This window comes from Bubalus bubalis, chromosome 2 (assembly GCF_019923935.1).
Source record: "Bubalus bubalis isolate 160015118507 breed Murrah chromosome 2, NDDB_SH_1, whole genome shotgun sequence".
In the NCBI taxonomy this organism is placed as follows: Eukaryota; Metazoa; Chordata; class Mammalia; order Artiodactyla; family Bovidae; genus Bubalus; species Bubalus bubalis.
The window spans coordinates 182,243,316-182,309,629 of record NC_059158.1 but is presented as its reverse complement, the minus strand read 5'-3'; the positions used below and the strand labels follow the sequence as shown (position 1 = coordinate 182,309,629).

The 66,314-nt window shown below is 55.5% G+C and overlaps 1 protein-coding gene and 2 long non-coding RNA genes across 3 annotated transcripts; 2 read left to right on the top strand and 1 right to left on the bottom strand.

Annotated features, from left to right (window-relative positions):
• Window positions 1–23,451: 23,451 nt before the first annotated feature.
• EPHA8 (EPH receptor A8) lies at window positions 23,452–47,441 on the top strand. Its single transcript, XM_044938135.2, has 15 exons — window positions 23,452–24,106; window positions 31,739–31,894; window positions 34,265–34,600; window positions 37,624–37,748; window positions 37,826–37,988; window positions 39,287–39,380; window positions 40,757–40,824; window positions 41,726–41,890; window positions 42,089–42,274; window positions 42,590–42,651; window positions 43,214–43,423; window positions 44,353–44,502; window positions 44,590–44,780; window positions 45,049–45,222; window positions 45,354–47,441. Exons 1-15 carry the CDS (start codon window positions 23,509–23,511, stop codon window positions 45,466–45,468), a joined length of 2,793 nt encoding a protein of 930 aa, XP_044794070.1. The 5' UTR covers window positions 23,452–23,508; the 3' UTR covers window positions 45,469–47,441.
• LOC123332239 lies at window positions 40,416–52,419 on the bottom strand. Its single transcript, XR_006549052.1, has 6 exons — window positions 52,281–52,419; window positions 50,813–50,883; window positions 45,029–45,237; window positions 41,809–41,933; window positions 41,230–41,394; window positions 40,416–40,894 (listed from the first exon to the last, which is right to left on the bottom strand). It is a non-coding gene; the product is annotated as an uncharacterized LOC123332239 (long non-coding RNA).
• LOC123332238 lies at window positions 51,604–58,985 on the top strand. Its single transcript, XR_006549050.2, has 4 exons — window positions 51,604–51,782; window positions 51,918–52,854; window positions 54,222–54,346; window positions 55,299–58,985. It is a non-coding gene; the product is annotated as an uncharacterized LOC123332238 (long non-coding RNA).
• The last annotated feature ends 7,329 nt before the right edge of the window (window positions 58,986–66,314 follow it).

The window sequence follows — 66,314 nt, the reverse complement described above, 5'->3', positions numbered from 1 at the left end:
GGGGCAGGCCCTGGGGTGGGGTCCCAGGTCAGGCTTATCCCCAGCTGCCCCACACAGAGCCAGCGGGCTGGAGGGAGTGGGGTGGGGGGGCGGGGAGACAAAGGTGGGATCTGCACATGGAGATAGGGATGGGGGACCAGCAAGAGCCAGGATCTGGAAACCAGGAAATCATAGCTGGGTGAGGTCAGGAACTCTGGAGTCAGTTAAGGGGCTGCCAAAATGGAGCTGAGAGTCCCAGGAGTAGGCTGAGAATTCCTGGCTGCACTGGGAGGAGTGCATGCTCTTCCCTGGAAGTAGCTCAGAACTGTCGGGTCCCCAGAGGCCTAGGGCTGCCAGGAGGGATGGTCCTGGCTACAGTCAGACTGCCCAGGGCTGCTTCCAGCCAGAGCTCAGGACGCCTCAGAAGCCCCCAGAAGCCGAGATATCGAAGGTACGATGTGCATTTGGTCTCTGTCCGACTCTTTGCAACCCCATGGACTATACAGTCCATGGAATTCTCCAGGCCAGAATACTGGAATGGGTTAGCCTTCCCCCTTCTCCAGGGTATCTTCTCAACCCAGGGATCGAACCCAGGTCTCCCATATTGCAGGAGGATTCTTTACCAGCTGAGCCATCAAGGAAGCCCAAGAATACTGGAGTGGGTGGGCTATCCCTTCTCCAGTGGATCTTCCCAACCAGGGATCGATCCCCGGTCTCCCACACTGCAGGCAGATTCTACCAGCTGAGCCACAGGGCAAGCCCAGGATGTGCGCTAGAAGTGGGTGATCAGGAGTTTTGAAGTCTTGGTTCACATCAGCCACTTAGCCGCTGGTGCCTCTGAGGACATCATTTCCATCTGGAGCCCCCCACCCCCTCCTTTAAAAAGTGGGTGATCACAAGGCACTCAAGTATCGGAAGGTGCATGCCGCAGACGAACAGGCATTTCCCACACTCTGGGGGGTACCAGGGTGGAACGAGGAGACGTGAACACAACACTGAGCACAGGCCCTGCACAACTTGAGACTCCACCCTGTGAGCTGCTGTAGGAGGTGAGGATGATCAAAGAGGTAAATGCCAGGATGCTGGGGGCGGGGACACCCTACCTAGACCTCCGGACTGCAGTTCAGGGAAGGCTTCAGGGAGGAGGTGACGTCCAAGCTTAGACCTGCGGGAGAAGTAGAATTGGGCCCCGTGGGGAAATGGCGAGACAAGGGGAGGGTGCGCAGAGGCCCAGGGCAGACAGGAGAAGAGGGCAGGGAAGGAGCAGACGCCAGACTTCAAAGGGCTTCGCTTCTCAGGCCAAGGAGCAGGGCTTTCTCCTGGGACCGCAGGGTGCCTGCAGCGGGTAAGCAGGAGAGAGTGGTGCTTGAGAAAGGTGACCCTGCCTGCGGTCAGAAGTGAGATTGGAGAGGGGAGAGGGGGCACCTGGGGCAGACACCCGCCCTGGCATGATGGAGTTAAAGAGGGGGTGGATTCACAGGGTGGTCCCAAACCAGGAGAGGGTGATTCCTGGGGCTCCTGGGGAGGAGGCATCGGAGAGGCTGAGAGCCCCTGCCCATCGCCGTCTCCAGGCGAGGGGCCAGGCTGTGTCCCCGTCATCAGCACTGCCTCCACAGCCCCGGGCCTGTCACCAGCAGCCCCCAGAAACATCCCCTCGGAGAGGAGACGCGAGCCGAGGCGCCTGATGGACCTGTCACCACGGTGCCGCCCCGCCCTGCCGGCCCCGTGCCCGGTAATCTGCCTTCACCAGGAATGTTGTCCTTCAGTCTCCACCAGCTCCCTGCTCAGAGCCGCGAGGGCGGGGCGCCCAGGGCAGAGAAGCTGCCTCTCTTCCCTGAACAAATGACCTTGGGCCAGGCTGGGAAGAGCTTGGCCGGAATTCAAACAGCCCAGGCCCCCACCCCACCCCAACCCCCGGCAGCCCTGGGCTCTTGCTCCCTCCTCCAGCCACCTCCCCGAGAGTAAATCTGCATTTGGGACCATTTCAAACTAAACTGGACTCTTGGGAGCTCTGGCCACTGATGGGTCTCCAGCTCCCACTTGACTCTCTGTCTCTTACTCAAGAAGCCCTTCCCCCAGGGGTCGTCTGGCCAAGAGTGACACACACCAGTGTGAGCATCAGATATCCTGGGTTCACATCTCAGCTTGGCCGCTTACTGGCTGAGTGACCTTGGACAGCTTACTCTCTCTCTCTGAGCCTCCAGGGAGACTAATGTACATGGTATGATACCCTTGGTGTGGGGTTCCTGGACAGGGGAATTGCAGAGCATCCCAGCAGACACCCCATAAACGATAACCCCCTTCCAGCTGCTGATCTCCCCTTCCCGTGGGGAAGCCGCCTGCAGCCCCACCCCACTACACCTCTCCCTGAGGCTGACCTGTGATCAAACCCTCTGCCCGGCCCCCTCTCCACATCCTAAAAAACGCTCCATGGTGAGGTGGCCTCATGTGGGGGCCCTAGCACTGGACAGGGGCGAGGAGATTGGGTGCTGGTCCCAGACATGTGGCTGCTGCTGGCTGTGTGACCTTGAGGGGATCACCTGCCCTCTCTGGGCCTGTGACTCCTCCCCGCCTCCTCCACAAGCGCACCATCACCAACCTGTTTAGCTGTCCCTCCTTTGGGCCGTTCAGCAGCTTGTCGGTGTTCCTGCTGCAAGGCCCTGAAAGCATCTATTCTAGCTCTCTCAGACAGGCAGGGACTGGAGGGCCGCTGGTGTGTTCCCCACCCCGCCCCACCATCCTAGCACTTCGGGACCTCAGAAACCTGGGTGGAGGGGATGGGGTGGGAATGTCACAGTGCTCTGGTGGCAGAGGAGCTGGTGTGGCCGGGAGGGAGGGAGAGGGGCATGGGTGGGGTGCAGTGCCCCTCGGTTTGGAGCAGCCGTGATCACCGAGGCTGCTCAGTGACCCAGCGACGCAGGGCCAGGGCGTCCCCCGTGCTGCGGGTCCTGCGGTGACGGCGGTGACGGTGGCGCCCACGAGCGGGTGGGGGTGTGGCCTCGGCGCTGGTCACGACCCTGGGGGGCTCCTGTAATCAGATCCTCCCAGGCAGCCAGGGAGGCCCTGCCCCTCCCATCACACCCTCTGCCTCAGCAGCTTTAATGAAAATCAGACAGAGATCTTTAGAGCTGCTTAGCATTTCAATACCTTCGATATTGGGTATTACCAAGTCACCCTCCTAAAGCTATTCCCTACTCTGGAGAGGTGCCATCCCCACCCACCCACCCCCAACAAGTCATGTCACCCAGGCACTCTCATTCTCCTACACACGCACACGCACACACGGGGCTCTCTTCTCTGAGTGTGTCTCTCTGTCTCTCTGCATCTCTCTCCCTCCCTCCTTCTCTGACTGTCTCCTGCAAACACAGAGAGTTGCTCCCGTCTGTCAGAATACCAATGGGGGCTCGTCTCCTCCTGACAAGCAGAATGATGATGATAAGGTTATTTTTTTTAATATCAGGGATATTAATGCTCCTCTTTCTGATAACAAGCCACACTCTGATCACTTCTGCCCACCCCTACCTCCCCAGAGGATGGTCTCAGGGCCGGGCAGGGAGCAGAGGCAGGAGGGCCTACTGGGTACCAGGCACCTTCTAAATCATCAGCCCCCCTAAACAGCAGGTGGTGGTGTCCCATTTTTCAGGCGGGGACCTGAGGCTCAGAGAGGTGAAGTGACCTCCCAAAGACACACAGCTCTGGGAACGGCCCGCACCCCACCCCACCCCCCCGCCTCCATAACCCACAAATCAACAACCGGGATAGGAGTCGGCAGCTCCCACTCATCTGACTATCCCTCTCTCCCCTCTCCCTGCCGCCTCACTACAGCGGGAATGCGGGCTCTGAAAACCATAGTTCTGGGTTTGAACCCTGGGTCTGCTGCTTCACAGCTGTGGCATCTTGGATGGATCATGTCACCTCACCTCCACCTGATTCTCCTCATTTATAAAGTGTAGATAATAATAGAACTTGCTTCAAAGGGCTGTTATTAAGATTAATAAGAATAGTGAATATCCTGCCACATCATCCCAGATGTTGAGAGCCCGTGGAGACCTCCCCACCACGCTGAGCTGTGCTCCCAGAGAGGTCACGTCATTTGCCTGCAGTCACACAGGCAGGTAAGGGGGCAGAAAGGATCTAGCCCCCTTCCCGGGCCTGGGCCAGGCCCTCCCCCACAAAGGGTGCTGGGACCATGGCAGAAAGTCCTCACAGAGGCAGCCCCACACTGCGTGTTGAAGGTTTGTGTCCAGTGCCAGCCGAGATGAGCCCTGTCCTTGTAGGAACGGGGCAGGTGGATTCCCAAACTGAGCTGAGCTCTGGAGGGCTTTGCTAGAGAGTGGACTTGGGCCAGGGCCCGGGGATGGCTTCTCTGAGGATGAGCAGGAGGGGCTGGAGGGCGGGGGGAGGTCCAAGGGAAGGTGCTCCCTACGCAAAGGCTGTGCATGCAGACAGGGAGGAGGTGGTGCCTGGAGAGGTGGCTGGTCCAGACTGCAGGACAGGTCCTGCAGGCATGGTAAGGATCTGGGTCTCTGTCTGGAGAGAGCAGGGGAAGGCTCTGGAAATGCTCTACTCAGGGAAGAAAGCCCCTGGGGCAGGGACCGAGCATGAGTGTTTGTGCTGGCTGGTCTTTCTGGCCGTGGCATGGAGCTCCACTGAAGGGGCTTAGAGGGTGTGGATGGGGGCCAGCCATGTGTCCCCAGAGCTGTCCCGCTGGGGCTGATGGGGGCGCAGCCTGGATGCTGGCGGAGGTGAGGAGCAAAAGCGGTCATGATACATTTTGGTGCCGAAGGAGAGTCACGGAGGGAAAAAGCAAACGTAGGATTACCAGGGGATTGCGGTTCAGTTCCCTTCAGTTCAGTCACTCAGTCGTGTCTGACTCTTTGTGACCCCATGGACTGCAGCACGCCAGGCCTCCCTGTCCATCGCCAACTCCTGGAGTCCACCCAAACCTATGTCCATTGAGTCTGTGATGCCATCCAACCATGTCATCCTCTGTCGTCCCCTTCTCCTCCCATCTTCAATCTTTCCCAGCATCTGGGTCTTTTCCAATGAGTCAGCTCTTCACATCAGGTGGCCAAAGTATTGGAGTTTCAGCTTCAACATCAGTCCCTCCAATGAACACCCGGACTGATCTCCTTTAGGATGGACTGGTTGGATCTCCTTGCAGTCCAAGGGACTCTCAAGAGTCTTCTCCAACACCACAGTTCAAAAGCATCAATTCTTCGGTGCTCAGCTTTCTTTATAGTCCAACTCGGGGATTGCGGGGGAGGGATAAATTGGGAGATTGGGATTGACACATACACACTACCACATACAAAATAGGTGATTAATCAGTTTGAGCCAACTCTGAGAGAGACTGAAGGACAGGGAAGCCTGACGTGCTGCAGTCCATGGCGCCGCCAAGAGTCAGACACGACTGAGCAACTGAACAACAATAAGAACCTACTATATAACACAAAGGAATTCTACTCAGTACTCTGTAATGGCCTATATGGAAAAGAATCTAAAAAGAGGAGATATATGTATATGTATTAACTGATTCACTTTGCTGTATACCTGAAATTAACACAGCATTGTACATCAACTATACTCCAATAAAAAAATTTTTTTTAAAGACTTGGTGGTAAAATCAAAGGACTTGGAATGTCCTGGATACACAGCTGATGGAGAAGGAGGAAGAGGGTTACAGGTCAGGTTCGTGATACGTACAACTGGGCGGATGGTGGTGTCGGAGGAGGACCGGCCACGGGACAGAGAATCACGGAGTGTGCATCTGGGCGGGGGATGTTTGGGGGACTGTGGAGGTGACAATGGACAAGGAGGGACAGAGAGAGTAAAACGTGGAGTCCATGAGGACAGATGATTCAAGAAGTTTGCTGGGAAGGGGAGGAGAGAAGGATGGGCAGGGGGGACGTGTAATAAAGGGAGGGTTGGTTCTGTTTTTCCAGGACAGGAAAGACTTGAGCATGAAGGATGGAGCAAGCCCAGACCTTTGAGGCTCATCCCAATTTTGTCATCTTTCTACTCCATTCTGCTGCTTGCCACTGGTTCCAAACTGTGGAAGTGATTGATTATATGTAAACAGGAGGAAGCAATTAGTCTGTGCATGTCTGGCCATTAATAAGCCTCTTATGTATTTATAACAACACCTCATTTACCCTCCAACCTGAGAACGAACAGCCCGGAATGAGCATAAGAGGCCTCTGAACAGCCACGACCACGGATACTCATCTCATGTTCTTTATTCACGGGAAGATCCTCGCTTAGAACCCACTGACCACTGACTCTCACTTTACGTACAATGCTAATCAGCGTTCATATTTAAGTCCACAACAGATAAGAAGCAGCAGTTTAGGAGGCAGTTGGGAACTGTCAAAAGCCCAGAGAGCAGAGGCAGCTGACAGCCTGGAGAGAGGGCAGAGAGAGAGATGCTAGCAAGCAGAGAAGCCTGGGCTCATTCCGTGGACAAGGGAAAACAGGCCCACCCACGTCTGCGATGCTGAGGGCACCTCTGTCTCCTACAGCCCCGCCAGCAGTGGCTTGACAACTCGTCTCTAGGTCCTTTTCCACATCAAGGTTCACTGATTCTTTGTTCACACCATGACTCTGAGCGCCCGAGAAAGGGCTGAGTTACACTCGCTATGTTCTGCTTCAAGAGAACTTTTTTTTTTTTTAATATTTTAAATTGTAAATCTTAAGTTTTGGTGCCTACGGTTCCTGAAATATTCCCTTACGTGGAGGGGGATTTTGTAATTGCCTCTTTAATGATCTGCTTCCCCGTTAGACTGCAGCTCTGTGCGGCCCAGCTACCTTATTCCCAGCACCTGGCACAGCCCCACAGGAGGGACTCAATACATCACCGTTGAATTACCGAATTGATTAATAAATTAATATTACACACCAGGCAACATGCCCGCAAGAAACATATTATTACACTTAATTCCACCTCTTTTTATTTTTTAATAGAGCTGCTAGAAAAAAATCAAGTTATACATGTGGCACACTATACTATATTTCCAGCTGACGGGGCTGGCTTAGGCACTCCTGCCCTGGCTCTAGAAGTGCTGAGGCTGCTGTTTCAATCGCTCAGTCATGTCTGACTCTTTGCAACGCCACAGACCGTAGTTCATGGGATTTCCCAGGCAAAAATACTGAAGTGGTGCCATTTCCTTCTCCAGGGGATCTTCCTGACCTAGGGATCGAACCTGCATCTTCTCCTTGGCAGGCAGATTTTTACCACTGTACCACCTGAGTTTAAACGCCTTTCCTGTGGTCCGGGTGAATCGCTGCTATGTCATGGAAATGACTTCCTCACTTGTCCCCAGGAGGCTGCCTCCCCTCCAGCCTGGGAGCACATCACAGCTAGGGTCCTATCTTATGACCTGGGAACCCCAGCACCAGCCCAGTATGGTGGGGGGCAGCTCCATGCTCCCTTCATGACCATTCAGTGCGGTTCAGTTCAGTCACTCAGTCGTGTCCGACTTTTTGCGACCCCATGGACTGCAGCACACCAGGCCTCCCTGTCGATCACCAACTCCCAGAGTTTACTCAAACTCATGTCCATTGAGTCGGTGATGCCATCTAACCATCTCATCCTCTGTCATCCCCTTCTCCTCCTGCCTTCAATCTTTCCCAGCGTCAGGGTCTTTTCAAATGAGTCGGTTCTTCGCATCAGGTGACCAAAGTACTGGAGTTTCAGCTTCAGCTGAATGAACACTCAGGACAGCTGGGAAATGAGTAGAGCCAGCAGGTCACACATGGGGAAACTGAGGCCCTAAGCAACACGGGGCCTCACGTTAGGAAGCTGGCTCTTCCTGAGATCTCCAATGGCTCACCCCCACCCCTGGCTTATCCCAGATCCTGGCCCTGGGGAGAAGGAGAGGTTTCTATGCAAATGTGAGGGATGCCTAACCCCTCCGGTCCCCTCACAGAGTGAACCAGGCAGAGGCTGAGAAGGGGCAGGCCTTTCTCTGCAGAAGTCTAGGCCCTGCGTGGACAGCTTGGGGCAGTAAGACATCAGGGTAGGGGTCAGGGTGGCTCAAGGGTGAGCGAGGTCTCACCACTAGCCAGTGCCCCCCACATACCCATCTCCTGCTGGACATCTCTTCTCCCTGTGCCCGAAGGGGCACTCCGCAGGGCCCATCCCTCGGGGGCAAAGGACAGCCTGGCTCCCGCCCCCTCCCTTAAAGAAGAGTGATGCCTTCCAACCTCAGCTGCCTTGACAGGTCTCCAAGCACATTTGCCCCTGTGAACTCATGTGAGCCTCAGAGCAACCCTCTTTGGTGGCATATCCATCCTCATTATGCACTTTTCTCCTTATTCTCATACAGTTGGGGAAACAGGCTCAGAAAGGTGCAGTGAGAAGAAATACTCTTGGGAGGGTATTTCTCCCAGAAATGGAGACTAATGGAGAACGTAACAGGGGGGCTTGCCAGACATTCCAGACTTCTCTCCTCACTCCCAGAAGGAAAAAACGAGGGTCGGAGAGGGGCCCTGAGCTGGGAAAGGACTGGCTCTGTGGCCTCCCTGCTTGGTCAGGTCCAGCCCTGCCTGCCCCATCTCCATCTTGCTCCGTATAGTAAAGTCCCAAAGCACCCCTGAGCTGATGGGAGGGCTGAGCGTTGTTCAGATTCACCCCCTGGGAAGAGCCGAGGTCAAGCTCATGTAGCAGGTCCAGTTAGCACAGCTGTACAGCAATCCAGAAAGCAGGATGTTCTGTAAACCAGAAATGGTCTTCCAGCAACGATGGCCTCAAGCACTGGGCCAGCAAGGCGTGGGTCTCCACGCATCTGCTCGAGGTGTATTGGATCATTCAGCAAAGGTTCTCGGAGCACACACTGTGCACCAGGAGAAAGCATCAGGACCCAGCAGGGACCCTGCCGTGGGCGTTCAGAACCCGGTCGGGAGGGGTGACGCACTCCACAAGCATCATGGAGTCTGCTCGTGCGCCTCATAGAGTTTCCCGCTCCAGCAGTCAACCCTCACAAAACTCACGCTCCTTTTTAAAATAGGGGCAGGGGCGGGCAATGCAGGAATTCTATGAGAGAGGGACGCAGGGTCCAGCCTGGGAGGTACACAGTGAAGGAAAGCTGTAGGTGAGCTGAAGACGGGTGGCAGGGGTTGGTATGGCGGTGGAGGTGGTCAATGGCTGCTTCCTCCCCACGGGCAGGTTGGCAACTTGCTACTTGGAAACTCGGGACAGGCAGAAGGGAAGGTGTGGGAGGAGAGACCCCAGGAGAGGTCATCGTGGGGGTATCAGAAGCTCAGCTAGATAAAAGAAAGCAAACTGCTCTTAGCCCGTGGAACATCTGGTGGAATACATCTCTCACTTTGCCCAAGAGGATTCAGAATATGGAGCAGGACCCTGACAGAGAACTCCCCCTCACCCTCACCAAGTCCTTAGAGGCCTCCCCAGCTTCCTCACCTGCAAAATGGACAAAGCCTAGGTTCAACGGGCTTGGTCTCCACCTGGGGATGGAGAACCCTAGTCCCCTACAAAGCCTCCTCCACCAGCGAATATTTCTGGGAGCCCTGGCTGGGGTAGGGGATGCCCAGGAGTGCCTTGACTGCATCCTGAACTGCCTGCTTCTTTCTGCCCTGCCTGGCCCACAGCCCAGTGGCCCAGGAGCCAGGTGCCAGCCAGAGACTCTTCTGTCTGAAGGAAGCTCAGAAGGAAGGTCAAGTGCACTGCATCCCATGGACACCTCTCTGCAGATTTCCACACACTTGTAATTAAAATGTTTGCATTAGTAACTTTAAATACTAAAATCCCAGATATACAGCTTCTCTTGAAAATGCAGAAAACTGGGCTGATACCCCCAGGGCAAAGTTGACTGGAGCTGGGAACACTTCCTTTGGCAGGTTTCATTAGCGTGCCTGCCTGTCTGCCTCTCTGGGTCTAGTCCAGTCTGCTCCCCTGACCCCAGCCTCCCGGAGCAGTCTCTAGCCAGTGTCGGTTTGAATGCCTCTGGTAACAAGGGGCTAACTATATCTTTGAGGCTGTTGGTCTGAGCCGTTCAAAAAGGGCTCCTAATACAAGCCGTCTTCCCCTTTCTGTAACAAAGAAAGACGCACAGGAAAAGAAGTGGGCTTTGGAGTCCGGCAGATCTGGATCTGAGTACCTCTCCAGCGTTTAGCCAGCTGTGCAATCTCAGGCAAATGATGGCCTTTGTGCGCTTCCGTTTTCTTAGCTGCACCTCCCCTGCAGGGCTGTGCGAGGCTTAAAGTAGAGCAAGTTTATAAAATGCCTAAAGCAGGGTCTGCGATGCCGCATGGACTCCCCAAATGGCCTTTATCATCCTCTGTAACCTCCAGCCATGGGTCCAATTCTTCCCCAGGGAGCAGAATAGTGGGAATACATTCAGAGGGTGCTGAGCAGCAGATGGAAGTCAGAGGCAGAGGTGGAACTTGCCCTAGTGGGCACACACTTGCTGGCCAGCCCCCAGGACTGCAGATCTCTGCTTCCCAGACAGTTTGGTCCACCAGGTGCTCCCGGGGAGAGAGTCAGCTTCAGGAGGGAGCCCCTTCTCCAGTCCTTCCCCAACAGACTGCAGCCTCCACCCCCCCCACCTCCCCCCACCTCCCAGGAGGCGATCCCTAATCCTGGGCCTGGAACTGGAGTGGAGAAGGTCAAGGGAGGAGAAGCAGGGAATGGTAACTGCCTTCAGCCAAGCTGGCCACCTGGATGTGTGCCTGGTGGACGGTGGGGCACCTTACCTGGGTCCTTGCATATAATTTTCACACCCACTCTAGGACACTGACCCTCTTATCCCTGTTCTACAGACATGGACCTTGAGACTCAGGGAGGTTTAGAAACTTCGTCAAAGCCAGCCCTAAAACGTTGGTCGGGTCCCTGAGCGCTGAGCTCATGATCACGGGGCTCTAAGGCCTCACCTAAATGCGGGGTGCACAGTCATTGGGGGGTGGGGCAGGGGAGAGCATTTTTAACTAAAAGCGCTCGTGAGTTGGTCTCTAAGCCGGTGTCTGAGCCTCCGTCCGTGAACTAGTGTGTGCACATCACCGCGTGCGAGGCAGTTTGTTGGGGGATGCGTGTGCCTGAGGGTCACGTGTGTAAGAGTGAGCGTGTCCGTGTCTATCCACGCAGGGCCTCCCCCGACCCCAACCGGTGGGTCAGTGTGTTGCCGGGCGTCCGGACCCCTGGTTGGGTGCGCGGCGGCTGAGTCCACGCGGGGCGCGGGGTGAAGGTGCTGGCGCGAGCTTGCGCACGTGGGGCGGGCGGCGGTATCCGCGGTTAGGTGTCCGCGGTGCGGCTCCGTGTCCCCCCCGCACCCGCCTCGGTGCTGATTGGCTCGGCGCCGCCGTGACAGGCCGGCCCCCGCCCCGGGGCGGCGGCGGCGGCGGCAGGGGCGGGCGCGGGTGCCCGCGTGTGCGCTGCGAGCCGGCGTGTGCGCCGGTGTGTGCGCCCGGCCGCCGGGTGTGCGGGAGAGCAGGGAGCGCGCCGACGCGCGGGCGGCCGCGGCCGAGCCCAGGGTGCGCGGCGCCCCCGCCCGCCCGCCCGCCCGGCCAGGCCATGGCCCCCGCCCGGGGCCGCCTGCCCCCCGCGCTCTGGGTCGTCACGGCCGCGGCGGCGGCGGCCACCTGCGTGTCCGCGGCGCGCGGCGAAGGTGAGCGGCGGCGGCTGGCGGGGCGGGGGTGGCCGAGGGGCCGGGGGCGCGGCGCGCGCAGCAGCCGGAGCGAGCCCTCCTAGAGGCTCAACTTCCTTCCCCTCGACCCCAGTGCCCGAGGGGCTGGGATCCCTGGATCTGGGTGGGGAGGGGTGGCACCGCGAGACACCCGGGGTCAGGGGACGGAGCGCCGGGGACAGGGCTGGGGGGAGAGGGACCCGAGGGCTTGAGGATGAGGGACAGAGAGGCACGAGGGACAGGGGGACGGGACTCAGGGGTTCGGAGCTGGGGACAGGGAACTGAGGATCGGACACTGGGGATGAAGGGACCGGACCGGAGCACGGCAGACAAGAGAAGCGATGTAGGGGAGAGAGGAGGCAGGGCAGGGCACGCGGTGGGACAGAGGACAGAGGGACCCAGGATGCAGGGGGAGGTTCAGGGGGCTGAAGAGAAGCGCGGGGCGTCCAGGGATGGGGACCAGGAAGGGAGGCAGGAGGACCAGAGAACAGGACGGGGTTTGGGGGAAGACGAGGGTGAAGGGCAGGGAATGAGGGTCTTGGAAGTGGGCTGGGCTGGAGGGCTGGGGGTGGGGGCGGAAGGACAGCAGCCAGCCCCAGGGGAAGCAGCTTAGGTGGGCGGTGGGGAGAAGGGGCCCAGGAGGAGGGGGCTGAGCAGGCTGCAGACAGACTGAGGTGGGCAAGGCCCGGAGGGCTGGGTCTTGTCCAGGGACAAGGCTGGGGAAGTCCCGTCACTCCGGGGGGATGCAGGATGAGGGTGTGGGCTGAGCAGTAGAGACCAAAAGGATCTGGGAGGGGATAAGGGAAGCCGGGAGGGGACATCTGTCAGGCTTCCCCAACACCTAGGGCTGCACACCTACGTGAGCATACACACACACACACACACACACACTCACTCACCCCTTAGTCCACTGGGCACCCCAGGTCCAGCTCAGGACGCTGCCCTGGTTTCTGCTCCTCACCCAACCCCTGCCGAGGACCCCTTCTCCTCTTGCAGCTCTGCCAGGAGGAAGCCTGACCCGGGGCTCTGTGCAAATCCTAGGGTTCACAGCCTGGCTCCAGAGCTGCATCCTCAGCCTGGCAGGATGAACTCCCAGATTCCAGGGAGCTCCAGAGCCGGTGTTCCTCATCCACGCTTAGACACACCACCAATCCACCCCTCACACACGAGCAGCTCACAGAGACACAGTCGTACCCACAGTCACACATGCACCAGCAGCCACGTGTTGGGATTCACACAGAGAGACACAGGGCCGCAGAGACTCATGTGCGTGGACAGCCCCCACACCCCTATAGTCAGATGCACAGAAGTGCAGCCAGTACACAGGTGCACGCATGTGCATGTGAAGATTTGTGCGTGTGAAAATATGCACATTGTGGGCAGACACCACATATATGAAAAGACCCTCAAACTCGCATTCGTGTCCCTAGAAATGCATGTGCACAGCACCAACACACACAGATGTACATAAACTCAACTGCCAGTGAAACGGGCCACGCAGGGAGCAGGGACCAGAGCAAGGGAGCTGAGGGGTGAGTAGGGAAGGGGACACAAGGGGCCTGGGAGGTCTGGGAGCTGTGGCCCGAGAACAGTTTCCTCTGGGTTGCATGGGGAGAAGGCGGCAGTTTCTTTGCCCAGGGGAATTCTGAGGGGCCCACAGCGAGTGCCTGGGCATTGGGTGGTGCAGCCCCAACTCCGTGCTTCAACCCTCTTCTTTGAGGAGGATCCAGCACCCTCCAGAATGCCAGACTGGCAAACCCCAGATCCGCCTAGGAGGGAACTTTGACCCGGCTCCCGAGCAGAGGGCAGACCGTTTTGGCCTGGGAGAGAGGCTGTGTCCGGGGAGGGGCAGCAGTTGGGGAAGAGGCAAGGTCACCAGGAGAGGAAGGGGGGGGGACGTCTGTCAAGGGTGGGAGGGAGGCAGGCAGGCCTGGTGCCAGGGCCCGGCCATACCTGTTTGATCAGCACAGCAGGGCGCCCCTGCCTGGGCACAGGTTACCCTCGCAGGTCCAAAGGTCCTGGGTGGAGACCTGGGGCCTGGGTTCCATGCAGGACAGCCAGGAGTCTATGCACTGGTGCAGGGCCAGGACCGGACGGGGGAGACTGTGGGAACTCAGGGAGGGGACTCTTTCCCCAGTGGGGGTCCTGCAAAGGTGACAGTGCCCGCAGGCCACCCAAGTGCCCCTGTGCCAGGCCCCTCACAGGGCTGGGGACGGACCTGCACCTGCAGGGGTGCCCCCGAACCCCACCAGGCTCAAAGCCCCTTATCACTCTTTAATGTGGATTATCCACCAATTTGGGGTGATCTCCGAGGCATTCACATCCCAGCTGACATCCCCTGGCCACCCCGAATTCTCCAGCCTCACCACCATGCGCTGTGTCCTCCGGGAATGTAAATCAATTTAAGTATTAGTCTCAGCGAAATGGAATGGGGGAAGGTGACGGCACAGGAGGAAAAAAAAGAAATCGCATAATACCTTCCTCAGTCAAACAGGAAAGGCTTAGGAATTATCTGTGCTTCTCAGAGCAGGGGAGGGACCCGTTTGATCCCCCAGAACAGGCGGCAGGTAGGCCTGGGAGGGACGCCTGCAGATATCTGGCTGATGAGGAAACTGAGGCACAGAGGGGTTAAGTGGTTGCTTCCCTGAAGGCCCTGAGACACCGAATGTCCAGTTCTCCCATTTGCAAGTGGGGAGATGGGCCCAGAGAGGGTCATCGACTTCCCAGGGGTCACACAGACCTAGAGTCCAGCAGCGCAAGAGGACAGAGAAAGCCCGGCCCTGGTGAGCCAAAGCATTGGCCTCTCCAAGGGGACTCAGGTCCCTGCAGGAGGGGCCTAGCCCTGGACTTCCCTCCAGCCCCATGAGACCTCCTGTGGGCCTGGAGCCTCCCGTGAGAGACCCTCTGTGTCCCCCCAAGAGAAGGGGACAGGACATGGGGAAGAGGGGGACAGAGAGAGAATCAGGGAGGGGATGGACAGAGGCCAGTCTGGAAGGAATTGGAACAAGCAGCCTTGGACTCTGGTCGCTCTTCCTGAATCCAATAGAATCGACTTTTGATTTATCTTTGGATTATCTGAGCCCCCCTCCCCCGCCCCCCGCCTTGGCTGATTGATCATGGCTGATTGATCATGGGGATTCCCAGAGGGGAGGAAAGGCCTGGAAAGTGGGGGTCTGCAGGCCTCTGCCTCTAGAGTCGGGGTGTTCAGGGGGAGAAGTCCCAGGGGCCCCTGGGTGGGCGCAGGTCTGAGTTGTGTCTGGGCGGTGCTGGCCCAGGGGCCCTTCAGTTCTGAGACCCCCATCTGGGATGTGGGGTGGGGCGGGGGAGCCCACAGGTCCCTGTCCGCACCCCTCCTTCCCACTCCCCAAACTCAGCCCCCTGGTCTGGGGGAAACTGCAGCGCAGCCCCTCCCCCGCCCACCCGCCAGCAGGAGGAGAGAGCTCCTGACCCAGTTTTCTCGCCATTGCCGGGGAGGGAGGGAGACAGGAAGGCTTCTTTGCCTGCCGCCCTGGCGTGGGGCCGGTTCGGCCTGGGGAAGGGAGATCCTCCTGCGGACGTTGCCTCCATCCCCTGGTCCCACCCGCCACCCCCCGCCGCCCCCGCCGCCCCTTGGGGGGATCCCAAGCCAGAGCTCAGAAGGCCCTCCCTGGCTCGGCAAGTCCTTTTTCCAGCTGGCCTCTGGAACACCCCCCGCCGATGCTGGGTGGGGAGAGTGAGGGGAGGAAGAGGAGGAAAATCAGCGCATGAGAGCATCCGCACTCCCAACATTTCCTGAGGACACTTGTCTCCATCATTGAGGGGCAGGCGCAGAGCTATGCAAATCTCAGGCCGAAGGACAGCACCCACCCTCTCTTCGGGAAAGTTCCAGGAAGGCCCATTTTAACCCTCTGCGGCCTTCCTAAGTTAGCAGATCGGGTTGGTTGGAGTGGTTGCTGGCTGGGAGAGGTGGGTAGATAGAAGAGAAAGGGAAATGAAAGCTGTGAGACTCGGAGCCCAGACTTCTTTCATCAGATAGATCAAAGGCAGCAGGGGCCCAGATTGGTGAAGGGACTTACCCAAGGACACACAGCAGCCCTGATTTCTTCCCAGTTTGGTGCATCTTTATCACCTTAAAGTGAGAGATGCTCACTGCTCCCAGGTACCAAGAGAGAGGCAGGGGGCCAGGACTCAGGGAACAGGAGCCAGCTCTGGTGAAGCATGGGGTCCAGGCGTGCAGTTAACTGTTGCCCACCATTATGTATCATTATCCCCATTTTACAGATGAGGAAATTGAGGTTCAGTGAAGTGCAGGTCACCGGCTACCAAGTAGCTGTATTGAGATGTGAGCCCAGCAGTGTCTGATTCTAAAAGCAGGTTTTTTTTTTCTCTACCCTGTTCTTGGTACTTTGCAGGGTCCCCTTCAGGGGTCTGGCTTAGAGTAAACTTGCCTTTCCGGCCAGCACTCCTTTCTCTGCCACTGTGACAACCCAGAGATTCCTGCTCCTCAGGCTCAAGCTGCCAGGGCTGGCAGCTTTGTCTGTGGTGCTCTGGGTGCCAGCCCAGGAGTCACACCTGTGGAGCTCCAGGCGTTGTCCTGATCTTCCCTGAGGCTCAGTGTTTTCATCTGGAAAATGGGCAGAGGAATGAGCACCTTTCGGTGTTGCCGTGTGGGCCACGGATGAGGCCCTGCAAGCTCCCCTAGCAGAGCCCAGCATGCACCACGTGCTCCCTGTGAGGCAGCGCTTCCTCCTCCAAAGCCCTCCATGCCCAAGTGTGCCGAGGGCCTGCTCGGTGCGAGGTGCCTTTTGGGGACCCTGGTGATGGGAAAGCTGGGTCCAGTCCTCTGGGTGGAGGTTTGACTTACAGTGCAAATATCAGTGGGTACTTTGGAATGCCACCAAGTCCTGTAAGTGGCCCAGGGTCAGGTCATCTTCACAGCCCCCTGTAAGGCAGGCATCACCGTCACCCCATTTTACAGGGGAGGATGTGGGGGCTCAGGGATGGAGGAAACTTGCTCAGGGACACACAGCTCCCAGCTGGCAGAGCTGTGATTCAGATCCAGACCTCCCGGACCGCCAAGCCCAGACCTCCGGCATCTCACTGCACCCCCCAGTTGAGGCAGCCTAGCACTCAGAGCAGCTTGAGTCTTCTGGGAGGTGAGAAGATTATATTTTGTGGTGGTGGAGGAAGGCTTCAGGAAAGAGCAAGAACTTGAACTGAGCCTTGAAGGCCAGTGAGGTGAGAAAGGACCCAGAAACTGGAGCTGGAGTGTTCGGGGCTGAGAGCAGGCCAGTGTGGCCAGGCCACCCTGGTCCTAGGGGACTGGGGAAGGGGGGTGCCCAGGGATCTGATGTGCTCTTGTCTTCTTTTCTGCAGTGAACTTGCTGGACACGTCCGCCATCCGCGGGGACTGGGGCTGGCTCACGTATCCGGCTCACGGGGTGAGTGATGGGCAGTGGGGCCACTGTTGTCCCTCTGTGAACAGAGAGGCCTTGACACCCAGGTCTTATCATCAGGCAGGTCAAAAGGAAGCAGAGGCCACAAGAGGTGAAGGGACTTACCCAAGGATGCACAGCAGCCAGAGACAGAGCTGCTGACTTCTTAAATTTAGCGCATGCCGACTTCTGGAATTCCAGAACCAAGTCCGGGGCCGGCTCCCCCTTCTTCCAGTCTGAGGCCTGAATGTGGTATTCTTACATCTGTGTCCCAGGCCCATCTGGCCTCCATGGTGATGCTGGGCTCAGCCCATTAGATCCCTGTACTCACAGGCCACTCCCTTCTGCCCTCCTGGGGCGTTGGCATGGTAACCCCGAGTGTCCAGAGCCAAGGATGCACTGCCCAGTCCCCCCGATTCTCTTAAATCTCAGGAAGGCAGGGTGGTAAAGCCAATGCAAGCGCATGAGCTTGGTGGGACCATCCACAAGCTGAGTGTCCTTGGGTCACCCCTTCACCTCCATGAGTCTCAGTTTCCCTGTCTGTAGAATGGGATGAGCATGTGGCAACCTCTGGGGGTTTGCTGGGAGGGTGAAGGGAGATGACACGTGGTCTTGGCACCATGCCTGGCACAGGCCTCCATTACATGTATTATTATCATTATCATTGTCATTAGTGTGTATTATGGCTATATCTCACAGAAATTTCCTCCTATAGACATGATCAGAAGCACACACATCCCCACCATAGACACAAACACGTCTGGTACCCATAACTTCTTTCATGAACGCGTCTGCTTCCATGGCTCCGGAGACAGAGTGATAATAATATTAATGATGACAATGACATTGAGCTGATCTTTGAGTATTTCTTTACTTTGGGGTAAGATTGTAATCTGGGCTGTCTGGGGGCTGTGACTGGGGTCAGGACAATCCCAGCTCCTCTCTCTCTGGGGGTCTGGTCCCCAGGTGGCGGTAAGCTGAGTCTGTTGTCATCAGTCCCCATGCACCAGGCTTCAGGGAATTGAAGGGGCAGACCAGGGTCCCTGAGAGCCAGGAGGGACCCCTTCTGTGCCTCAGCACGGCAGCTCTGCCTGAAGACAAAGGCTGGGCCCTGGGAGTGTCCCTTTACCCCCCAGGGCCTCAGCCTCTCCCCTTGAGGGGCTCTTCTGTGTGTCCCGCGTGGCTGTCTCCCGGGGTGCTCGTGCGTGTGAAGGGCTTTGGTGCAGGGAACCAGCTCTGCCAGTGGCAGGGGCTGACCCAAGAGGAGGCGACTGCCTGGCTGTGGGCTGGGTCAGCGTCTCCTCTGAGACTCAGCAGCTGGGCGGGAATGGACTCGAACCCCTGGTTGGCACTGGATGTCTCTGTCCCTCTGTCCCACTCAGAGCTTAGGACTTGGTTTTTAGGGTAACAAGAAGTAGGAAGGATTTTAAGCAGGGGTGGGTGGTGAGAAATATGACTGGACTTTGCTGGTGATGCAAGGTTCTTTTGTTTGCGGGATGCTGTGAAGAGTGGCTCGGGGAATTCCCTGTTGGTCCACTGGTTAGGACTCCGCGTTTTCACTGCCAAAGGTGCAGGTTTGGTACCCGGTCAGGGAACTAAAGATCTTGCAAGCTGTATGGCATGGCCAAAAACAAACAAGCAAAACCCCCTAAAAAAAGAGTGGTTCAGAGTTACTCATTTCGCTTGAGAATTAGAACAAATAACTTATATTCACATAAAGTGAAGTCGCTCAGTTGTGTCCGACTCTTTGCGACCCCGTGGACTATAGCCTACCAGGCTCCTCCATCCATGGCATTTTCCAGGCAAGAGTACTGGAGTGGGGTGCCGTTTCGTTCTCCAGAGGATCTTCCCGACCCAGGGACCAAAACCAGGTCTCCCGCATTGCAGGCAGACACTTTACTGTCTGAACTACCATAGAAGTCACATAGCTCTTAACAATTTGTGGGCATTATCTCGTTTAATCACCACTACTAATCCTGCAAGTGGTACAGCCATCCCATTTCACAGATGAGGAAGCTGAGGCTCAGAGCAGTGAGAAAAATCTTTCCACCATCAGGCAGGCTTCAAGCGATGGATGCGAGCGCAGATCTCTCTGGGCCTGGAGCCCTCACCGAGTCCCTGTGGCAGCTTGTGAAGGGCTGGGAACCGATCCTGCATTATTTACTGAAACAGGGACCACCTCCTCTCAGTACGGGGCCTGGAGATGGGGCTTGCCCAGAGGAGAGAGAAAGCCAGATGAGATCTCTGTTTCCAAGCTCTGGATCTTGAACCTGTGGTAGGCTGGCAGGTGAAACATGCAGGTGCCCCGTCCAGGGGGTCTGGGGAGGGGCCTGGGAATCTTTTGTTGAATAAGTTTGTAGCTGGGTGGAGGTTGCTGGTCCCTGCGGTTCCATCCATCCTCTGATTCTGGAGTCTGTTAAGCACCCTGGGTACAAGGGTCATCCATGACTGTCTCCAGCATCAGCAAGTTATCAGACCGTCAGGCAGGCCGCATAGCCTAAAGCCAGTGGTGCTGGGTCTGGACGAGCCGGTGCTCTGCAGCCTCTAATCAGCGTGACTCAGGCCAGTCCCTTTACCTCGCCTCCACCTCCTCATTTATAACACAAGGATGATCACAGAACCTGCTCCCTGCAGTTGTCATCTGAGAGATGATGCAGGAAAAGGACATTGTACCAGCAAGAAACCAGATGCTCTGAGAGGTTAAGCGTTTCTGCTAAGATCTGGGGAGTCTGGCCCCAGAATTCATGCTTCTAACCAGGCTGCACCCCTCTCTTTGGACCCCTCCGTCCATGCACTGGGTCGTGCTCCACCTCCCCTGGTGAATTAACAGCCACTTGTGAATATTCCTTTTTATTGTCTCTTGATCCTCACCAGCCCCCGGAGTAGCTGAAAGGGGCAGGCGTTAGCTACCTCGTTTTACCTATGAGAAGTCCAAAGCTCAGAGAGGGAATGTGATCTGCCCAGGGATGCACAGCTGGTTTGCTGCTTTCGGTTCCTGGAAGGGGACAGAGTTCCATAGGGATAGTGGGGACGGGGGGCGGGGGCGTGGTATGTGCCAGGGGCCAGAGAGGCAGCTGGGGTGGGCATGGCACCTGGCATGGAGGGGGGGGTGCCCCAGGTAGAGAACAGGGCTGATTCTGCCCTTGTACCACCCGCCAGGAATTTGTGCCACTCTCTGTGTTTGTGGTAGCCCCTGAGGCTAAGCCAGGCCTTTGGCCCTGCTCGGGTGGCTGGAGCAGACTGGGATCGAGCTGATTAATTTATCCGGGTCCCTGGCAGGAAACAGACAGCGAGCGGCTGGCTGGCTCTTCGGTGCTCCATTAACTGTGACAATGACTTTAACCCCAGATGTGACGCAGTGTTGCCCAGAGCCCCGGCTGCAGAGTGGGGTGCGGCGTGGGGGCCCTTCTTGGGGTGGGGGGCGTGCAGGAGGCATACAGTCTTTCAGGTGAGGCTGGCATGCCCTGGTCTGCTTCCCCAGGGGTCCCTGGAGGCAGGCACGGAGGGCTGGGATGATGGCAGTCCAGCATCATGTCAGTCCCCTTCGGGGCCAGGCCCAAGCTAAGCACCGGGCAGTTTTTTTTCCGTTCTTCCTCTCAAGTCTCACTGAAGTGGGACCTTTCTGAGCCCCTCTTACAGATAAGCGGGCTGGGATTGAGACCATATAGCTGACCAAAATGAAGTCAGATCGAGCGGCTTTTGTCAGGCAGGGAAGACTCGGGATGCCCCAGATCCCCACTCTAGTGCTTATGGGACAGCTCGGGACCCTGCTGATTCTCAGAGCACAGTGAGGAGTGGTCTTTGCTTCCTCCCCCCTCCTCCCAAACTCCCCTCCCTGACCCCTGCTTAAGCAATAGGCTCCCTAGTTCAGAGACAATACCCACAGAGGCCCAAGCGAGATCACGGCCCTGCGTCTCTGGTGCACCCAGGACAGCGACCCCAGAGCCTGTCTCCTCCGTCCGCCCTTGGCCCCCAGCCCCTCCTCAGAACTCTGAGGAGTCCACTGAACTCAGCCCAACAGCGACTACTCCCGGCCGATCAGCATTCTGCCACTAAGGAAGCTGGGGCCCAGAGAGGAGTGGCCATTTGCCCAAGATCACACAGCCAGTTGAGACTGAACCCAGGCCTCTCGACTCCTGTTTCATTTCTCAACTCTGTGTCTTCGGCGTGGCTCTTCTGTGTCCAGACTGGGCTTGCTGAACATTGCTGGCCCTTGCCAGCCTCTGCCGGGGCTCTTCTCTCCCACCCCTGCAGGAAGGTCCAGCCTCAGCCCTGCAGGAGGTTTTGCCACACCCTGAATGCCCACACCCTGAGTGCCCACACCCTCAATGCCCACACCCTCCACACTCTATCTGTGAGAATGTGAGGGGGCTTGCGGGGAGAGAGTATTTCTTGTGCAATTCTTTTTATTAGTTCAGTTCAGTCACTCAGTCATGTCCAACGCTTTGCGACCCCAGGGACTGCAACACGCCAGACCTCCCTGTCCATCACCAACTCTCAGAGTTTACCCAAACTCATGTCCATTGAGTCGGTGATGCCATCCAACCATCTCATCCTCTGTCGTCCCCTTCTCCTCCTGCGGCAAAATACACTTAACACAACATTTGCCATCTTAGCCATTTGTGAGCCTCCAGTTCAGTGGCATTAAGTCCATTCACACTGTTATGTGACCGTCACCCCCGTCCATCTCCAGAATGCTTTCATCTTCCCAGACTGGAATTCTGTATCCATTAAACTATAATAACTCCCATGATCGTCTCGCCTCAGCCCCTGGTAAGTACCAGTCTACTCTCTGTCTCTAGGAACCTGATGTAAGTGCCTCATACAAGAGGAAGCATATAGGACTTGTCCTTTTGTGCCTGGTTTATTTCACGCAGCATAAGGTCTTCAAGGTTCCCCCACGTTGTATGTGGCATGTGTCAGAGTTTCCCGGTACCCCACCATATCAGTGGGCACATTTTGTTTGTCCATTTATCCAGAGGGACATTTGCATTTCCACCTTGGGGCTGCGATAAGCACGGGTGTGCAAATCTCTGATTGTGTCCCTGCTTTTGTTTCTTTCGGGTGCACACCCAGAAGAGGAACTTGTGGTAATTCTATGTTTAATTTCTTGGTATTCACTGTTTTCCACAGTGGCTGCGCCAGTTAACATTTCCACTAGCAATACACAAGGTTCCAATTTCTCCACATCCTCGCCAACCCTTGTTATTTTCAGTTGCTTTGATGATAGCTAATGGGTGTGAAGTGGCACCTCACTGTGGTTTTGATTTGAATTTCCCTGATGCTTAGTGACACTAAGCATCTTTCCACGTGCTCTTCAGCCATCTGTGTATCTTCTTTAGAGAAAAGTCTATTCATGTCCTTTGCCCGTTTTCTAATTAGGTCTGTCTGGTTCTTCGCTTTTCAATTGTAGAAGTTCTTTATATATTCTGGATACTAATCCCGTATCAGATACGTGGTTTGCAGGTGTTTTCTCCATTCTGCGGGTTGCCTTTTCACTCCGTTGATTGCGTCAGTGATGGTCACTGGTTTACCTCTGAATCAGTGACGCCTGGCCAGCACCTGACACAGAAGTGATCATACTCAACTTTCCTGCATCCTGGTACCCACTTACCCAGGACAGCCCATGGTGGGGGCAGAGGGAACATCACACACAGCAAGGCAGAGGAATCCATCCATCAGACAGTCACTCAACAAGCACCTGTTCAGGGGGTGCTGCTGAAGGATTTGAGGCCAGGGTACAACCTAGCTTCACGCAATTAAAAAGATCTTTCTGGCAGCTGATGTGAAAACTGGACCGGTGGGCTCACTGACTTCCCCACCCAAGTCACCCCAATCCAGGAGTGACAGAGTAGCTGTGTGGAAACGAGGTCAGAGCTTTGTGGCTTTGGCATCAGTTCCAGTCCTGGCGTCATCACTCACTAGCTATGTGACCCTGGACACATGGCTCTAGGTCTGAACCCCTCGGTTCTGTGAAAAGGCAACAGATAACGCTTCCCTTGGATGTCCCCAGTGGCTCAGCGGTAAAGAATCCGCCTGCAGTGCAGGAGACGGAAGAGACACAGGTTTGATCCCTGGGTCGGGAAGATCCCCTGGAGAAGGGAATGGCAACCCACTCCAGTACTCTTGCTTGGAGAATCCCACAGACAGAGGAGCCTGGCGGGCTACAGTCCACAGTGTCACAAAGAGTCGGACACGACTGAGTGACTAATAATGCTTCCCCATAACCCTGTGTGTAGGGTGCTTGGCCTCTTGATGGCTGACACTCCACTGGAAGGCCAGCCCCTCGAGGCTGGAGAATGTTCAGTCTTCTTTCCCAGACCTCCCCTAGCACCGTGCGCATGGCTTGTGGCAAGAGAGGGCCAGCCGCTGCCTCTCGTTTCAGCTGGCTGTGGTCTCTCTGCCCGCAGTGGGACTCCATCAACGAGGTGGACGAGTCCTTCCGGCCCATCCACACATACCAAGTATGCAACGTCATGAGCCCCAACCAGAACAACTGGCTGCGGACCAGCTGGGTGCCCCGTGACGGCGCCCGGCGTGTCTACGCCGAGATCAAGTTCACCCTGCGGGACTGCAACAGCATGCCCGGCGTGCTGGGCACCTGCAAGGAGACCTTCAACCTCTACTACCTGGAGTCGGACCGCGACCTGGGCGCCAGCACGCAGGAGAGCCAGTTCCTCAAGATCGACACCATCGCGGCCGACGAGAGTTTCACGGGGGCCGACCTGGGCGTGCGGCGCCTCAAGCTCAACACGGAGGTGCGCGGCGTGGGGCCCCTCAGCAAGCGCGGCTTCTACCTGGCCTTCCAGGACATCGGCGCCTGCCTGGCCATCCTGTCCCTCCGCATCTACTACAAGAAGTGCCCCACCATGGTGCGCAACCTGGCCGCCTTCTCGGAGGCGGTGACGGGGGCCGACTCTTCCTCGCTGGTGGAGGTGCGGGGCCAGTGCGTGCGGCACTCCGAGGAGCGGGACACGCCCAAGATGTACTGCAGCGCCGAGGGCGAGTGGCTGGTGCCCATCGGCAAGTGCGTGTGCAGCGCGGGCTACGAGGAGCGGCGGGACGCCTGCGTGGGTGAGCACGCCTCTGCGCGGTGGGCTGACGGCTGGGCTCAGTCCCGGCAGGGCCGGCGCGGGGGTGGGGGTGGCAGGCAGGGTTGGCACAGTCGGCAGGTGTCTGGGTGGTGCTCACAGCACCTGGGAGGAAGCATGAAGCCCTAGCGCTCCTGGGCCTCCAGGCCAGCAGTGTGTGCTGTATGTGTCTTGCCGGGAGGGAAAAACACCACAGCCAGGTAGCTCCTTCCGTGGGTGTTGAGCAGAGCTCCATCTCTGGGCACCTGTGTGATTGGGGTGTACTAACTGGGTACATACCCGTGTTAGGGAACAGCGATGGAACCTACCACAGCCGACACTATTCTAAGCGCTTTTCACGTATGAACGCATTTAATCCCCAGAGCTGTCCAGTGAAATAGGAGCTTTTATTATCCTGGCTCTAAAGATAAGGATGCTGAAGCCCAGAGAGGGAAAGTAACTTCCCCAAGGTCGCACAGCTGGGAAGTCAACAGAGATGTGATTTGAATTCAGAAGTCTGGCTCCAGAGTCCAGACTCAGAACCACTGAACTGCTGCCGTATTGAGGAGGGGGTGTCGATTGGAATCTGGGCTCGGGGTGAATGCACGCGTGGCATACAGGGGCATTGTGAAGATAGGCGGGCGGGGACAGCCAGGGTGTGTCCGGGTTGCGTTGGGTGCGTCTGCCTGTATGCAGATGTGGGGGAGGGCACAGCTGAGAGCCGCTGGGTCTTGAAACAGCACCTGTTCCCACAGGTATTCTGCTGGGGTTCCCATGTCACAGACCAGGAGCAGGGCCCAGAGTCCAGGCTGTGTGCGTGTGTGTGTGTGTGTGTGTGTGTGTGTGGTCAGCAGACACGCATCTTGGATCGGTGCAGCCAGGCACCCCAACAGCCCAGGAACACAGGGAGGGCTGGTGAGCTCACACAGCTGGCGCCCCAGCTGTTACTGGTCTTGGCCTGGCTGCCCTCTGCCGTCCCTTGATCTCCCCAGGGGCTGGACACATGGCAGGCCAGCCACTCAGCCCAGCCTGGTGAAGCCTGCCATGGGGACCACTGGCTCTCCTGGGGAAGGAGATGTTCCTGGGTGGGGATCAGAGAGACCAGGGCCTGTCCCCCAGACAGCCTCAGGGAAGACTGGGATGGGGCCCTGAAAGACACTCAGAATATCCTCAAAGCCCTTAGCTGCTCCTACACAGGCCCCGGGACCACAGTTAGAGGGACCCTCGGGCCTCTCAGCACCATGCCTCTGTCCTAGCCAGCAGGAAGGCCCCTGGGTGCTCACAGGAGCAGGACACAGGCTGGCCGTTTCAGGAGATGCTCAAAGGGGCTTCAAAGACCACCCCAGTCCACTTTAGGAGTTGTCTCGCCCCAGGAACTCTGGGACCAGATTCTTCCGTCCAGCCACCAGGCCCTTTCTGGCCCTTCTCTGGGGCTGTCTGATTTCCTTGTGCATATGTGCTCAGTCGCTTCCATTGTGTCCAACTCTTTGCGACCCTATAGACTCTAGCCTGCTAGGCTCCTCTGTCCATGGAGTTCTCCAGACAAGAATACTGGAGTGCATTGCCGTGCCCTCCTCCAGGGGATCTTTCCAACCTGGGGATCGAACCAATGTCTTTCATATCTCCTGCATTAGCAGGTGGGTTCTTTACCACTAGTTCAGTCTGTGAAGCCCTTAAATCTTTTTTTGCCCTGCTAACTGCTATAAGTTCACTCTCCTGGACCCTAAACTCCAAAGCATCTTCTGGGACATTTGCCTGTTTCCGGATTGGTTCTACCCTCTGTGGCCTAGTTTGCCAGGCTCCCCAGTCCTCCAGCCTCTCCCGGTTCCTTCATAGACAACCCTGTACTTCTCAACTTCCCTCTGGGTAACAGTAGCAACAAACATTGCTATTGCCTTTACAGCTTCCAAGGGGATTCCTGGGACATCAGTTCATTGGCTTATTGTAGCAAGGCAGGTATTATAATTCCATTTTGCAGATGGGGAAACTGAGGCCCAAGAGATCGTGTCCTGCTTAGATCTCACAGCTGATGAGAGGTGGAGCTGAGTCCTGAGTCAGGTCTGTCTTGCTCTGAGCTACGTGTAGGCTTTTCACCTCTCCCTGGCCCATCCCGACTGCATTCCCCACTAGACCCAGTTCCCAACATCCCCGTGTTCTGATGGGGATAATAAAATCTCTTAGAGACAAGTTTTCAAGTGTTTGCTATGTGCCAGGCACTTTAACGAGCACTTCATACAGATCATGTCAGTAACTCATCCATGCATAGGGGATAGAGGCACAGGGCATCCCTGTCTCCAGGGAGTTCACAGCTTCTCATCCTTACAATAGTCCTCAAAGCTATGTATTGTATCCCCATCTCACAGATGGGGAAAACTGAGTCCCCTCAACTTAAGTAGCAGAGTAGGGATCTGATTACATGTTTTCTCACTCCAGAGCCCTGAACAGCTTCCTCTGTCCACAAAGCCCTCTGCAAAGCCTTGCTTCCCACCTCCCTGGGGTAACATTAAAACAGTTAGTCATATAGGCTGTAATAGTCGGGTGGGCCAGCCTGTGGATACCTGCTCAAGGTCAGCTGTCTCCAGCCCTGGATTGAGCCAGGGAGAACACCAGGCCACTTGTTTGTCCAGCATGCATCCTTGCCCTTCAAGGGAGACTGGTCCTCCGGACTTCGGGGTGGGGGCCTCACTCAGAGGTACTGCTCCAGCCCCCTTTTTTGGTGGAGATGGAAAGCGAAGTCCAGAGAGGGAATGCATCTTGCCCAAGGACCCACAGCATGTCAAGGGCAGGAGTCCTGGTGAAAACCCCAAGGCTTGAGCAGCCGGACGTCCCCAGAGCTGGGAGAAGTCAAGGCCACTCCCATTTCCTCATACTTCTGGCACATTAATAAAAATTAATAAAGTAATGCCAAAGCAGGGTTAGGGAATTGCAGCCTGTTTTGATTTTTACATTTAAATCACAATACAACATAATTATGCCAGTTGCAAGATAATTACAGGTTTTATAAAAAAAAATATTAATTCATCGTGCACTGCAGGCAGTGGGGTTTGGGGACAGGATGCCAGTTTTAAATCAAGCAGGGAAAGACGTTTCTCAACCCTGTCGGTGGGCGTGTGCAGTGTCTGCTGACCTCCTTTGAAAAAGCAGCACAGGTGCAAAACTGAGGTGCTCGCCTAATGGGAGCCCGGGGCCAGCGGCCCTGTGGGGGCCCAGGGACCCCCACCCGCTCCTTGGTGGGTGGCCCGTGAACTGGGGGGGCTAGGGGCCTAAAAGGAGCTGGGCGTGGCTTTGCTGATCTGCTTGAGATGACCTCAAAGCTGCAGCCCCGGACCCAGCCTGAGCAGGACCTCTGGAGACCCGTGGGGCCCTGGCCTTCTCCATCGGGCAGTTCTCGCTGAGCAAACAGGGCTGGATGAGGGGGTCCTGGCCTCCCCTGCCCGAGTGCCCCTCCACCTTCTTTCTAGCGACAGGAGAAGGGACCCAGAGCTTGAGGGCTGCAGCAGCGGCCAGGGCTATGGCGACAGCCGTCAGGCTCCTGTCTCGGTGGTCTCACCCTCGTGGCCCCTCTTAGAGTGGCCAGGCAGCCGTTGGTTTCACAGAGATGACAGTAGAGCCCAGGAGAGGGGACCAGCCCAATCACGTGGCTGTTTAGAAGCCTTCCTGAGACCGCGTTCAGGCCTCGGGGACCCACGGAAGCACATCAGAGCCGGGCAGAGCTGGTGCCGTTTACCAGTAGGGAAAAGGGCCCAGAGAGGCCAAGTGACCATCCCGAGAGCTCACAGCTAGCAGTATTGATTGAATCCCAAATCTCCCAAGCTCCTGACCAGAAAACTCCCCACACCACCCAATTCCTGACCCACTGACCTTCCCCCCGCCACCCACGTGGCTGCGCCCCCCTACCCTGAATCCAGAGAGTGGAAGGGCCTCTCAGAACATCACCCAATGCAGCAGCCACCCAGAGTCGCAAGTCCCTAGCACTGTCCTTTCTGCCACCTGGACGCAGAGTATAAGCCACCCTCTGCGGCCCTAATCATCTTTCTATAAATATCAGAGCATCTCATTTCGAAGGGGCAGCATGAACAACGAGCTCCTTTGCCTTCCTGACTGTGTTTAAAATCTGATTTAGAATTAATTTCCTTTGGTCGGCCACCGGCAGACACCTTATTTGTCAAATCTCAAGCTCTTTGCGGGGGAGAGGAGAGAGGTGGCCGGGGCCCCCGGCAGCTGCCGGCCTGACAGGCGGCCCGGGCAAGGTGCCCTCGGCAGGGGTGGGAGCCCCTCCTGGCCCGTGGCCGACACCGGGCACTACAGACGCCGGAAGCTCCCTGGGTCTGCGGGCCCCAGCCCAGAGCCGCTCCATCTGTCTCGGCCATTAATTCCCTGCTCTGCCTCCAGGTCTCCGGGCTCCCCGAGGCCTGGTGATTAGTATTCTTATTAAAGATTATTTTATTTTCATTGAGCGGATTAATCTAGCCTTGACACTTCATAGCCATATGGGTATTAGCCGAGCGTGAGAGAACCACCCCCCAGTGGACTGGCGGGATGGCGGAGCTGCCTCTAAGCCGAGGCCGGGTGTTGAGAGGCTGGTGGGGGAAAGGCCCCGGCTCCAGAGGCTCCCCCTCAACCCGGGTTTGCATCCTGGCTCAGCTGGGGGCCTGGGGCGAGGCCCTCAAGCTTCCCCGAGCTTGTTTCCTCTCTGCCAAACAGATGTATTCACGCCCACTAAGTAGGGTGGTAGTAACAAGTGCCGGGCACTGTGCTGGCTTGAATTCACATGTATTCACTCCTGTCATTCTCGCAACAGCCCTCAGAAGTGGGAACTATTCTTATCCCCATTTTCCAGATGGAGGCACTGAGGCCCAGCAACTTGCCCAGTGTCACTTAGCCTCGGGGAGGGAGGGGACTGCATGAGCAAAGGAGCCCAGCAGGCAGCCTGCTCCTGAGTTTCTGCTCTTGACAGAAGACCCGCTGAACTCCGAATGGTCCGGGACTCCAAACACAAAGGCTGTCCTGGGGCGCTTCCTCAGTGCCATGTGTCACACGGAGATGTCACACCGCACGTGGACTGGTCTCCCCTCACTGCTCAGAAAGCTCCCTGAAAGCAGCGTTAGCTCTTGTTTGTCTCCAGTTCATCGCAGAAGCTCGGTGAATGTGGGTGAAGGAGCAGACGAGAGACAGAATAAGCAGGCGGTTCCCACGACATTAATCGATGTGGATCGGATGATTCCAGTGTGATAGAACGTCATTTAGCTCACCAACAGATTGGATAAATATTTGCTGGCGAAGTGTAAAGCCTGTTTCCTCTGCCTGCTTCCTGGGCTCAGAAGGACGCTCTTGGGCTGTGCCCCAGCACTGGGCCTCCTGGTGGGCTCCCAGGAAGAGAGGCAAGGTCACAAGATGTCAGCTAGGAGCCCCCCCACAACTCCAAGCACCTGGTCCCAGTCAGGGGCCTCCCCAGGGGCCAGGGAAGAGGTCTCAAAACTGAACCACGTTCTCCCCGACTCCCCAGCCTTCTGGCTTCACAGTCTCTTGAGTCTGGGAAGCAACTTAAAGACATCATCACGTCTCCTGATTCCAAGTTTCCTCCCAAGTTTGTAGAATTTTACAAATTAACTGGAGGTTAGCTATTATAATCAAGAGATACAATCAAATCAAATGAAGCTTCTCTCAAGCCCCGAGTTTTCCCAAACAGGCCTCGGCAGAGACAGAGCCCAGTGTTTCCTGGTGGTCCCTGTTTCAAAGCATTCAGTTCCACAGGTGGAGCTGGGAGCCGCCGGTTGGGGTGGCATTTGGTCCTCTTGAACTCCTGGGGTCTGTCTCTGCTCAGAGCAGATAATGGAAGGATTAGCTTACTTTGAAAATTCCCACCAGTGTTGACAGCTCTATGCTGGGCCAGACCCTAGGAACTCTGAGATGAATAAGGCCCTACTCAGAGAGATCATCTGCCCTCGAGGAGAGAGAGTCAGATACACAGATGAAAAAAACACAGCTGTAGTGTTGCAGGTGGTGAGACTAGGCAGGGATGCAAAGACAGAGAGGGGAGTTGTCACATCTGTGTGTGTATGTGTTTGTGTGTGTGTGTGGAGGTGTCCAGAAAGGCTGCATCAAAGGCACAGTGAAAAGGAATTTTGAAAGAATTCGACAGGGAGATGAGGAGAATGGGTACAGTACGTGCAAAGGCCCTGAGGCATGGAGTACGGAGACTGGCCGGTCCTCTAGTTCGACCTGAGAAAGGGGGGCGTGAGAGGTGGCAGTGACGGGGGCTTCCAGGGGGCTTTGAATGCCAGGCTTTATTGTTGAGGCCACGGGGAGCCTGCGAGGGTTTGGATTGGCAGTGTCACTCGAGAACCCCCAACATGCTCAACTGCTCTCCCTGTACAGCTGACTTGTTCTCAGGGCCGGTCGCTCCACCCACCATTTACCGTCTGCCACATCCTCAGCTTTTATTTTCTTCTGGAAATGATCACAGCTGCTTTTACTGAGTCTTCCCCACCTTGAAAAAGGCCAGCTTCTTGAAGGCAGAGACCATGCAGACCTTATTCAAGGCTGTGTCTCTGGCACCCAGCTCAGAGCCTGGTGTAGACGAGGTGCTCCTGGAAACGGGCAGAAGGAATGGGGTGGGCTGGGGCTGGGGCAGTGGGGCTGGGGGCTGCTTGGCCGTCAGGGCAGAGGCGCGTGGCGGGTGAGGCAGAGGGCGGAGAGAGGGTCAGATGCGAGATGCATCAGTCCCAGCCACGGCGACGGTGATGCGGGTTCTGGGAGCATCAGGAGCCCTCAATTCCCAAACGGTCGGCATTGCTTGGGGCACTTGTAAGGCACAGCTTCCCAGGCCACACCCCTCGCTCTCCTAACTCGGTGACTTTGATGGCCCAGGGTCCGTGTTCTCTTAGGGACGCCTCCGTGTCTGCACACATCTGGGGACCTCTGGTCTCATCACTCGTCTTTTCCAGCCATGTTTCCCGCCCACCCCCATTCCCTGGCTGGCTTTCTTGTCCCCCGCGCCCAACGCAGGACCAGTTCCTGGGGTTTTTTGGCCCCCCTTGGATTCTTCCCTGGTGGCTCAGACGGTAAAGCGTCTGCCTACAATGAGGCAGACCTGGGTTCAATCCCTGGGTCGGGAAGGTCTCCTGGAGAAGGAAATGGCAACCCCCTCCAGGATTCTTGCCTGGAAAATCCCATGGATGGAGAAGCCTGGTAGGCTACAGTCCTTGGGGTTGCAAAGAGTCAGACACGACTGAATGACTTCAACTTTCTTTCACTTTCTTTGGATTCTTAGCCGTGACCCCTGCCCCCGAGGCTCCTGGTCCCCTGTGAGGGGGACAAAGCCTGGGAGCCTGGGCGGGAGCAGTCGTTGGAGATGAGGGGCCTTCAGAGAGGTTTCTTCCTGAGCCAGCTGTGGGGCTGGTTCTCAGGTGTCAGGGTCCCAGCCTCCGCCCTGCCCCTGCCTTGCTGTGCAGCCCTGTGGAAGTCACCAGCCGCCTCTGAGCTTCAGTCCCCACACCTGCAGATGAGATAGGAAAGGGGTGATGCTGAAGGGCTGGACCACTGTCCCCTGGGAGCCCTGGGCCTGAGAGCCCCGTCCCTGAGGCCCGTCAGTGGGGCCTGGCTGGCTTACCTGAGGCCACCTTCTCCTCCACAGCCTGTGAGCTGGGCTTCTACAAGTCGGCCCCCGGGGACCAGCTCTGCGCCCGCTGCCCTCCCCACAGCCACTCTGCGGCCCCTGCTGCCCAGGCCTGCCGCTGCGACCTCAGCTACTACCGGGCGGCGCTGGACCCGCCGTCCGCTGCCTGCACCCGTGAGTAGCGCCCCGTGGCCCCAGAGACCAGGACCCCGTGCCCCCAGGGAGCCAGGTCTTTGCGGGTGAGGCAGGGACAGGTGACTCTCTTGGGCCAGGGATCGGTCTGGGCCCGGGGGTGACTCTGACCCTTCCACCATGCCCTTGACCTCTCTGGGCCCACAGCTTCTTGTCGTCGGTCACTTGCCATGTCTCCAGGGAAATCTTGCCTTTCCTCCCTCGGTCTGTCCTCTCTGCTCTGAAGGGCAGACCAAGAGCTGGACTCCTTCCTTTCCAGCACTGGGTGACCATGGGCATCTTCTGAACCAGTGGTCATGCCAGTGTCCCGGGGGCTGGGGTGGGCAAGTGGTGTGGAGGGGGTTGTCCCTGAGACAAGGTGAGTATCAGAAGATGCCCCCCATCAGTGATGACCTTGATGCACGGGTAGGAGCTCCTGAGTTCTAGGAGCTGCTATTGTGTGGGGGGGACAGAAGATGCCTGCGTAGAGAGTGAGCTGATCTAGTGCTTGTGCCCCCCGGGTGTGCAATGCACACACGCGTGTGCATCTGGGTACCTGCAGTGGCCTCCTGAGTTCCCGTGGAGCTCTGTGAGCTTGGCGTGTACACACCTGGCCAGCCAGGGAGACATGTGCCTGGAGAGCGTGTGCGCATGCCCGTACCTGGGGGCACTCCGAGGGACCCAGACCCGGGCCCGCAGGGCTGTGTGGCTGTCAGTGTTTCTGCCGATGCAGCTCCTCACTGGCCTCCTGGTCTCCTCTGCCCTCTCCCGGAGAGGCCTGTCACCCCCAGCCCAGCTGGGAGGAGCTGCAGCCAGCTCAGCCTCTCCCCACTTCGCCCGCCCTGAGCTCTTGGGATGGCGTGAGGGGGCCTGACGCGGCGCTGAGGAGCTTTGTCCTAGAATTTATCCCCCAGCGTGATCTCCGTGTCCCCTGCCCCCGCTTCTATTCCCACTCAGCCCCAGGCCCCCTGCAGAGGCCGGTGAGGGCCAGGTGTGCTCATATATCATGTACACACACACACACTCACACTCATATACCATACACCCACACACCACACCACACATACACACACACACACACACACTCATATACCATACATACACACACCACATCACACACACACACACACACACTTATATACCATACACCCCCATACCACACCACACACATGCACGTGCACACACACATCCCAAGTGTACTCATATACTGTACACATACACACACACATATACTATACACCCACACACCATACCACACACACACACACACACACACACGCACTCATATACTATACACCCATACACCACACCACACACATGCACATACACACACACTCATATACCATGCACACACACACAGAGGCATACTCATATACCATACACACACACACACTCACACTCATATACCATACACCCACACACCACACCACACATACACACACACAAACACACACACCCTCCCTCCACTGTTCCTCCCCTCCTGTGTCCCTTTGCCCCCTGGGGCACCTGCAGGCTCAGAGAGGAAGGCGAGGGACACGGTGACCGCTCTGGGCTCCTTAGGCCGAGTGAGCCCAGCTCTTTGCTCATGGACACTTGCGTTCAGCTGGCTGGATCCCGATTTCTCCCCAGATCCAGATGCAGTGCCCTCCACTTCTAGGAATGTTAAGCTTGTGAAAGGCTGGACATCTGCCTTCCATACCCTGCAGATTCGAAGGTTTCTCTGTGATTCTGAGATTCTGTTTTCTTAAAATTTAAGATTCCCTGTTTGGGATTCTGAGCCTCGGGGGTCTCCATTACCCCCTCTCCACCTCTGTTCAAACCCCCACCCCTGGGACCCTACCCCAGCCCCCAGACCTCAGCCCCACCCCTTTCCTTAATGTCCTTGTGCTGACCAAGCTGGGGGGCCCACCCTGGGATGGTGGGGAGGCAGGGGTCTCGTGGGGCACAGGCTCCACTCTCCTCCACAACAGCGTCCGTGTCCTTTACATGGAGTCCAGGCGGGGGTTAACGAGAGGAGTGTGGGATGCAAGTGCCTGGAGTGTCTCACCCGGGGTGACTGCTGTGTGCAGCCTCTCCCCGACTCTGGAGGAAAAGTTTGTGAAGCAGACTTTCTGTGAAGCAGACCCCAGTATCCCTGTGGTCCTGCATGGGGAGGGTGGCTTCCGTGCCCAGACCCTGACACTGTGCTCCTTACTCTGAGGGCAGAGACACCAGCTGTGCCCTCGGGGAGCTTCCAGAGGATCCAGTGGGTGTGCCCTCATCCCAAGGGAGCCCCAGGGATCACGGGGAACCGCAGCCCTTCCCTGATCTGGTGGGGGAAGCTAGACCAGCCCAGAACACCCACCAGGCCCGCCTGTCTCTCTGTACGCCCAGGGCCCCCCTCGGCGCCGGTGAATCTCATCTCCAGCGTGAACGGGACGTCTGTGACCCTGGAGTGGGCCCCTCCCCTGGACCGGGGCGGCCGCAGTGACATCACCTACAACGCCGTGTGCCGCCGCTGCCCGTGGGCCCTGGGCCGCTGCGAGACGTGCGGCAGCGGCACCCGCTTCGTGCCCCAGCAGACCAGCCTGGCGCAGGCCAGCCTCCTGGTGGCCAACCTGCTGGCCCATATGAACTACTCCTTCTGGATCGAGGCGGTCAACGGCGTGTCCGACCTGAGCCCCGAGCCCCGCCGAGCTGCCGTGGTCAACATCACCACCAATCAGGCAGGTAGGCGGAGCTGCTGGTCCCCAGTCCCCAGCCCTCGCCCTCCACAGCCTCAGAGCTGCAGGCTGCATTTGGGCAAGTGCCCACCTGTCTAACCCTGTCCTCCTGACCAGGACGCCGAGCTACAGGCTTTTCATGCCCTTAGAAAAATAGAACACGTGATCTTTGCGACCCTGTGGGCTTCAGCCCGCCAGGCTCCTCTGTCCATGAACTTTTCCAGGCAAGAATACTGGAATGGGTTGCCATGCCCTCCTCCAGGGGATCGTCCCAACCCAGGGATCGAACCCATGTCTCTTACATCTCCTGCATTGGCAGGCGAGTTCTTTGCCGCTGGCGCCACCTGAGAAGCCCTCCTGTAAGTGGGAGCGATCCAGAAAGCCCCAAGGTAGACCAGCATGACCATCCGAGGCCTGGGTTCCAGAACTTTCCCCCTCTGCCACTGTTTCCTCCCTGATGCAGGAGGAATAATCATACCTGCGCGATTACTGTCACAAGGCTTAAGTGAAGGAAATAAAAATGCTGAGCCCAGCACCTGGCCCGTGGCACGTGCTCAATAAATGTCATTAAAAAATAAAGTCACTCTGATTGTCGTTTTCCAGAACAGCGGCCACTGCTGTCCCTGGGATGGTTTCGGCCACCCCAGTTTGGGCAACAGCCATTTAGCTCTCTGTTTCTAGCCAGTCGTTGGGCTGAATGTAGCCCCTTTCTTTCCGCATTCTGGTGGGTCCTGCCTGTCAAGCAGTGGCCTGACCCGAGAGCCCTCTGTGGCGGCTTTCCTGTTAACAGTCCCCTGGCACGCACCCTGTGGCTCCTCACCCCTCCCACTTTCGTGTCCTCCAACACCATGCAGGCCTGGCCCAGCGACTCCCTTCCCTCTGTGTTACCGAGGAGGATGCTGAGGCCCAGAGCCACCCAGGGTCTTCGAATAAAAGTGATCGAGTCAGGATTCGAACCCAGGTCTGTCTCGCTCCCAGGTGAAACAAGCTTCCCAGCCCAGAGCCCAGGGCACCTCCCTCCCAGAGGCCAAGGCTTCATCCTCCCAAGAGACCCTCATTCCTCTGGCATCTGTGGAGCACCCATCAGATGCCAGGCTCTCCGCTCGATGCTGATGACTCAGCAAGGATTAGGCCCTGCCCCTGCCCGCAGCTGAGGCAGGTGACCAGCTAGTCGGGGGTGAAGGAGAACCTGGAGTTACTCACACAGCTCAGGGGCTCCATTGTTAAAAAGAACAGCCTCCCAAGAATCCACATGCCCTTCCAGCCACCAGACTACTTCTTTTCACGTGGAAGCTTCCTGAAAAGAACGGGCATGCTCACACACCTGTGTCCTCTCCTCCGCGGACGCCTTTGGGCACCTCCAGATGGACGCCTTTGCCTGCCCGTCCCTAGAAATTCAGCTTGCAGTGGGCACTCCCTCCCCTGCTCTCTTGCTTTCCATGCCCAGGCCCACCCCCCACTTTTCATCCACCTGTCTGGCTGTCCTCTGTCTCTGCCAGCCCCTATTTTCTCAGTTCAGTTCAGTTCAGTTGCTCAGTTGTGTCTGACTCTTTGCGACCCCATGGCCTGCAGCACGCCAGGCTTCCCTGTCCATCATCAACTCCCAGAGCTTACTCAAACTCATGTCCATCGAGTCGGTGATGCCACCCAACCATCTCATCCTCTGTCGTCCCCTTCTCCTCCCGCCTTCAATCTTTCCCAGCATCAGGGTCTTTTTCCAATGAGTCAGTTCTCCCCATTAGGTGGCCAAAGTATTGGAGTTTCAACTTCGGCATCAGTCCTTCCAATGAACATTCAGGACTGATCTCCTTTAGGATGGACTGGTTGGATCTCCTTGCAGTCCAAGGGACTCTCAAGAGCCTCCTCCAACACCACAGTTCAAAAGCATCAATTCTTCGGTGCTCAGCTTTCTTCATAGTCCAACTCTCACATCCATACATGACCACTGGAAAAACCATAGCTTTGTCTAGATGGACCTTTGCTGGCAAAGTAATGTCTCTGCTTTTTAATATATTATCTAGGTTGGTCATAGCTTTTCTTTCAAGGAGCAAGTGTCTTTTAATTTCATGGCCAACAACTCTTATCTAACAACTTCAAAAGCTAGAGGACCCCCAACTGGTCCAGGACCCTCCTCTCTTTCCTACTTCCGCAGCCCCATCTCCCCCGAGTGAGGACGTCTTATCAGGGGTCCTCCAGCCTTTGGAGGGTGAGCAGCGAGGAAACAGGAAGGCTGTGGCCAGAGGGGGCAGGGGGGATGAGGTTACAGCTCCGAGAGCAGTCCCCTCCATTTGGCTATGGCCGGGTTGACATATGACATTCCCATCAGGCTCACGTCAGAGGCATTTGCCCAGAATGCAGGAGGTGGGGAGGAAATGGGAGGATGAGGGAATGAGCCAGGGGGTGAAAGGGTGATCTAGTGTGGCAGCCAGGGTACTTGAGCTTACATGGGCAGCAGGTCAGCTCATGTCCCTTCTCTAAGTAGCCATCACCACCCCACTCACGCCCTCCAAACCCAGGCAGTGAGGGTGCCCATTCCTTTGACTCTCCCTCCCTTCTCCTTTTCTTCCTCCTTCTCTGAGCAGTCCTGAGGTCCTGCTGCACACCCCCCGAGGCCCTGGGCAGGGGCGGGCAACATGGCAACACGGACGTCAGGGCAGATGAGAAGCGCTGCTCGGGAGGACTGGCAGGGGTCCGGCAAACTTCCTTCCGGCTTGGCCAGGGAGGAGGCAGTGGAAGTTGGGGTGGTCAGGCCTCATGTGGGTCCAGCCCAGCCCAGCATCCTAGATGGGAGCCAGGCTGCGCTGACCCTGTGTAACTGACCAGGCTGCCTGGCGGTGATTTGCCAGGAGGAGCAGAGGGGACTGGTTTTCCTGGGGCAGTGGCAGGACACTTGGCAGGGTGAGTGTGGTCCCAGCTAGCATCCTGGGGCCGCTCCTGGGCAAGGGACACACACAGGCCAGTCCTCAACATCACCCATCTATCCATCTGACCTAACCAAGTCCCCTCTCCCCCCAATCCTCTGCCCCCCAGCCCCGTCCCAGGTGGTGGTGATTCGCCAGGAGCGAGCGGGGCAGACCAGCGTCTCACTGCTGTGGCAGGAGCCAGAACAGCCCAACGGCATCATCCTGGAGTACGAGATCAAGTACTACGAGAAGGTACCACCCACGGGGACGGGAGCAGGGGAGGGCGGCAGGCGGGGGACCCAAGGCTGACCGCCCCCTCCCGCGGGCAGGACAAGGAGATGCAGAGCTACTCCACCCTCAAGGCCGTCACCACCAGGGCCACCGTCTCAGGCCTCAAGCCAGGCACCCGCTACGTGTTCCAGGTCCGAGCCCGAACCTCGGCCGGCTGCGGCCGCTTCAGCCAGGCCATGGAGGTGGAGACTGGGAAACCCCGTGAGTGTAGGGAGTGGGGGGCAAGGGCGCGGGACCAGGGTTGCGGGGATCAGAGGAAAGGAGCTAGTAGGTGCTGGGGTGGTGTGGGAACCGATTGCCATGTTCATAGGTGGAAAAAGAACTGAGGCTCAGAGAAGGGAGGTTACACATGCCGGGTGACAGAGCTCATAACAGCCCATCATCTGCAGGCTTTTCCCGAGCATCAGTGTGACTGGAAAGATCCTGGTACTCCTTGCCGACAGGGTGACCCTCTAATCGGCCCCGAGACCCTCTAGGGAGTTGGCGGTGCCCACTTCCCCATTTTTCAGGCGAGGAACATGAGCGTCAGAGCAGTCAAACAGATTGCCCAAGGTGACCCAGCAGAGCAAGACTTGAATCTGATCAGCCTGGGGACAGGCTCTGTGCTCCTTACCCAGTATCGTTCCCGCCCCACCCCCCGCCTCCAGAACAGCGGTTCCCACAGCATCGTCCAGGTGACCGCAGTCACCGCAGCCCCTGGGAAGTGTCAGAAATGCTCATTCTCAGGCCCCACCCCACATCTTTGCAATCTGAAACCCTGGGACTGGAGCCCCAGAAATTTTGGTTGGATCAAAACCCTTGGGGGTGATTCCAGTGCACATTCAAGCTTGGGAATCCTCTGCTCACCGCCCTCCCCCCCACCCCCACCACATCTCCAGCCAACTGGGGTCTTCTCCTATGCTCAGCACCCTCCAGGGGGCAGTGTTAGGACAGCGGGTTTCCAAGGCTGAGTTGACACCCTGCCGCTAGCCTGCATGCCCTTGGAGCTTGTGTGTCTCAAGTGCTCTTAGGTTTGACACCACGTTGGCACCGTCCAAGTAGGAATCCTGCCTGACTCCATGCTGTGTGTCCTTGAGCAAGTTCCTTGAGTTCTCTGGGCCTCAGTTTTCTGGTCTGACAACTCACAGTAATGCTGGGGTTCTCCCTGGAGAAGCTGTGGGTTAACTGGCCAGAATGCACTGTATACCCAGCTTCGTCATTTACAGTAACAGGCAGGGCAGGTGGTTTTGGACTCGTCAGTGAGAAAGCTGAGGCTCAGAAGTCTAGTGACTCTGCCCAGGTCGCACCGTCCCAGGAAGTGGTGGCACCAGGTTGGGAAGCAGGATATTGAAGCGGCAGGTTGTAGAGGGGAGGGTTGGGGCAGAGGCAGGTGCAACCTGTGCCCCGACTCTCAGAGCTGAGGAGGCTGCCACTGGGCCCCAGGAAGGCTGCCAGACCTCTGAGGCCAGGGCTAAGATGTTAGGCAACGCCCCCCCCACGACCCCGGTTTTCCCACGCAGGGCCCCGCTACGACACCCGGACCATCGTCTGGATCTGCTTGACCCTCATCAGTGGCCTGGTTGTGCTTCTCCTCCTGCTCATTTGCAAGAAGAGGTGGGTGGTCCTGGGCCCCCGGCCACCCTGAGCCCCTGTGTCTCCTGTCCCCAGCTCCCGCCGAGCCAGTGACCCTTTGTGCTTGGGGTGGGCCTCCCTTATGGACAGACCTGTTCTTTCCCTCCTTCCTGGCACACTTTTCCCTCTTGCCTTCCATGCTCAGGCCCACCTCCTGTTTTCCATCCACCTGTCCGGCCTTGTCTTTCTGCATCTCCAGCTCTTTAACCAACTTCCAAAAGCTGGAGGGCCCCGTCCCATCCAGACCATCCTCTCTCACCCGCTTACCCTGCACCTTTCCTCAGTGACCTTATCAGGGTCCGCGGCTTTGAATTCCACCTTCACGCTGACATCCCCCTAAGCGTGGCATCCGCACAGGCCTCTCCCCTGAGGTCCAGTTGCCCGCTCCCGCCTCTACTCGAATGTGTTTCAGACACACAGCACCCCCAGACCAGCCCCTCCCCAAGCCCCGTCTCAGAATGTGGCACCACCGTTCGTGGCGTGACAAGCCCCAAACCTAGCCATTATCCTTGGTTCTCGCTCCCTCATGCCATGTCTGCCCACCAGCCAGTCCCACTGGGTCCCCCTGCAGCGTGACCCCCTCCATCTCATTCAATCCTAACGGTGCCGCAGGGATGTATAGATTCCGACCTCGTTCTGCAGGGAGTAAACGGGGGATCAGAGAGGTGAGGCCACTTCAGCTAAATAGGTGTCAGAACACAGATCTGTTAAAAAACTGAAGACCAGGCTCTTAGTCACTCTCCACTCGGTTCCAGAGGGAGGCGGGGTGGGCTTCGGATCCTGCTCAGCGAGAATTGGAAAGATCATCCATAGATGGAGAAACTGAGGCCCAGGGGAGGGAAGGGGCTTGCTGAGGTCACGTGGCAGAGTTGGCGTCAGAAGCCTCGTCTCCCAGACCCTCTGCCGGGAGTGCTTTTGTGTAAAATTGAGCCAGGAATACCATAGATTTTGCCGCGAAGGCTGAGTGGACTCAACTGTGTAAACTATACAGTGTTTTTTTACGAAGTATTTTTAAAATGGTTATTTATTTGGCTGCGTTGGGTTTAGTTGCGGGATCTTGTGTTGAGGTGCACAGACTCTCCAGTTGTGGCATATGGGCTTAGGTGCTCTGCAGCATGTGGGACTTCAGTTCCCTGATCAGGGATTGAACCCGCCTCCCCTATGTTCCAAGGCTGATTCATAACCCCTGGACCACCAGCGAAGCCCCATGCCGTGTTTGTGAATGTCAAGGATGTCCCAAGGGCAGTGGCTGGGGTGGCCGGAACTGACTTGAAAGGGGATGAAGGAAAGAAAGGGGGAATTCGCACGTGTCACTGATGGGGGTCAGGGCTGAAGCTGAGGACCGTCCTCCTCCACAGGCATTGTGGCTACAGCAAGGCCTTCCAGCACTCGGACGAGGAGAAGATGCATTATCAGAATGGGCAGGGTGAGTGCAGGAGCCCCGTGGTCCAGAGGGGAGAGGGGCGATCACAGCAGGAGTCAGTGCTGGGCTGGGGCTGAAAAAAGGAGGGAAAGGGAAAAAGTGCTCGCAGAAGAGACTAGAGCCCTGGAGAGAGAGACAGCAGCATGTTACACAGCCCCCAGCCCCCAGCCCCCAGGGGCATGCTGCGGTTCAACTTTGTTGGGTTTGCAGAGGATTCTAGACATCTTCTCAGAGAACTGCACAGATTTCTGCACTCACACACACGTTCACACACAGGTTTGTTTTTTTTTTTTTTGGCGGGGGCGGGGGGGTTGGTCATATACTCGTGGACAAGAACCCTTGCTACAGAGAACTTTTTCAGGATCCTGCAGAGACCTCAGAAAACAAGGCAAATATGAAGATACCTACCTCAACACTCCACTTCTTTGCCCATGGTAGAATCAATCATGGTACTGATTCCTATGGAGCCTGAATGTGGCCTCAGAATCCTTCTTAACCCAGTCTTTTAGAGAACCACTTTCCATCCACCTCAGTCGGTACTGTGGTGAAACCACTCTTGGTCACACTCCTACCCTAGGAATGAGAAAGATCTTCATAAGGACCTTGGGTTAGTTTGGCCAACTGAAAAGGATCTTAAGGACCCTGAAAGTGAGCCCAGAAATATGTTGGACATACAGAACTCACTAGAAATCCCCAGATCCCCTAGAGACCTCAGAGCCATTTCATAGAGACCCCGTTTTCACTTGGCAAGCACTTACTGGATGCCTGCTGTTTGCCCCCCACATCCTGAGATTCCTGAAGACGCTTCTCACCCCACCCTCAGACCCTTCCCAGACTCAGGGAAGGGCTGGGAGGGAACGTCCTCAGGGACCCCAGTGATGGCCCTTCTCTCCTGGCCCCTCAGCGCCTCCACCGGTCTTCCTGCCCCTGCACCACCCTCCAGGGAAGATTCCAGAGCCCAAGTTCTATACAGAACCCCACACCTACGAGGAGCCGGGCCGGACAGGCCGTGGTTTCACCCGAGAGATCGAGGCGTCTTGGATCCACATCGAGAAAATCATCGGCTCTGGTGAGCTGCAGGGCTTGGGCGTGTGGGGACGTCCTGGAGGTACCTGGGAGAAGGGCGTGCCGGGCAGAGGGAGCGGGGCACCAAGATGCCAGGCGTGGCCAGGCACATGGGTGTGCAAGACGGGTCAAGTGCAGAGTTCAGGTGGAGGAGGGGAAGGTCCCACCGTCTGCCCCCTGCCTGCCCCGCTTGGGTCCACAGGCGAGTCTGGAGAAGTCTGCTATGGGCGGCTGAAGATGCCGGGGCAGCGGGACGTGCCCGTGGCCATCAAAGCCCTCAAAGCCGGCTACACGGAGAGACAGCGGCGGGACTTTCTGAGTGAGGCGTCCATCATGGGTCAGTTTGACCACCCCAATATCATCCGCCTTGAAGGTGTCGTCACCCGTGGTAGGTTCCAGGCGGAAAACAGCCTCAGCCTTCAGAGCCCCTCCTGCTGGGGTCAGGGCTCTGGGTCCATCCGTCTACCACCCTGCCCTGCCCCGTCCCCCTGGTTCAGGTCCCTGGATGACTTGGCAGGGAAGGGAACCCAGAGCCCAGGACCCTAGAGGAAACCCTACATTCCCTGGGCCCCGTGGTGCTGGCCCAGCTCCTGGCAGCTCATAGTGGGGCAGGGGGTGGCATGTTCATGGGGTCACGGCCCTGCAGCCCTGATCCCCTACCAAGAACCACTTCCTCCCTGTTACACCCCGCCCCACCCCCCAGGCCGTCTGGCAATGATCGTGACTGAGTACATGGAGAACGGGTCTCTGGATGTGTTCCTGAGGGTGCGTGCCCCACTCTGCTTTCCACATGGGCCGGGAGAGGGAAGTTCAGTCTGGGTAATGGGAGATCATGTGAGGCCTCCAAATACCCCCTCGTCCCCAGAGCTTGGACCTAACAGACTTGGGGAAGGGGGAGCTAGGCGTGGAGCAGGTCAGTCCATCCAAGTGCCTTTCAGCCCCCATCACGTGAAAGCCCTTCTGCTGTGGGTCCTGCCGCCCTGTCCTGCACACAGGCTAAGAGCGGTGCCTCTGTGGGTTCCCAGGGCCCCACCCAGCTGGGAGGCATGAGGTGCGGGCCGGAAACCCCGAGATTCCCAGTCCTTGCCGGGCCATGTGTCTGTTGGGTGGTCAGGGACAGGGCCACACCTCTCTGGGTCTCCCTCTCCCCTTGGGCAAAGTGGATGACCAGTCTTCACACCCCACCTACCTACCTACCTCTCAGGGTTGCAGTGAGGGTAAACGAGACATGAGGACAAACCTTCGACACTAGCATGCTTCCTAAGCAGGGAGGCCCTTTGTGAACTTCAAGGAGCCTTCCTGAAGCCCACGCCGCATCCCTCTGCAGACGCACGACGGCCAGTTCACCATCGTGCAGCTGGTGGGCATGCTCAGAGGCGTGGGCGCCGGCATGCGCTACCTCTCAGACTTGGGCTATGTCCACCGCGACCTGGCCGCTCGCAACGTCCTGGTTGATGGCAACCTGGTCTGCAAGGTGTCCGACTTCGGGCTCTCCCGGGTGCTGGAGGATGACCCTGATGCTGCCTATACCACCACGGTACGTAGCCTACGCCCCACGTGTCGTTAGGGAGGTTGGAAATTTCAGGGTTGCCTCCAGCCTGGGGCAAGTCCTGTCTCTTCTCTGCACCTCTGTTTGCCCCTCTGTCAAATGGGTGCAAGCTTTCCCACCTTTGTGCCACTGGGGAGACACCAGGGCTGGTCCCCACGGCCCCTCATTCACTGGGAGATTTGGGGAGAGTTGGCTTCTCTCTGAATCACACATCCACTCTGCATCTGTCTCTAAAGTTTGGCTAAAAACCCCCAGCATTTTCACAATGTATTCTATAGGGATTTGGGCTTCTTGAAAGGGGCCTTAAGTGCAGAGGTCTGCCTCAATCAGAGCCTGCCCTTAGGGTCTCACCCACTGAGGTTTCACTTAGAGAAAGGATTTTGTAACCAAAAAAAGGAAGGGGGGTAAGGGGAGCTGGAAACCTGCTAGACCACGTTGTCTGAGCTTCATCACTTGTTCAGGCATCAGTTCAGTTTAGTTCAGTCACTCAGTCGTGTCCGACTCTTTGTGACCCCATGGATTGCAGTACGCCAGGCCTCCCTGTCCATCACCAACTCCCAGAGCTTACTCAAGCTCGTGTCCATCGAGTCGGTGATGCTATCCAACCATCTCCTCCTCTGTCGTCCCCTTCTCCTCCCGCTTTCAGTCTCTTTTCCTATGAGTCAGTTCTTTGCCTCAACCTGTTGACCAGCTCTTACTGACCGTCTCCTGGGTGTTGAGCCCACCACCCACTGTCTCTCGTTCAGTCTCCACTCCTGCTCCATGTGCAGGTCCCCCCCGCATCAGAACAGGTGATCGTGGAAGGTCATGGAGGCCGTGTCTCTCCAACCAGCCTGCAAGTTTCCCAGCCCGGACCCCTGCGCTCAGCTCCCGGTCAGGCTGGGGAGGTGTTCTCAACACGCGTGTGTCCGTCACAGGGAGGCAAGATCCCCATTCGTTGGACGGCCCCCGAGGCCATCGCCTTCCGGACCTTCTCCTCGGCCAGCGACGTGTGGAGTTTCGGGGTGGTCATGTGGGAGGTGCTGGCCTACGGGGAGCGGCCCTACTGGAACATGACCAACCAGGACGTGAGTGCCGGAGCCTGGCTGGGCAGTGGCGTTCTGGGGCCTGGGGGCAAGAGGGCCGCTCCAGCCCAGCGCCGTGTTCCCCCGCAGGTCATCAGCTCCGTGGAGGAGGGCTACCGCCTGCCCGCACCCATGGGCTGCCCCCACGCGCTACACCAGCTCATGCTTGACTGCTGGCACAAAGACCGCGCCCAGCGGCCTCGCTTCTCACAGATCGTCAGCGTCCTGGATTCGCTCATCCACAACCCTGAGAGTCTCAGGGCCACGGCCACCGTGCACAGGTGCCTGGCACCCACCCCAGTCCTGCCCAAGCCCGGCTGCCCTCCCCGCTTGCCCTGAACAAGGCCCCGGCTTCGTCCAGGCCTCTGGACCGCTCAGCCTGGACCCCTGGACCAGACCCAGTCTGGGCCCCTGAGCCCTGTTCACCCCTCTCCTTCCAAGCCCTGGTAAACCCCTTAGCTGCTGCCGAACCTGACGGTGGTGGGTGCCAGTGTCTCCAGTCTGCCAGTGTCTCTGGCAGGAGCCTTACCTAGGGACCCTGTGCCTCAGGTGTCCGCCCCCCGCCTTTGCCCGGAGCTGCTTTGACCTCCGAGGGGGCGGGGGTGGCAGCGGGGGCCTCACCGTGGGAGACTGGCTGGACTCCATCCGCATGGGCCGCTACCGGGACCACTTCGCTGCCGGGGGTTACTCCTCCCTGGGCATGGTGCTCCGTATGAACGCTCAGTGAGTGTGGTGGGCCTACTGGGACCGGAGGAGGGCAGAGGGCAGGGGGCGGGGTCAGAGGCGGAGCCGCTGAGCACGGCAGCTCCCGGATGGGTCCCAGCCTCCCAGGGCAGTACCGCCTTCCTTTCCAGGGACGTGCGTGCCCTGGGCATCACCCTCATGGGCCACCAGAAGAAGATCCTGGGCAGCATCCAGACCATGAGGGCCCAGCTGACCAGCACCCAGGGGCCCCGCCGGCACCTCTGACCTAAACTCAGCCCCGGGGCTGCGCCTGCCGTCGTCGGAGGACTCGCGGTGGGCGGTCCCAGGCCTCTGCCCTTCGCCTCAGCTGCCTTCCGCTCAGGTGCCGGGGAGACCGAGGATCCCGCCGCAAGACCCGGACTTATCCAGGGTCAGGCCACCTGGGAAGGGACTTTGGCGCCCAGCAGAGGGCAGAGGGCCTTCTCTTTCCCAGAAGCTGAAGCGTCAAGGCCCCTGAGATGTCGCTCACCTGCCTCCGTGTGCGTGCAAGTGTGTGTGTGTGCGCGCACTCACCTTCTCACGAGGTCGTGGGAGCCCTGGTGAACATGTGTGATCATGTGTGTGTGTGTGTGTGTGTGTGTGCGCGCCCATCTTTCAGGTCCCCCATGGATGTGTGCAAGTTCCGGTGACTATGCTTATTCATTAAGGCTGGGGGCGCGTGTGTGTGTGACTGTGGATGGCGTGTCACAAGCGTGAGGATGTGTGAGCTCGGAGCTCGGTGTGACACTGCCCCTCGAATGTGGGCCCGGGGCCCAGCACCCACAGGGTCTGGGGAGAGGCTCAGCCCCTCCCGCACACCTGGAGGCTGGAGCTAGGGGCTACTTCCGAACCTCACCAGCACCAGGCCCACCCTAGTTCTCCGCCCGGGTGGGCCCACCCCCGGCTCTATCTCAGGTCTGAGCCCTCCCTCTAGCTGGTAGGGGCAGGGGTCACCTGCTTCCCCCACCTGGCTCCCATCACTGCTTCAACAGGAAAACAGGGTTCCCGGCCAGCCTCCCTGGCCCCCTTCTGTGCGGGCATTACCACGGCGCACACGCGATGCCCTCAGCTGAACTTGGCTACCTGGCCAGGGGCCAGGGGCCACCACCTTCCCCCTAGTCTTTTGTACCCCTCCACAGCCCAGGGCTTCTCACTTGGAAGGGCCTCTGCCAACATCACTGCCCAGCCCTGGCCTGCCCCCGCCCCCACCCTGCCCTGCAGCCCCATGCCTAGGATCAAGGACCATAAGATCCTAGTGTTTCAGCCCCAAATCCACCCCTCCTTCACCTTCTGGGCAGACCAAGGGAGTGTGTGTGCCTTGTCCAAGGTCACACAGCAGCTTCAGAGTTTCAGAGCTGCGCCTCTGCAGGGGGCTCTTTCCCCCAAATCCTCCCACACAGATGGATGTGGTGGGAGGGACTTGGGAAGCCCCCACCCCACCCCCCCCCGCCCCCACCAACTCAGTTGACCTTCCCCCCTTGCGGCCCACCAGGGTATGTAAATATCTTTTTTCTACCATGTCAGAATATTTTTTTTCCTCACTCCTGACAATGCAAAAATGGTCTTCAAAGCACATAAAAAAAACACCCAGGGTGAGAAAGCCCCATCCCAGGGGAAGCTGGCAGGGCCCACGGAACCCCACCAAACAGGATACTCTGAGAGCCCTGCCAGCCTCCAGGGAGGGACGAGCCCAGCCCCACCCCCACCCCGCCCAGCCCTCCCGTCGCCAGCACAGCTGTCCCGCGGAGACGCCAGCACTGAGCCCCCTCTCCCTCCTGCAATAATTCGGGGAGCCTCAGCCCCGCCCAGGTGCCGCGGCCAGCTCTCTACACCTCTATATATTATATTACTATATCGCCGAGCTGTTCTTCCTTCCTATGGAAGTCGGAAACGTGGTCAGGACACGATCTGGGGAGGACCCTGTCTTCCTCCCACCATCCCACTCTCGCCCAGTTCCTGGACTCTGGATCCTCATGGCCGGGGGGCACACAGTGGGCCTGGCACTTGGAAAAGTGTGGCTCCTGCCCGTAGCATGGGGCACCCCAGGGACCTGCCTCTCTGTGGGCTTCATCCTGAACCTTGTACTCGCCCACAAGGAGAATAAATTCTGCCTCATCTTTGCCTGTGTCTCCCGTTTCTTTCCATCCCCACAACTCTGACCTCTCCTGGGAAGGAAGGAGCAGCCTTATGCTGTGCACCTACTGTACGAATCCCATACATTTGCCCCCCCCCCTCCCCGGTCTTCTCATCTATCCTAGGAGGTAGGATTCATGTGCCCATTTTGTTATTAGAGGAGGCTGAGTTATACAGAAGTCAACTTGCCTAAAGTCAAGTTTATGGGAGTCTGAATTGAAACCCAGGTTTGTCCAACTCCGAAGCACATCCTCTGCTAGGAAGCATCCCTAATTCTCTCTTCTGTGAACTGCAGATGGCGCTTAACCCTGGAGCTTGATTGCCCTGACCTCGAGTTCTCTTGGGGACTCCCCTGGAGGAGGACTGTGTGAGGAAAGGTCTTCTCATGCAAACAGCTGCCCTGGGAACAGGGAGTCCATTGAGACACCTGGGTGCTATGGGGCAGGGAAGGGAAGACAGGATGCAGGCAGCTTCCGTAGTTATATCAGGGGCTCAGGATATGCCTCTGCTCCCCGAGAGAGGAAAGAGCGGCAGGAGACAGGCTGGTGGCCTGAGACAGAGCAGAGCCCAGCTGTGTCCACTCGAGTCAGTGGCTCAGACATTTGGGGAAAATTCCCCCAGGGGCTTGTTGGTGAGCAAATAAATGATCTCCAGCTACCCCTCCAGCTGAGGCAAGGGTCTTCATTCCTGCCCCTCCCCCAACTTGGGAAAGGAGGACCAGAGAGGAAACCCATGTATTATGTTCCCTACAGTCTCACTAATAATCCTTCTCAGAGAGGCCAATGTCCCATATGGCAGAACCCTCACGTAAGCCAGAGCTGTTTGATCTCAAGCCAGATGTGTATCCCTCTAAAACCCCAAGCTCTGCTCCAGGCTCTGCCCCATGGAACCAGCAGTTTCCTGTGAGGAGGAGTGTGTTACTACACACCTGTCTTCTCTAAGGACCAACCATCAGAGCCTACTGAGCACCCACCATGGACTGGGTGCCGTTGGGGATACAAAGATGGACATGCAGCCCCTTCTGTTCAGAAGCTGAGAGCAGGTAGAGGTACAGAGAGCCCAAAAATGGTTCCCTCGATCAGATCCAGGAGGCTATGCCCAGAAAATGGTACACACAGCAGGTTTAGAGGATGTCAAAGGAGAAAGAGAGAGAGGGCGATCGAGCCTGGAGGGCCAGGGCTATCATCAAGGACTTCCTGGAGGAGGGAGCGTTCACCTGGGCATTGGAGGATGAGAAGGGTTTGGAGATTCATTTCCCAGGCAGCCCCCTGTGCAAGGGTGGAATGCAGAGGAGAGAAAGAATAACAGCCATGGGAGAAACAAACTGTGCTCGTGGTGAGAAGATTCCTTATTATCAAGTTGGCCAGTAGACTCCAATTTAATCTATACATTTTATACCCAATAAGATTTGAAATGAGGTTTTCTCTGCAGCTTGACAAGGTCATCCCAAAATGCATATGGAATAATAAAGAACCCAGAATAGCTAAGGCAATTTTGAAGAAGAAAGAAGAGGAAGAGGAAGGAAAACTTACCCTGCCAGATCTCAATAATTGCTACAAAGCTTTAAATAATTAAAATTATTTGATTTGGTCCCAGGAATAGAGAAACAAGAGAAAAAGAGCAGAATAATGACAAGAACAGATCCAAATGTATCTGAGTGTTTGAAACACGGTAGTCAATGAGTGATGTTAGGACAATTAAATACTCCCATGGAAAAAGATAAAAGTACATCCCCATTCACACCACTCACAAAATAAGTTCCAGGTTGATCAAAGTCCTATCAGTAAGTATAAAAAGCAGAGTACAAAGCTTTTCAAACGAAACAGGGAAATAACTTTAAGATCTCAGAGTAGAAAATAAATAGGACACAAACACAAATGATGAAAGGAAATGATAACTCTTATTTCCTTAAAGTCAAAAACTTCTACATGACAAAAAAATAAGCAAATTTGTTAAAGCCACAGCTGGCAGAAGGTATTTTCAACTTGGATAACCAACCAAGAGAGAATTAGTCTCCAAAATAAAAAATTTAAGCCTCAAAGAATCAATTTACCATAGACATTCCAAAGCAGCAGGCAAATGGACCGAAGATGTGAACAGACAAATAACAGGGGAAGAAATTTGAATGCCAATAAAGATAGTAACAAGATTCTCAATATCACTAGTGAGCATGGAAATGCAAATTAAAACAAAAATTACATAGCATATTACACAATCTGATTGGCAAAATTAGTCTATAACACTGGTATAGATGAGTGTGGTGGGTGGGGGGGACAGCAATGTTTGTAAACTGCTGGTGGGAATGTAAATTGGTACAACTACTTTGGAGAACAATTTAGAAACAGTTTTAAGATGAGCAAATCTGAGACACAGTGGCTCTGCTTTAGGTTAGGTGTGTGCCTGTCTGAAGTTAGGTCCCCTAAGCAGTGCCCGAGATTCTTGTGCAGGCAGTTTCTAGAGGGAGGACTCTCAGGTGGAGAGAGAGGGTCAGGCAGATAGGGTAGGAAGAACTGTTAAGTGATGGTAGGTTCTCAGCTGGAGATTATCTTCAATCTGACCCCATGGGGAGTTCTGAAGCATTAATAACATTGCAGAGTGAATCTGCCTTGAGGCAAAGAGGCCAGGCTTTTGCACCAGTCATTGGCTTATCCATCAGTCATTGATGGATAAGGCTTATCCATCAGTCATTGATGGATAAGACTTATCCATCAGTCATTGGCTGTATCCATCAGTCGTTGACTGTGGGCTGCCCAATGTAGGGGGTAGGGTGGTGGGTAACTTATAACTTCCTGAATAAAGAAGTTCCCAAGAAGCTGTGAGCAGCTGTGAATCCCTAGCAGCCAGCACTCACAGCAGCTGGGGGATGAGCTGCACCTGCAGGTCATAGAATCTGGGTGGAGAACCCAGAGTGTTTTCCATGCATCCTAGAGAAACTCAGGTGTGCGTGCATGCCAAGTCACTTCAGTCGTGTCTGACTCTTTGCGACCCTATGGACTGTGGCTCTTCTGTCCATGGGATGCTCCAGACAAGAATACTGGAGTGGGTTGCCATGCCCTCCTCCAGGGGATCTTCCCGACCCAGGGGTCGAACCTGAATCTATGTCTCTTCCATTGGCAGGCGGGTTCTTTACCACTAGCACCACTTGGGAAGCCCTGGAGAAACTCATATTCGTGTGCAAAAGGATATGTGGTCAAGGATATTCACCACATCTTAGTATGTGATAGAAAAGTGAGGAGCAGTCTAACTGCCTCTCAGCAAGAGAACAGGAAAATAAGCTGCTTTATAAACACAATGAAATCATCTATCACAGTTAAAATGAACAAACTAGATCAACATGTTCCCAATATGGTAAATCTCCAGAACATAAATATGGAATGAAGAAGTAAATGGCAAAGAAATGTGTACAGTATTATACCATTTATATAAACTTTTGAAATATATGTAACAATAGACTTACAGGTTTTGCATGCATAAATAGAAGATGACACATGCCCGGGACAGTAAACATCAGCTTCAGCTTAGTTACTTCTGTGGAGGAAAGGCAAGGAGGAAAGAGGTATTGAGCTGTATTGATCATGTTCCATCCATTTTCTTTTTTAAAAAGAGAGAGGGCTTTGAAGCAAATATGACAAAATGTTAACACCCATTTAACCTGGGTGGGCACATACCTGTCCGTTACTGTATTTTCTGATTTTCCTGTATGTTGGAACATTTTCTAATTAGAAATTAAAATGTTTTAAAACCACAATGGAGGGTGTTCTGAGGCATCTCGTGTCTGGGAGAAACCCAGAATCAGCCCTTCTGGGAATGAGAGGAGTGCGCTGTCCAGGGTGCTAGACCCCAGTGACTGGGTGCACCTGCAGGTCATAGAATCTGGGTGCATTCTATCTAACCATTTATTCCACACTTGCTGCCAAGTCTGAGCCACCGACACCCCCTCTCCTCTGGACATCTGTGGGAGCCTCTTCACAGGTGTCCCTTCTTCCTCTCTCACCCCCATAATTCATTCTGCACAAGGGATTCTGGCCAGAGGGATCTTCACAACACAAACCCCTTCTTTTGGAGGGGTTACAACCCCTCCAAAAGCTTTCTATCAAGTTGGTAATGACATCTAAAGTCCTCACCTGGCCTAAAGCAAACCTGCTCCAGCTTTAAAGCAACCTCCTTCCACCCAACCTCCCCCTCATTCAAACCCTTCTTTTGATTTCTTGAACACACCAGGTGTTGGCATGAGCTCTTCCTCCTGCCTGGGATGTTCCTCCATGTCTTCAAAATAATCAACCCCCCAAACGACTGCCTTTTCCTGAGTCACTTTCTGCTATGTTACACAAGGTTATTCTTTTTATAGCACTTAAAACCTGTTGAAGTTATACATTGTCTATTTACTTATCTTCTGCCCTTATCACTCAACATACTCCAACAAGCAGGTATGGTATCTAATTTACTCACTGCCTTAACACTAGCACACAGCACACTGGTGGCCTTCATTTGTATGTAAACAGATGTTTGTTGAATGAATAAATGAATGATTGTATATTTACTGAGCATTTCTTCTGTGACAGGTCCTTGCTTGAATCTGTGAATTCTGGAATAAATGAGATAATTTTTGCCCTCAAGATGCTCACAGGCTAAAGAAAATAGAGAAGCCAAATTATAGGATCATAGAAAACTGGAATAAGTTCCTTTGCTCTTATTATAAAATCAGAGAGCTTTGAGAGGACTAGTTTGTTCATTTTCCACACCCTCCATGTTTCTTTCTTTCTTTTTCTGTTTTTTTTTTTTTTTTTTGGCCATGTGGTATGTGGGATCTTAGTTCTCCAACCAAGGATGGAACCCCCACCCTTGCAGTGGAAATTCAGAGGCTAGCTACTGGATGACCAGCAACATCCCCTTCATGTTTCTTAAACAGAGAAACCTAGACTTACCCAGAGAGGATTCACCCGAGTTTGCACAGCATTAGAGACACACCCTGGTTCTGAACCTAGGCCACCCAACTTCTCATAGCGTGAGTTAAAGGAAGGCTTCCCAAAGCAGCTCTGGACTCTCTTCTACTTCCTGTACTTGGCATCACTATTATAGGAACCACCTGCAGAAGGAAAACAAATTACCCAGAGGAGCCATTTGAGGAGCAAAAGGAAATTCTCAAATATATAAGGACCCTACCCTTTAATCAGACACAATGTCTGAATCTTCACCATTAGTATCTCCTCTCTTTGGAGCAAGTCTTTTTCTACTTGGACTCCTCTGAAGAAGCACAGAAGCACCAGGAAGAATGACCCTCTGGGCCCTCAGTGTGGGCAAAGCTGGCCAAACCTCCTAGTCCTCTGAGGGAACTTCTGGGGAGAGGAAGACAGACGGTGCAGTTGGGGTTTAGAGGAGGCATGGGAAGAGACGTTCCAAGGCATCAAGCAGAACTTTCTTACCTGGCCCCACCCGTGTATCTTGTCTCATCCCTTGAAACCCACAGAGGACCCTCCAGCTACAAGAAATCACTTGCAGGTTCGTACACACTCTCAGCCTCTTCTGTGACTGTGCTATGTGTGTTCCATTAGAGGAATATTCCTCTCCCTTCCTCTCTGGCTAATTCCTCCCTGTACTGAAGTTCTCAAACTCTGGTACCCCCCTCCCCTGACTTAGGGCTGGATGCCTCCTTTCTCTGAGTGCCCACAGACCCTTAGGCTTCCTATGAAAGCACTTACATGGCACTGTGATTAATCACCACTGGTTAAGGCCAAGAATGTCCCTATGTAGCCAGACAACCCCAGAACCCAGCCCAGGGCTGGATCATGGTCAGAATTCAGTGAATGATAGAGGCACAGGCAAATGACCCTTCCTGGGGCCCTGGGCATCTGCTCTGTCTCAGGGTCAGTTTCTTCATCCTCCCTTCCACATGACCTTGAGCCCATCACATGGGGTCAATACAACACACACTACACAGGCTTGTCATGAGGATCAGGAGATGATATGAGGGTAAGACACGGGAACAGTGTCTATGATTGGAGGAGGGTGACTGGGTGTCTCTGGGATGGTGCGAGGCTGAGGCAGTTGGTGAGTGTGGGTGAGGCCTTGGAAGCAGGCAAGGGTGGGCTAGCATCCTAGCCCCCAGGGAAGCCCCCTCACCCTTGTTCCCCTAGCTCTCATTTTGCCTAGAGGGTGATGGCCCAGGCCCATGGATGACCAGCTCTCCAACTCCATCCCCAATGCCTAGACACCTCGTTAGGATACCTTCATCTCTCCCACCCTAGGCGGCTGGTGAAGGGTCAGCTGCTGGCATGAAATTCGCAGTCCTTGGAGGGTTTGCATTTCCATGTCTCCTGTGTTGGGGCTGGTGGAAGGTGATGAATAAAAGATGGGAATGGGGTGGGGGGAGCTCCTGTGGCTTTAAGAGAAATGTGATGAGCATTTAGAGTGGGAAGATTAGTGCAAGAGCTTCTCTCAGAATACCAAAAGTGAGGGGCCCAGCATCAAATAAAATAAACCAGAAAGCCACCTCCCGGCTTTGAGATAGCAGGAGCCCGAGGGAAGAAGAAGCGGGCTGGAGGCCTTGGCAGGGATCGAGGTGATGCAGATCCAGGCGAAGGAGGCTGGGAACCATCAGGAGAAAGTTCAAGTGGGGGCATAGCCAAGGTGACCCAAGGGTGGGGGCCAGGGCAGTGAGGGGAAAGGAGCCCGGGGCAGCCCCCTCCCTCCCAAAGCTGACATCATCTTTGGATGCTGAAAGTAACTGCCCCCACCTCCACCCACTTGTGTGAAAGGGGCTGTGGGGAGAAGGCCATCTGTATGGCATCTAATGGGAACCTACGTGGGTGGCTTACTGTTATTAATACTAATAAGTCACGATTTACCACCCTTTTATCATGTGCCAGACATGGTGACAAGCGTTTCCAGGCATGCTTTCCAGTCCGCACAGCAGCCTTATGAGAAGGTTGCTGTCAGCATCCCGTTTATACCTGTAAAGAAACCAAGGCACAGGAAACTTTGCCTCGAGCTGGTGAGTGGTGAACCAGGACCCAAACTAAATCATTCTGACCCCTGCAGGGAGGGGCAGTGGTGAGGTGTGCTGGAGGGGGTGGTTAGGGATGTGGACCCTGTCCTAAGATCAGGAGTCACCCAGTCAGTTAGCTGATCACACTGGGAAAGCAGCCCAGGCTCACTGGACAAGGAGGATGAAGGATGGGGCAGACCGGGGAGCGGGGTGGTGCCTATTGCTATGGGTTTGTGTTTCAGTGACTCTGAGAGATTGCACAGGCATTTTTGTGCATGTGGTGGCATGTGACTATGCAAAAGGGCATGTGTAACATTATCTCCATGAGGATACATGACTGTTGATTTAGGATTGCGTGTGCCTGGGTCTCTGGAGTATGACTCTGATGAGTAAGTATAAGCCGTGAAAGTGAGGGTGGCTGAAGTTAATGGATGTCTTTGTATGTAGAACCCAGCGACCAAAATACATGAAACATACAAATGTGTGTGATTGGAGCCGGTATACTATTGTATGTGGCTTTCCTGGTGGCTCAGACAGTAAAGCATCTGCCTGCGATGTGGGAGACCTGGGTTCAACCCCTGGGTTGGGAAGATCTCCTGGAGGAGGAAATGGCAACCCACTCCAGTACTCTTGCCTGGAAAATCCTATGGACAGAGGAACCTGGTAGGTTACAGTCCATGGGGTCACAAAGAGTTGGACATGACTGAGTGACTTCACGTTCAATACTGTTGTATATGTGATTGTACGTGTGTGTGTGATATACATGCACTTCCATGACTGTGACATGAATCAGTGTGTGACTGAGCATATGAGTGGTGTAGAGGGTGACAGTATGAGAGTATGTAGAGGGTGGTAAGAGCGTGTGTGTGTGTGTGTGTGTGTGTGTGTGTGTGTGTGTGTGTATGTATGCATGCATCCCAAGCTCTGACAGTCACCTCTGATTCCCTCCCTCCCCTAGTCCCTCCCCCAATGACAGAACTGCATGTCCATCAAGATGCTCAGAATAGGAATCACTCGGCCTCAGTGTAAGGATACTCACAGAGATATCCCAGACGTGGAATGCTCAACTTCAGATGTACAGCAGTTTAACACATGCATTTGCCTCCTCCTCTGAGATCCTCCCAGCATCGTTCACAGGCCAGGCAGACACTCCTGGCTCTATCCTCAAGAAAGGTCAAGTCTCAAAAGGATTATATACCAGGCCCTTTCTATATCTCCATTCTTCTCCTCATCTTTCACAGCTGGGGAAACTGAGGCTCAGATGAGATAAGACTCTTGCCTCCAACTTCAGGCCCAAATTGCTTTCCCCTCAAGGTCTCCAATTTCTGAATTTATGCTCCGTAATTTGGCCCTGACTGAAACCAAGGCGCTCAATCAAGCATTCATTCAACAGTTACTCAGCACTTCCACCCTGCAACCAGATAACTACCAGCCTCGAGCCAGTTGTCTGTGGTCTGGAGCCATCACCTTGCCTGAACTGTGCTGAGCCTCAAACCCAGCTGGACAATCCTGCCGCCAAACCCGGTGGAGCTGTCCTTGGTGCTGAAGATACGTCTGCAGGCGCCTGCCTCTAAGGCCACCTCTGGACTTTGGGAGGGACTGAGGCTGGATTATTGGAAGTACTGAGTTCCTGCCATGCTCCATGCTGGCCTGGCACATCTAGAGACTTGCCTCTCTTCTTGTCCAAATACTTTTGATTCAGTGTCTTGTGGACTAAGTGAAGCTGAGGCAGCTTATGCCCTGGTTCAGTAATATTTGCTAGACTGTGCGAGAAAAACAAACCCTTGGGTGTGTCAAGGGGAAGATACTATGTTGAAGGGGGTTCTGGAAGCTATGGCAACTAGAAACTGTAGCAAGACCCCAGTAAGGACAGGAGAACATTTCCTATCATTGTCCTCAGATCCTGGAGGGGCTGTCCTGGGAAACCGGCTTGGGATATTTCCTCCCACAGTCAGAAGGTTGAGGTTTCAGAAAGAGAGATTTCAACTCTACTTAAGAACCCCTTATTAGGGTCAGAGTCCCTTCAGTGAAGGATCATTTTGCCTCAAGGAGAAAGGCATTTCCAGGCAATGAGAATGATAAAATATTCCATTTTTGGGACCAGCACTTAGGCACAATGGCTGCAATTTACTAAACACCTATTATGTGCCTATTATTGGAGAAGGAAATGGCAATCCACTCCAGTACTCTGGGGAAAATTCCATGGATGGAGGAGCCTGGTGGGCTACAGCCCGTGGGGTCACAAAAAGTCAGACAGGACTGAGCAACTTCATTTTCACTTTTTTTTTTTTTCATGTTATTATGTGCCTGGCATGACCTATGGGCATGGATATCATTAGCCTCATGTTATAGAGGAAGAAACTGAGGCACAGAGAGAGGAAATGACTTCTTCAAGGTCATGTGGCTAGCAAGTAATGAGCTGAAATCACCCCCATGTATGTGATTCCAAACTGCTGTGCTACAAAGCCTCCCTGGATGCATCCAGAAGGTATGGAATTATTCTCTCACCCACATCCCTCCATAGCCTTCTCCCAGCTACCTCCCCACCTCCTCCCCATGGGTTAAGTTTTAAGGAAGAAATAAATTAAAAATGGATGAGATGCCCAGCACAGGGTATGGGGCCTGATCCGATTAACACTGATGTTTCTTTCATGAGGGATGGGTCAGTAATTCTCACCTACAGCAACCCAGGGTGGTGGAGGAAGCTGTCTCTAAGTCACCAAGCCACCTGCCTCCCAGCTCTGTGGGTTCTCTGACCCGCCCTGCCCCACCATCTGCCGCCCCCTTCCCCTCCCCCTGTACTGCCCGTGGTCCAGTCATGGCTCTCAGAAGCCCCACCAAGCTCCGGCTGCATCTCCAAGCCTGCCTGGGGCAGCAGAACTAGCCCAGGCTTTGGGTTTAAGTAGAATCTAGATCCTGGCTCTGCCTCTTACTATGAGACTGTAGAGAAGCCACCTAGATTTAGCTTTCCCTCCAGTAAAATGGGGAAGAGGCCTGCCTCGCAGACCCACTGTGAGGTGTGAGTTAATGTATCTGGAGCTCAGAACATAGTTTATCTTCTCTCACTGAACACTCCATCGATGGCTGTTACTGCTGCTGCTGCTGCTGCTGCTGCTGCTACCATTATATTGATGAATGGAAGCATTTCTTGTCCTGAGCACTTGATGACCTGAAAGAGAAATGGATAAAAATCAAGGGGGTGGGAATTGAGGCTCCATTCATGGAAAAGCAGGGCACTCCTTAGGGGAGTCTCAAATTTTTCCCAACCAGCCATGTTCATGGAGCAAAGAACAAGCAACAGTCAGAGTGATCAGGGCTCTGGTTATTGGGGGTTTGCCCACCTAACTCTGCATCCAGCTGAGAGGCAGATGGCAGTCCCTCAGATGGAGGCCAAAGGCATCTTGGTCATTGGAAAAGCTGATCCCAGAGGAAGGAAGCGTCCTCTGTCTAACAGCTGGGAAATTTCCTATGGCGAACCCCAGGGGTTGGTAGACACACTGCCCAGACACAAGGAAACTGGACCTGCCAGCCCCATTGACTGCTGAGGGTTGGTGCCCACCTGGGCTTCCTATGGGCAGCCTGGCTCCCACCACCTCATGCTGAGTCCTTGGCCTGGGCACTTCCCCTGTCTGAGCCCAGTTTGATGCTTTGTTAAACAAAGGCAATAGTAGAACCTTCCACAGAGAGTGGTGGTGAGGGTTAAAGCGTACACATGAGGCAAACGGGTGGCAGACCAGGGCTAGGACCCTTCGCTGGATCTGAGCCCTGGTGACCCAGGGAGGGATCCAGGCACTGCCCCCACCTTCCAACCATGGAGCACACCTCATCAGCAACTCTGAGCCTCTCGCCTTGCGTGCCAGATGCTGCACGTGGCTAGGAGGAGGAGAAGGAGGGGAAGAGGCCGGGAAGCCTGGGGCCCAGGGGAGCACCCTGCACGCCAGACTCCCTCACGCAAGGGGTTTGGGTTTGACACGCGAGAGGAAGACATCCACCAGGCCTCCCCCGCTTCCCTTCCCCCTAAGCGCATCCAGGGAGGGTTAGCAACCAGCCCCTGCCCCAAACCCAGCCTCCGCTCGCCATGGCCCTTCAGTCCATCTGTCCATCTGCCTTCTCAACGGGCAGACTGGCCACCTGCCTCCCCCTTGATCTGCTTCTTGGACTGTCACTGTGCCCGTCTGTCTGCCTATGATGCTGTCCGTCTGCCTGTCAGTCATCAGGCTTCTTGTGGGTCAGGTCAGATTGGCTGTCCTTCTGTCTGTCAGTCTGTCCATCGGTCTTCCTCTCTGTTTCACCATCAGGTCTATCTGTCTGTCCTCCCAGTGGTCAGACGGCCTCCCATCTCTCTCCTCCACCTATTGGTCTGTCTGTTCCTTAACGGTCTTTTTGGTCAGGCCAGCAGCCCATCTGTCTTTCAGCGCCTGTACTTTCCCCCTATCCACCTGCCAAGGGGTCACTCTTGCCTTCCTCTCTGCCTGCCCTTCCGTCAACCTTGTTCTTCCCAACCCTCACTCCTCTCCATGTGTGGAGACGGCTTCGCTCATCACCAAAACCCACCTCTGTCTGCCATGGACCAGGGCTGGCTGGCCCCCGGTGAAGCAGAGCAGACAGGCCAGCCAGCCCAGGGCCCCTCCACCCCAGCCCTCCAGCTCCAGGGTCCCCACCCCCAGCCTCCACAGCACAGCCGCTCCCATCTTTTGGATCCCACACCCCCGCTCCCAGCCCTGGAACATTATAGAAAGATTTAGCCGAAGGTATTTAGGGAAGACTAGGTTCAAATTAATGGTGAAAATAAGGTTTTATGATTCCATTTCAGTTTTATTCCTAGACCGATTTTCTCCATTAGCACTGAGCATCAATTGCGGACGGCTGTTCTCTGCAGTATTTATGGTAATGCAGGTTAATGTCTGAGTTCGAGGAGCTCAATTAGCAAATTCATGGACAAGGGGGTCTGTTCGCACTTCTCTTGTGAAGCCCGATGATTCATTAGCCACAGGGAGAAACTCTGGGTTTCAGGTCCGCATACAGAATGCTGGCCGCCGCCCTCCCGTCCGTGTGGTACACCTGGCTCTGCGCTGGTGCTCAGGGAGCCCCTGGGTCTTTGTTCCCTGCACCTGTCACAGTGCTTGGCACAGATTAGGGTCTCGATATTTGTTTGACACTCAGCATAGGGAATATGGCAGGCACTCTAAGCCTTGAACAAATCAATGAATTGCTTTGTCCCCAGGGCCAGGCACAGAGCCTAGAACAGAGGATGTTTAATGTTTGCTAAAGAAATTGACACACCCTTGAGCTCCTAGCATGGGGTTGCCACACAGTCAATGCCAGATGACCGTTTGTTGCCTGGCTGATTGCTTAAAACAGAAAGTGGATGAGTGGATGAAGGTGGTCTTCTCCAACAACAAGGCTGCCTAGATCCCCAGATCGCACCCTGAGGGTGACTGGAAGAAACAGGATCTCAGGGTCCTAGTTTGGAGGGTCTAGGGCTGGAGAAGACATGCAGAGCTATTGCCCCCACGTTAGGGCCAGACTTGAATAGGTGGGGCAGGCATTTCCAGGTTTGTAGCTTTGGGATATGCTGGGCTGGGCATCGTGGTTGAGTAGAGTCCCCAGCCCTGAGTCTCAGGAAGAAAGCTGAGCAGCGGGGAGGAGCCCCTTCCCCTAGTTCCTCAGTGGAGACTCATCTCTTGATGATGCCGGGCTGGGCAATTACTCCTGTTTTACAAATGTGGAAACTGAAGCCCAGGGAGGTGAAACACTCTGTCCAAAGTCACACAGCAAGTTAGTGGCTGAGCCAGGATTTGAGCACAGGTTTTCTGTGTCCTTTTCTTTACTTCTTACTGCTGCCCAGCCCCATTCTTTGTCCCCTCTGGGCCTCTCCCACTAGAATATCAATTCCAGGAGGGCAGAGATCTTTTCTACGTTCAGTAATGCTTCCCCAGTGCCTGGAACTGGGCTAGCAAATTATATCAAGTGCACAAGGAAGCCTAACTGAATAGTGAGTGAATGAATGGATGGATGAAAGAATCCCATGCTCAGCTGTGAGGGTAAGAGCTTGACAATTTTCATACATCTTCCTCCTATTAGGTTCCCACTGCACGTGTCAGGTACTGGCTCTGGAAGATTGTTGCATGTCCCCAACAGCCCTGTGGAGAGGGCATTAACCCTGTTCCTATTTTCAGGTCAAGTACCTGAGTTTAGAGACCTGACCCAGGTCATATGGGCTTCCCTGGTGGCTCAGAAGGTAAAGTATCCGCCTACAAGGCGGAAGTCCCAGGTCTGATCCCTGGTTGGTAAGATCCTTTGGAGAAGGGAATGGCTACCCATTCTAGCATTCTTGCCTGGAGAACACTATGGACAGAGGAGCCTGGCGGTCTACAGTCCACGGGGTTGCAAAAGAGTCAGACACGACTGAGCAGTCCACTAAGCATGCACACACCAGCTCACACAGTTCGAGGGTGGTGGACTCAGGGTCAGGATTCCAGCCCAGTTCATTCTGTCTCTGAGTTCCGAGCCCAATCCTCCTGGGCACCTGCCCTGTGCACCTCTTGCTTGAGGTTGAGCCCACCCAACTACCCACCACTTAAGGCTCCATTTAAGGCCTCTGGACTGAGGGTGCCCCAACCCCAGGTAAGCTTCAGGGCTGTCTTCCAGCGGTGGAAGCCAGGCTGTGACGGGGAGACCAAGAAAGTCTGGGCAGCCCCGTGGAGCGAGGCTGGGCCCTGGGCTGCTCTCTGCCCACTCTGCCCACCAGGGGTCTCAGCAGTGTCAGCAGAGTCCCCTCAGTGAGATGAGGTTGACATTTCCTGCACAGCCCGCCATGGCCGCCTGTCTCTCCCAGGAAGGGGCTCTGGAGGGAGGGGTGTGGCGTGCAAAGCAGACGTGACAGCTGGGCCTGGGAGACGGGCCCTGGGTGCCCTCCTTTTCCGAGTGCTTGACGGAGAAAACAGATGTGGCTCCAGCCCCAGGCTCAGGACCTGCAGGGGTAGCTGCTGGATTTAGGGAAGGCCCATGTGTGCCAGGAACCACATATTATTCTTAATCCTTATAGCTGTGCACAAAGGAAACCCGTGGAATAGGCCCATTTTACAGTTAGGGAAACTGAGTCTCAGAGATGGGAAACTGTTTGCCTAAGATCCACATAAATGGGGCAGTGAATGCAGGACCCCAAATTCTCTTCTACCCCAGAGTCCTCACATTTAAACTCCACTCTCAAGGGCCTCAGTTGAAAAATGTAAATCATGGCCACTGCTCTCTGGGAACTTCCTCCTACTGCTTAATGAGGCAGGAGAAAAAGCAACCCCATCCCCCACCGGCTGGGAAGCTAGAACACACAGATATAACCCTGCTGCCACAGACTCCCTCGCTGTGTGACCTTGGGCAAGTCACTTGCCCTCTCTGATCCCCAGCTGTGACATCCTCAAAGTGCAGATTTTTTAAATTTTTTATTTTTATTTATTTATCTATTTGGCCATGCCCAGTCTTAGTTGCCACATGTGGGATCTAGTTCCCCGATCAGGGATTGATCCCAGGCCTCCTGTGTTGGGATTGAGGAATGTTAGCCATTGAACCACCAGGGAAGTCCCCCAAATGGAGATTTTTCTGCACCTGTGTCTGAGAGGGATCATGCTGCCTGTCTGATCCCTGGAGGGCCCTTCCACTTTGCTCTCTGATTTCCTGGGCTAAAGAAGACTTTTCATACTGAGAAGAAAGAGGCGGCCTGGGGGAGTGAGTCTCGGGGAAAACAAACAGCATAGCCTGTAAGAAGGCCCCAAAGTGGGGAAGGGGGCAAAATCGGTCCAACCTTCACCAGGGATCTGACGAGCAGGGAGAAGTGACTCGCCCAAGGTCACACGGCACATTAGCATCCATGAAAGGATTCCCAGCCCGGCACCTTCCCCAGTGTGGCTGCCACCACGGTGAAAGTGTTCAAAGACATTTAAAAGCTTTACCTTTGGCCCTTAATATTTTTATTTTGTTTTTTAAAAATCTTTATTCCTTTTTCTTTGAAGAGAATAGCACATTAGGGTTCTTGGAAACTCTTTTTTTTTTTTTTTTGTCCTTTTAAACAAAAAATTAGCAAACCTCAGTCTAGAAAAGACCCTGAAGACAGAGATGGCATCTCAGCTTCCTCCTGCTCCCCCCTCCCCCCACCCCAGAGACCCGGTGGCTGTCTCCCGGAGTCCCTGGTGGCTGGCACCGTCATGGAAAAAGGCCCGGCGGGGGGACTTGCTGGACCAGCTGCTGCATAAACAGCCAGCGACTTCAGACAGACTGGAAAATCAGGCGCCACTTCAAAGGCTCGATGACAGGCGGCCCCGGCAGTGGGAGCACGGAGGTGGCCTCCCCTGACGCCCAGCCAGGCAGGGGAGGCTGGACCCGCTGCTGTGTTCTCACCGAGATGCAGCCGGCAGAAGGACAGGCACCTCCTCGCCCCACCAGCAACGAAGCTCTTACAATATTTGTCAACCCGATGGTTTCGGGTCGGGGAGGATCATCCTGCTCGGGGAGGGGGGAAGGGGTAGGCAACAGCATGGAGCTCTGGCCCTGGGGTCCAGGACGGGGTAGGGGGGCACTGACCCCTCCCAGGGCCAAGGGTCACCTGCTGAGCTGGGGAGGGTTGGGGTGGGACTGGGAGCCCAGCTGAGATGGAGGAGGAAAGCCCAGCCACCCCCCACCAACCCCCTCTGGGTGCCGAGCAGGTGAGACCACTCAGCTCCTCTCCTGCTCTATGGGGGAGGGCAGGTTGGCCTCACTGGCCCCAGAAAAGCAGCAGGGAGCCCTACTAGGAAGGATGGAATGGAACAGAAGTGGTGGACATGTGTGCATGCGTGTGGGTGCGGCCACAAGTCTGTCCTCAGCACTACCTCTTTCACGCTCACACCTTGTTGGGCATACTACCCCGTGGGCTCATCCCCTCTCAGGCCCCTAAGCACCTCTCCCCCTCACTTCTCCTTGTCCTTCCCTCCTCCTCCATATCTGCCCTTCAGGGAGATGTTGAAAATGAGACAACCCTGGTTCCAGACCCAATTCAGCAGCCCCAGGGTGCATGACCTCAGATAAGGGACCCTGCCTGCCTGAGCCTCAGTTTTGCTGTCTGTAAAATGGGACAGATTGCTCCACCTTCATGGAGTGGTGGAGGTGTGTGAGGCACTGAGCTTGTGCGGGGTGCACATAAGGCCCTCAACACACACAGGTCCTTCCCCTCCAACCCGCAGTCTCTTCACGCCTCTGCTTCTCCAAACAAAACGGGGATCACGCTGTCTTTCTCCAAGGCTGATGGTGAAGGTTAGGAAAGTATGTTTAAGCAGGGCCTGTGGTTTCATCATCCCAGGGCCGTGTTCCTCACCATCCTGTTTCAATGCCTGGCACATAAAGTTGTTCATACTGAATAGGGGAGAGGCATTAGTTTTGTGTGTTTAACAGTTTGCACTAAACTGAAGTGTATAGCGAAATAGCTTAGTATATAGGTACACACCAATGAAAGTGTTATTCGTGTCCAACTCTTTGCAACCCCATGGACTGTAGCCCACCAGGTTCCTCTGTCCCTGGAATTCTCCAGGCAAGAATACTGGAGTGGGGAACCATTCCTTTCTCCAGGGGATCTTCCCATCCCAATCCAGGGATCAAACCTGGGGCTCCTGAATTGCAGGCAATTCTTTACCATCTGAGCCACCAGGGAAGCCCACAGCCCATGGAACTACCACCCAGATAAAAACGTAGGTCATTCCCAGCATTCCTGAATGTCCTCTCTCCTAGTCAATACCTACCCCCACCACCAGAGACAATCAACCACTATTCTGAATACAGCCAAAGTTTTAACCTAGAAAAGCTACAGATTTTTTTTTTCTCTAATGTTTCATTTACTTTGTTTTTCTTTTCACTTTCAGTTGGAGTGTAATTGCTTTACAAAGCTGGGTTAGTTTCTGCTGAACAACAAAGTGAATCAGCCATATGTATACACGGATCCCCTCTCTCTTGAACCTCTCTCCCACCGACCGCTCATCCCACCCCTCTAGCTCATCGCAGAGCTCCAGAAGCTGAGGATTTAGACCACAGGGAGGAGAATGTATTGGAGCGTGAGGCAGGGGACCAGGGGATACGTACCTGGGCAAAGATCTAGTGGAGCCTGCATTTGGGATAGGGTACCAAGAAAATGCTGGCTGTTGGAGAAAGCCCTTGAGCCAGAGGTCTCAGGGCACCCCTTCTCCAGGAGCCTCACTGCCCAGCGGAGAGGCAGGAAGCGTGCCTGGTGGCGTGTAGTCACGTGAATCTGGGACTTTGGGCTGGGCTGGCCCAGCAGGGCCAGAAATATGGGCAGCTGCCGCCCCTGAGCCTTTGATGTGACAGAGATGGAGACACACACACGCCCGACAATTAATTAATTGTGACTTTCACCATGCAGCGGCCGCTTCCTATTGATCTACACCCGTCTGGAGTGAGGGAGACAATTAGGAGGGAGCACAGCGGCGGCAGCTAATTACCCACAGAATGAAAACCGTGCCTTTCAATTTATTAAACTTTTATCACAAAAATAACCTGGCCACCCCTGCCTGCTGAGAAGCCAAGAGGGGTGCTCTGGAGTGGCACCCCCAGTTAGCCCTCCACAGAGGCTGAAAGCCTTAGGAAGTCACGACCACCTCATTGCTACAGAAGACCCAGCACCCACCTGGGCTCTGAGAAACCCAGCCTGGAGATGGGGGAACCAGAACCAACCCCCTTGAGGTTTAGGCTCTGAGTAAAGCCAGACAGCAGAGCGAATGAAACCAGGAAGAGGGCTTTCAGGAATCCAGAAGCTTAGTGGAAGGCAGGAGCATTCGAGACAAGCAGCGAAAGATTTCTGAAGTCACACGGCCGCAACCCCTCAGGTGACAGAGGTGGCCTGGCAGGTGAGCAGGGCCACTACTTTTCTAGATTGAAAAGTCAGAGTGAGACAAGACAGGGGAAGCCACGTCACCTCTAGTCCATGTAATTCATCCCACTAGCGCAGGAGTGCTTGGTCCCTCTATCTGGACACATTCTCGGGGGGGGGTGGGGAGGTTGGTGGGAGGAGGACTCTCCTTTTTGCCATTTTTGCTTCCCTTCAAGGGGAGATTATCTCAACAACATGCTAAAGGAAACTCCCTATTCTGGAAGGAAGGGGGTTGGTGAGATCAGGCAAGCACAGACAATAGTAATGTAAGGTGTAAAGTAATCAGAGACGGGCTTCCCTGGTGGTCCAATGGGTAAGAATTTGACTGCAACACAGGTTCGACCCCTGGTACAGGAAGATCCCACATGCCGTGAGGCAACTAAGCCCGTGGATCACAACTGCTGAAGTCCACTTGTCCTAGAGCAGGGGCCCCCAACCCGGCCCGTGGTCTGTTAGGAGCTGGGCTGCGCAGCAGAAGATGAGCAGTTGTCTCCCATTAAACCGGTCCTGAAAAGGTTGGGGACAACTGCCATAGAGTCCATGCTCTGCAACAAGAGAAGCCAACGCAATGAGAAGCCCGAGCACCGCAACTAGGGAGTAGCCCCACTCACTGCAACTAGAGACAGCCTGAGCACAGCAACAGACACTCAATGCAGCCGTAAATAAATACTAAATAGGCGATGTATGGATGTGAGAGTTGCACCGTAAAGAAGGCTGAGCATCGAAGAATCAATGCTTTCAAATCGTAGTGCTTAGAGAAGACTCTTGAGAGTCCGTTGGCCAACAAGGAAATCAGCCCTGAACATTCGCTGGAAGGACTGATGCTGAAGCTGAAGCTCCAATACTTTGGCCACCTGATGCGAAGAGCCAACTTCCTGGACAAGACCCTGATCCTGGGAAAGATTGAGAGCAGGAGAAGGGGGTGACAGAGGATGAGATGGTTAGATAGTGTCACCAACTCAATGGGCATACAATGAAATAGTATTCAGATTTATCAAGGAAGGAAATTCTGACACGTGAAAATATGGAGGAATTTGGAGGATGTTTCGTGCTAAGTGAAATAAG

Bases quoted from the DNA above. Each gene is read 5' to 3' on its own strand.
- EPHA8 (XM_044938135.2), top strand. From the start codon at position 23,509: ATGAGCCCCAACCAGAACAACTGGCTGCGGACCAGCTGGGTGCCCCGT. The intron at 40,825-41,725 runs GTGAGTGCAGGA...CTGGCCCCTCAG, and splicing joins GCATTATCAGAATGGGCAGG to CGCCTCCACCGGTCTTCCTG. The intron at 44,503-44,589 runs GTGAGTGCCGGA...GTTCCCCCGCAG, and splicing joins GGAACATGACCAACCAGGAC to GTCATCAGCTCCGTGGAGGA.